Source organism: Hyperoodon ampullatus (assembly GCF_949752795.1).
Source record: "Hyperoodon ampullatus genome assembly, chromosome: 4".
NCBI classification, from domain to species: Eukaryota; Metazoa; Chordata; class Mammalia; order Artiodactyla; family Ziphiidae; genus Hyperoodon; species Hyperoodon ampullatus.
Genome location: NC_136917.1, coordinates 49,049,521 through 49,121,609, shown reverse-complemented (window position 1 = coordinate 49,121,609; position 72,089 = coordinate 49,049,521). Strand labels below are relative to the sequence as shown.

The 72,089-nt window shown below is 44.7% G+C and overlaps 1 protein-coding gene across 1 annotated transcript; it reads left to right on the top strand.

Annotated features, from left to right (window-relative positions):
- The first annotated feature begins 23,021 nt into the window (after window positions 1-23,021).
- Window positions 23,022-60,486, top strand: ARHGEF37 (Rho guanine nucleotide exchange factor 37). Its single transcript, XM_079702371.1, has 12 exons — window positions 23,022-23,218; window positions 24,809-24,932; window positions 34,596-34,743; window positions 43,267-43,466; window positions 44,648-44,778; window positions 45,441-45,545; window positions 47,767-47,877; window positions 48,549-48,878; window positions 52,406-52,534; window positions 55,236-55,431; window positions 56,959-57,116; window positions 59,825-60,486. Exons 1-12 carry the CDS (start codon window positions 23,033-23,035, stop codon window positions 60,032-60,034), a joined length of 2,028 nt encoding a protein of 675 aa, XP_079558497.1. The 5' UTR covers window positions 23,022-23,032; the 3' UTR covers window positions 60,035-60,486.
- Window positions 60,487-72,089: the final 11,603 nt, after the last annotated feature.

Genomic DNA, 72,089 nt, shown 5'->3' with positions numbered 1-72,089 from the left:
CAATACAAATTAGCAAACTGGCCCAGAGGTGGTATGACACACTGGAAGAAATTGCAGGCTTTGGAGTCATACTGCTGAGGTTGCAGTCCCAGTTCTGCCACTTCTAGCAGCAAGTCCCCTGTCAAGTTTCTGAATCTCTCTAAATCTCAGGATTCTCATTTATAAAAAGAAGATGGTAATACTTTTCTTTTAGGGCTGACTAGCAGAGTATCGGGCTTACAGTATGGGCTCAATAAAGCAGACACTCTTGATATAAAATTTTTTATATGTTGCTAATGAGGTTACTACACTAGCCTGTTATCTGATAAAAGTTTAATTCTGCTAAAGACCCGGCAACCAATAATTTCTTGACTTGTCTTTCTGACAATTTAAAATCTCAGAAGAATGAATAAATGATTCAAGAAACATACATTTGGACTTAGAATTTTTAAAAAATGGTGATGGGAATCTTTGGAGAAAGCAACCATATGAGAGAAAATATGGAGTAGTAGTAGTTGGTTATGCACTTATCACCTATGAGCCGTGTACTCTTGGACAGGTTACTTCATCTCTTTGAGCTTCAGTTTCCTCATCTGTAAAATGAAAGTAATATCTATCATATAGGATGACTATCACGATTAGAAATAATCCATGAAAAATTTCTGGCATGTATTAGGTACTCAGTAAGTAGCACCTATTTTTAGTATTACTGTAGAAATTAGAGTGGTAAATTTCATAGAATTAAATTAAAAAATAGGGCTTCCCTGGTGGTGCAGTGGTTGAGAGTCCGCCTGCCGATGCAGGGAACACGGGTTCGTGCCCCGGTCTGGGAGGATCCCACATGCCGCGGAGCAGCTGGGCCCGTGAGCCATGGTCGCTGAGCCTGCGCGTCCGGAGCCTGTGCTCCGCAATGGGAGAGGCCACAACAGTGAGAGGCCCGCGTACCGCAAAAAAAAAAAAAAAGATATGATCCCAAGACTGAGACTCTAAAAGAGGTAGGCAGTCTTATTAAAAATTTATCAGAAAAATAAATTGGATTTATTATACTCATGGCACTGTCCCCACTGTGCTGCTAAGTACACTTTTGACACAGCTTACCCCTTCGCAACCTTTCTTTGCTCAACTCTGCAATTATAAGTGATTCCAATAAGAAATAAAAGGAGAGGCTTGGGAAGAAAATATTGTTACTGTAAAGAAGTTCTTTGACTAGCTAAAGTTTTAACAAGTTGAGTAATAAGTATGACAGCCACCTCTTCTGGTTTTGAGAGTTCAGCTCAGGTGCTGTATTAAGCATTTTACACAGATTATACTCTTTTATTTCCATTTTGGCCTATAAATTATTAGAAGACTTTATAGTGGACATTTGTCATATTCCTGGCTGCCCAGCCTCCAAATTGCCTTTATAAGTTTGGGGAACAGGCCACGGTGTGAGGCAGGCCCCTACATCTCACTCCTGGAAGCCAAAAGGCCCTGGTATCAGTTTTTCCTGATTGTTGACTGCTTGGGACCCAAACATGACTGATTAGCCCATCCCTCCAGGATTGTGATTCTGGAGATAGGGGTCAAGAGAAGCAGGCAGGGCTTCCATGGTGGCGCAGTGGTTAAGAATCCACCTGCCAATGCAGGGGACATGGGTTCGAGCCCTGGTCTGGGAAGATCCCACATGCCACGGAGCAACTAAGCCCATGCGCCACAACTACTGAGCCTGTGCTCCAGAGCCCATGAGCCACAACTACTGAGCCCGCGTGCCACAACTACTGAAGCCTGGGCTCCTAGAGCCCGTGCTCTGCAACAAGAGAAGTCACCACAATGAGAAGCCCGTACACCGCAACGAAGAGTAGCCCCTGCTCACTGCCACTAGAGAAAGCCCGCACACAGCAACAAAGACCCAACGCAGCCAAAAATAAATAAAATAAATACATTAAAAAAAAGGGAGAGAGAAGCAGGCAATGTGTAAAATTTACTCTGGAAGTGGTGGTATTCAGTATCTGGTGGCAGTGATGGCAGCTGGGTCAGCTATGGCGCCCAGTCCGCAGGACATTGCCAGTGTCCAGCAGTAGCATCCTTCCTATGGCATGGTTTCCTCTGTGGGTCTGGCCACCCAGCCTACGTTGGTGCTTCCTGTATTCTTAGCCTGGTTTTCTAGTCTTTGCATTGATTCTTTGAGCTCCCCAATACTCTTTGAATAAATTCCTTTTCTGCTTCAGTTAACTAAAATCGTGTTTTGTTGTGTACAACCAAAATACTGGCTAGTACATAGTCTTTAGGTAATGGTCAACCCAAAAGAGTCTGATGTTGCTGCTTTTAGTACAGATCTCTGGATAAAGTCCTGGTCAAATATGCAACTGGTCTACGAGTTCTGTCTAGGTTTCCTTTAAGCCCATGCACCTCAGGGAAAATATCTGCTGCCCCACCCTAAACCAACTATTCTCTATCTCCCACAACTTCTTAATTCACACTCATTCACTTACCCAGTCAATAATCACTTATTAAGCACCTACTATATACAGGACAATATGCCAGGCACTGAGAGGAGTCCAAAGATGAATAAGCTGTAGCCCTGACAGTATACTTTGAAATTTTGAACCAGGTAAATATATTTTCTTAAAAAATAAATTAAGGACTTCCCTGGTGGTCCAGTAGTTAAGACTCTGCACTTCCACTGAAGGGGGCACGGGTTTGATCCCTGGCTGGGGAAGATCCCACATGCTGCGTGATGAGGCCAAAAAAATTTTTTAATTTAAAAAATTAAAAAATTGATCACTCTGAGGGTAGAAGTGAAGGGGAACTCTTTTTATCTTTGAGTTAGTATCACTGGGGGCAAGGTGATATCCATTTCTTTGTAAATGTTCTAGAAATCAATCCCAAAAGGCAATTGGATTCCTTTGTTAGGGTTTCCAGTCAAAACAAACAAGTAGCTCTCCAGAGCTCTGAAAAAAGAATGCCTCTTTTGAAGCTGACAACTAGATTTCTGCTTATCAAAATATTTGTGACTAGGATGAAAGATGGGGAATTAGTGCCAGTGCATTAGAAATTTAACTCAAGATAACCCATAGTCCTAAAATAGAATCAAAGAAACATCAGTTTCAAATAAAAATATCATCTAGCATTATCTCCTTTTCCTTAACTTATGAAATAAATTGTACTCCAGGGAAGCAGGGACTCCACTACCTCTTGAACCCCTATATTATAGTAATTTGCCCGGGAGGTTTGACACTTCTATCTGAAAACACAGAATATTCAACACAAGCAAGGAAGAAGGGCACACACATATTAGTAATGGAAAGTAAATAGGTAAAGCAGATGATTCCAGACACCTAGGACAAGTGGTCTCTCTCTCTCTCTCTCTCTCTCTCTCTCTCTCTCTCTCTCTCTCTCACACACACACACACACACACACACACACACACACACACACACACAAAAGAAGCATAAAGTGAGGTGCTGAGTACTCACAAGACCCTCACCCATAAACAGGAAGTCTGATCTAGAAGTCAGACTTGTTTTGGGGGTCAGGTCTTCATTCCCTGGGTGACTTTGGACAAGTCACTTAACCACTCTAGGACTCAAATTCTCTTCAGAATTCCTTCAGAATTAGAAGGAAACTTAGAGATCACCTAAACTTTAACTTTTGCATGACTCCTCTTTGAAGCATCCCCAATAACCAATAAGCCTCTCTAGTTGAATGCTGACTTTTAGTGACAGGATGCTCACTCTCTCCAGGCAACTGATGTCATTTTTGAAATGCTCTGATTGTTAGATAAATTCTTCCTTACATATTTGCAATTTGTCTCCCTATAGCTTTCCCCATGCTAGTGACCTCTAAGTTCATGTACGTGAAGTCTGATCCATGGACAGCTCTTTAAGAAATCTCTCAACTTCCTTTGCTTTTCTCCTCTACAGACTAAAACCACCCCCTCCTCTTCTGTTGTTCTCATCCATCACATTCTAGATACAACACCATGCTGGTCTTCATATTTTTATGCATGTAGAGTAGTGCTTAAGCACCCTGAGGCCTCAGCCAGTCTGAATTTGAGTACTGGTCCTGTCACTGAGTAGCTGTGTGACAGCGAGCAAGTTACTTTCATTTCTCTAGCCTCAGTTTTTCTCTCTCAAATGAGGATGATAATAGGTATACCTATCGTTAGAGAAGTTATGAATCTGATTGATGAGGAAATACAAATAAAATGTTTAGTACAGTACCTGGCACTGAGTAAGCAATATTACTAGTGCTATCACTAATAACAGTAATAACGTTCACTTAATGAGAGTAAGAATGAATATTAGAATCGGAGGATTTAGAAAAGTTAATCTAGTCCATTTATGACTCCATAAACAAGATTTGGTTGCCCTGATACGAAACTTTCCATACTTTTCGTAATGATCACTTTCAAGTGTGTGTTCATTGTCAGACACGCCCCAAGGGGGCAGGGACCTTGTCTGTTATGTTGACTGCTGAATACTTGGTGCCTAGAACAGAGTCCCACTCACTACTGTGAGTCATAGAAAAGGCAACTGGGGTGCAGGGAGACTGGCAGATTTATCTAAGATTGCGCAGAAGGCTCCCAAGAGAGCTAGGATAGGAACCCAGAAATCCTGGGCAGCCGGCACTCAGAATTAAAATCAAGGTCCAGCCCTAAAGTTTGGTGATTCGGGAAGGACCACAGATATTCAGGGATCCTGGGGTCAACATTCCCACCGGATGGCCTAACTGCCGGTCCCTGATTTGGTGCTGAGTAGCCCGAGGGAGGAGTAGGTGCCTAAATGAGAAGTCGCGGGTGGGTGGGTGGGTCACCGGGCGCAGCACTGACACCCACTTGCAAGGCTTCGCGCTGGCTGCGGGCCAGCGCACGGCAGTTGCTGCAGTCTCCGGGCCACCCCGGCTGGTACCCACTGCAGGGAGCGCCCAGTGGAAAACAACCTGCCTCCAGCTGGACAATTAACAAAGGGGAGAGCCGGGGCCGCCCCCTCTCGGCGCACGCACATACGCAGCGTGGGCAGAGCCGCGCCCGCCCGCGCCCTCCCTAGGAACAGCGCGCGCACGCCCCAGCGCGGCGTGGGGCCGGGAGCCCGGCGCCTCTTCTTCCATGGCTGCGCAATCGCCGGGGCGGTCGAGCTCCTTCCGGCAGCTGGCACCTTGCGCGAGCGGTGAGTCCGCCCGAGTGATTGGGCTGGCAGGATAGGGCCAGGGAGGGTCGCGGGATAACAACTGCTGATCAGATCCGGAAAGGGAGGTTGGGGGAGTGCGGGAGCGACGACGCCGGTCCGGGTTGCTCGGTAGCTAGCTTTGTGTCTTGAGCCTAATGGGAATGCAAGCAACCTGATCCAGCTGACCCAAGCGGGTCAGTTTACAGGTGGAAAACTGAGGCCCAGAGAGGTAAGCTGGCCTGGCATTGTTTATCCCTCTGCTTCAGTGTAGCATTGGGGGCGACTTTTTAATGACTCCATATACGTTAAAACAATGGAATAAAACAATGGTTAAAAAAAAATCCTTAACAAGGAAAGTATAATTATAAATAGGGAGTCAAGGCCAGGGGAAAAGAGAAAGGAAATCTGTGGTCCATAGGTGAGCTGCCTGGGCCAACAGCCCTCAGAGAAGTAGTGCCAAGACTGGGACTGGAAGCCACAACTTCCGACCCCTGCTGCACGGCTCCCTGGACAGCGAGCGCCAGGAACTCAGAGAATGGGGAAGCTGACAGCCTGCCCAGGTGCTGGCTCTTAACCTTCTTGGGATCACTGACTCCTTAAAAATCTGGGTCCCCTCCCCAGGGTTCACACATAATCTTGCACACAGTTTCGGATTTGACAGCAGTATGAAGCATTCCTGCTGTAAGGAATGACTGAAGGCTGGCACTCAGGCTGCCCTGTTTCAGAATAGTTTATTTGCTCCTGTAAAGGGAGGCAGGTGAAGGAGTGAGTTCCTGCTCTGAGTTCAGACAGCTTCCGACGCCCTTAGCTGCCTGATTTTGGACAAATTGTTTAACCCCTCCAAGGCCCAGTTTTCTTTGTAAACTTGAGGTAAGATTGCTTCGTCTTTCATGTTGTTGTCAGACTACAGGTGAACGTTGAGCCCAGTGCCTTGCTCGTAGTAGGTGCTCAATAAAAGGGCTGGCGCACACAACCCAGTGAGTCAAAGCCGTGCCAGTTAAGAAAGAGTGACGGGGGCTTCCCTGGTGGTGCAGTGGTTGAGAGTCCGCCTGCCGATGCAGGGGACACGGGTTCATGCCCCGGTCCGGGAAGATCCCACATGCCGCAGAGCGGCTAGGCCCGTGAGCCATGGCTGCTGAGCCTGCGTCCGGAGCCTGTGCTCCGCAACGGGAGAGGCCACAACAGCGAGAGGCCCGCGTACCGCAAAAAAAAAAAAAGAAAGAGTGACGACCTGCGGGAAGTTGGGCTGTATCCGAAATAAAAGAAAAAAAAATTAAAAAATTTAAAACATGCAAATATAAAGTCAGCCCTATTATGACTTATAAGCGGCTGCACATACCTTGGTGATAGTAACCTAAATAAGAGTGCACCTGTTTAGAATAATGCCCAACACTCAATATTTGACCCTAGCTCAAATGCTGAAAGTAGAAACTACCAGACATTCTAACAAGGACAGTTTATTGGGCCTCACATGCCCCTTTTGAATGGAGCCAGCATCTGTATAGTTGTTAAATGAGAGGAAAGAGGAGGACATACATGGGAACCTGGGCGCCTCCCTAATCTTGCCCACAGATGGAGGCTCAGCTGAGTTTCTGCCAGGGTACAGGAGTTACTTGGCACTTGGCTCATATCCCTCTTGGATCAGCAGCTTGCTGTGGTAAACAGTGCCTTGGTTGATTCTGTTCTAGAACAAATAAATGGCTTTTTGTTTAACTGATTGGTGAGGGAGGTTGTTTTGGATGCTGTAACTGAAGCAAAATGGCATTTGTTGAGTTTGATTGTCCAAAGCCTGTTGCTTATTGACAGGCTTAAGCTCTTTAAAATCGATGGATCCAAAATTATGAGGAGAGGGCCTGGGCAGGCCTACTTATCTATAAAAGGAACTGCCTTTACCAAATACTGTGTTGTCTCCTTTCTCTACCATTTTAGGCCTTGCCAATAGAGACAGGGAAATATGGCTTAGGGCAAATAACTGTTATTTAATTTGGGTTAAGACACACACACTACCTGTCTGGTGGTTACATTCCTCTCTGTGTATTTATAAGGGGCAGTTTTTCCTCAGAGAGAGAAAGAAAGAGAGAAAGTGTATGTGTATGTCTGGAACGTCTTTTGCCCTCTGTCTGCTTAACCTCAAGCACTCATTTCACAACCCAGAGAAGTCCTTTTTCTGCAAGCTTGGTGATTTTGGCCCATTCCTTCCCTTGCTGGCTCTGTTGCCTGATTTTGTTTCATAGTAACTCTCTTGGAAAGTTTTTGTTTGTTTGTTTGTTTGGTTTTTTTTGCGGTACGCGTGCCTCTCACTGCTATGACCTCTCCCGTTGCGGAGCTCTGGACGCACAGGCCCAGCGGCCATGGCTCATGGGCCCAGCCGCTCCGCGGCACGTGGGACCCTCCTGGACCGGGGCACGAACCCATGTCCCCTGCATCGGCAGGCGGACTCCCAACCACTGGGCCACCAGGGAAGCCCCTAGAAAGTTTTTTTTTTTAATTTGATCTTTAGGTTCCAAACTCTTGGTGTTCCATGGGACAACATAGAGCACACACAGTCATTCTCTGAGACAAAGGCTCTTACTTATTTGAAGGCAGTCCGTGTACCCCTTCTGTGCGTTTGCCTCTCCAGACTCACTGTCTTCATTCCTTCAACTATTCCTTAGGAGGACAATAGTAAGAGCAGACTTTCTTAAGAAATCTACAGATCGCTTGTGTCAGAATTACCTAGGGGCTTGTCAAAATGCCCCATCTGTGACCTACTGAATCAGAATCTTCAAGAGTGGGGGCAAGAATTTACATGCCTGATAAGTGCTCCTGGTGGTTCTTGTGCACCTCTGGTTGCCTATGTCTGTGTTGGGGGGGTGGGAGACTATTAATTATTTATACATTTCTGTATTGTTTGTCTAGTTATGTAATAAATGAGAGCCTCTTTTGTAATTTTTTTTTTTTGGCTGTGCCACATGACATGTAGAATCTTATTTCCCCAACCGGGGATTGAACCCACGCCCCTTGCAGTGGAAGGGCAGAGTCTTAACCACTGGACCGCGAGGGAAGTCCTCTTTTGTAATTTAAGCAAACAAACAAAAAACCCATGATGTTCAAAGAAAATATATTGGTGGCAAATAAGCACTTGAGAAGATGTTCAGGATCATTAATCATTGGGGAAATGCACATTAAAACCACAAGCAGATAAAACTTCATACAAAGACTGGCTACATCAAGTGTTGACCAGGTTGCAGAACTCATACACTGTTGGTGGGAAAGTAAAATGGTACAACCACTTTTTAAAAGTATGACATTTTCTTTTAAAAGTATATACCTATCTGTGATCTAAACATTGCATTCCTAAAAAAAAAAAAAAGTGAAAAATAAACATTGCATTCCTAGGTCCAGCTTTATTGTAATTGAGAAACAGGAAGCAACCAATTTTTTATCCAGTGCATAGATAAACTGTGGTATATTTATATAATATAATACTACACAGCAATAAAAAGTAATGAACTATTGATACATGCTACAACATGGATGAATGTCAAAATAATTTTGTTGAAAGGAAGAAGCTAGACAAAAAAGTGTACATACTATATAATTACAGTTAGATAAAATTCAAGGAGAGTTTCTGTCTCTTAGCTGACCTCAAACTTTGTTGTGGCTTCCAAGAGTTGTGTGTCTAACTCCACTTGTAACAGTGTCATTGGCAATTTGATCACTATTCTGCCAGTGTTCATCTGTGTCATTCACTCATTAATTCAATTAATTGAGCACCTACTATGTGCTAGATCTAGAGTAGACACTAGGTGATGCGTTGATGAATATAAGAAACATGGTCTTTGCCCTTGTGGAGCTTTTGCTCTATTGAATGAACCAGTAAAACAAATTGAATAGGAAACATAATTATTGGGGGAAAGGAGTGGTTCTTTGGAAGAGGGATGACTTTCAGGGAAGACTTGTCTGGGTTTCGACAGAGGAATAAAGCAGTCAATTTTATGTTTTTGAATGACCACTCCACTCGTGCTGTGTATGCATCCAGTCAGGAGGCTGTTGTACTGATTCAGGAGGAAAATGGTGGAGGTTTAGGCTCAGGTGGTCTTAGAGATGGGAAGCACTGAAAGAACTAATGGCTATCCTTAAGGAAACAGGGCAGATCCCAGAGGTTGATACTGACCAACACTCTTTGAATTTGGTATTTTATCAGTTTTTAGTCCATAGTATTGTCCTATTGCTTCCCCATCGCCACATCTTATTCCATTACCTCATCTTATTCCTTATTTGTAAGGATGTCACGAGAGACCAGCAGTACCTTCCTAGTCCAGTTGCAGTAGCCTGTGGTATTCCTTTGATCTACTGATCTAGTCAACTTTCATTAAGGGAATGAGGATAGTCTGGCATGACCTGTTTGTCTTTTTTCTGTTAACCTATGCTGGCTCTCAGTGATGTCTGTTTCATAGACAGATGGTCTTTCCAAGGGCTGATAGACCATCTGTTTTAATCAAGTGGCAGAAACCCAACTCAGAGTGGTTTAGGCCAAAGTGGGGTGGGGAATGAAAATGTGTTAGCTCACATAAAAAAAAATCCGAAGGGAAGCAGTCTCCATCATGGCTGGATTAAGTAATGCCATCAGGGCTTAGTCTCATGGTCTCTCCATCTCTCAGCTCCATTTATTTGTTATTAGCTGCATTGTCAGTTAGCCTCTGCTGTGTAGTTCGTATTACTTATTATTATCATCGTGATTAGCTGTTCTCACCATCTGCTTAAATATGATCAGCCAAGTGTCCTTAGACAACTTCATCCCTCTGATCCACGGTCATGCTACTCTTTCCAGTTTAACAGTAATAGTAACAAAAACAACAGCTACCATTATTGAAAGCTCACCATGTAGCAGACACTCTGCTATACACTTTACATGGATTATCATATGAAATCTTATAACAACCCTATAAGGAAGGTTATATAATTATCCCAGGAAAGCCAGCTGATTGATCTCAGGATCAGAATTTGAAATCAGGTTTTCTGGCTCCAGGGTCTAGGCTTCTAACCTTCATAGTGACCCCTGCAGTCACTCTTTAGGGCTAAGAAGAGGAAAGCAAAGCCATCAAATAGAGTGCCTATTTTTTACTTTTTCTGAACATGAATGTTAAAATTTAGTTGGCAGTCATAGTAGGGGCAGAGCTGTGGAAGTTATTCTTACAATTTTGTTAATCCCAGACGCTTCTGTGTTTTAGAGTTCTGGAAGCTCTTTGTACAGGACCCACTACTCTGACTTTTGTATGTATCTTTATAAACAAGGCTCGTTAGCCAGGATCCCTATGTGGCCATTCTCATTTCCATAGGTATTTCCTCCCTTTATTCTTCAACAGGGTCTTTTGTTAGCATGATGTTTAACTTCACCTTCAACAGTCTTCCCATGAACCCTAATCCCTAGAGTTTTTACTTCCTTTTTTTTCCCTTAAATGTTTAAATTGACCTCCCTCTGTAACCTGGGGTGGGAGCCTGATGGATGTTCATCTTTTCTTGCCGTGACATTTTGCCTTCTGAAAGAACATTTAAGATGATGGTTTCACTTTCCTCTGGTATCTGCTTACTTCCATTCACTTCTTTCTTTCTTTCTTTCTTTCTTTCTTTCTTTCTTTCTTTCGTTGTGTTGGGTCTTAGTTGCGGCAGGCGGGCTCCTTAGTTATGGCTCAAGTGCTCCTTAGTTTCAGCACTCAGGCTCTTTAGTTGTGGCATGTAAACTCTTAGTTGCAGCATGCCTGTGGGATCTAGTTCCCTGACCAGGGATGGAACCTGGGCCCCCTGCATTGGGAGCACAGAGTCTTAACCACTGAGCCACCAGGGAAGCCCCTGTCTCCATTCACTTCTTTTTTTTTTTTTTAAAGAGTAACCACCTCTTTTTTTAATATAAATTTATTTATTTTATTTATTTATTTTTGGCTGCATTGGGTCTTCGATGCTGCGCACGGGCTTTCTATAGTTGCGGTGAGTGGAGGCTACTCTTTGTTGCGGTGCATGGGCTTCTCATTGCAGTGGCTTCTTTTGGTGCGGAGCACGGGCTCTAGGCACGCAGGCTTCAGTAGTTGCAGCATGCAGGCTCAGTAGTTGTGGCCTATGGGCTCTAGAGCACAGGCTTAGCAGTTGTGGTGCACGGGCTCATTTGCTCCACGGCATGTGGGATCTTCCTGGACCAGGGATCGAACCCATGTCCCCTGCATTGGCAGGCGGATTCTCAACCACTGCACCACCAGGGAAGCCCTCCATTCACTTCTGATTGGTCAGAATTAGGTTTACAGTATCATTTTCCTTGTTACTTCTGTCTTAAAAGGGGTGAAATCATCAGGATGTCCATAACATTTACTTAGTCCCTCTGCTTTTAGTGGAACAAAACTTGGAGCAAATAACCAGATATTTTAAATGCCCTATCCTTACTGGGCTTATACTCAGAGAAAACCATAATTCAAAAAGACACATGCACCCCGATGTTCATTGCAGCACTATATTTTCAAAAATTTATTTATTTTATTTTTGACTGCATTGGGTCTTTGTTGCTGCGCGCGGGCTTTCTCTAGTTGCGGTGAGTGGGGGCTACTCTTAGTTGCGGTGCGTGGGCTTCTCATTGTGGTGACTTCTGTTGTTGTGGAGCATAGGCTCTAGGTGCACAGGCTCAGTAGTTGTGGCTCGCAGGCTCTAGAGCACAGGCTCAGTAGTTGTGGTGCACGGGCTTAGTTGCTCTGCAGCATGTGGGATCTTCCTGGACCAGGGCTCAAACCAGTGTCCCCTGCATTGGCAGGTGGATTCTTAACCACTGTACCACCAGGGAAGCCCTCATTACAGCACTATTTACAATAGCCAGGTCATGGAAGCAACCTAAATGCCCATCGACAGATGAATGGATAAAGAAGATGTGGTGCATATATACAATGGAATATTAGTCAGCCATAAAAAGGAACGAAATTGGGTCATTTGTAGAGACGTGGACATGGATGGACCTAGAGACCATCATACAGAGTGAAGTAAGTCAGAAAGAGAAAAACAAATATCATATATTAATGCATATACATGGAATCTAGAAAAATGGTATAGATGAACCAGTTTGTAAGGCAGAAATAAAGACACAAATGTAGAGAACAAACATATGGACAGCAAGGGGGGAAAGCGGTGGGATGAATTGGGAGATGGGGATTGACATATATACACTAATATATATAAAATAGATAACTAATAAGAACCTGCTGTATAAAAAAAATAAAATTACAAAAAAAAAGAAAGTACCCCAGAGCCATTTCCAAAATTAAATAAAACAAAACAACAAGAAACAAAAACAAAAAAATAAATGCCCTATCTTTATTGTAGAGCCCTTTTTTTCCCGCCTTTAACTTTGTATCCTCACAGTCCAGAAAAATGCTTGGCATGGAATAGCTACTCCAAATATTTGTTGAATAAATGTGTGAATGCCCAAATTATTCTGTGTGAGTGTGGACAGAGGAGGAGAGAGAAGAAGAGAATTAACTGTTTTATCCTATCCTATCCTAGAGTCAGAAGCAGTCACTGCATAACATTCAACAAACATTTTTTTTTTTTAGTACCCACTATGTGCTAGACTGATTTTAGTTCTTAATTGCTTATCACAGGGCATCAAAGAGATCTCAGGACTGAGCATGGACTGGACTATATTGAAAGACATATTTTCCCAAATATATTCTCCAAGACAAACCTCCTTATCAGACCAGACCAGGAAATGGAACAAAGGCACCCAGCCTGCTCTCCCAGGCTTTTAAGCTGCATTTGTCCTGAGAGTGTTGCAAAGATAGTGGATAACTTAAGCTATCTAATATTTCGTTTGTTTTTAACGTTTTACTTTGAAATAAGTATAGGTCAGCATGAAGTTCCAAGGATAGTACAGAGAGGTTATGTGTATCTTCACCAGGTTCCTCCAGTGGTTACGTCTTATCTCAATAGTACAATATCAAAACCAGGAAATTGGCATTGATATAACCATGTGTTTGATTGTTAGATGTTGTTTTATCAGGTGTGTAGATTTCTGTAACCACCATTTCAATTAAGATGCAGATCTATCACCGTGAAGTTCTTCCTGTGCTGTTCCTTTATTGCCACACCCAGGTGCCCACCACCCTCATCCCTAACCAAGTGGCCACTAATCTGTTCTCTGTCTCTATAATTTTAGATGTTTTATAAATGATCATACAGTAAGCTTTTCAGGTTGTTCTTTTTTCAGGCAGCACAACTGGATGGTTCTTGAGGGTATCAGTAGTTCATCCCTTTTTATTTCTGAGCATTCTGTGACCTTAGATATACAACTTTTTTTTTTTAGCCATCCACCTATTAAATTCACTTAATAAAACATTTTGGTTGTTTTCAGTTTTTAGCCATTACAAATAAAGCTTTGATGAACATTCATAGACAGGTTTTTGTATAGGCATAAGTTTTCTTCCTCTGGAATAGATGCCCTGGGGTGTGATTGCTGGTAAGTGTATGTTTAGTTTTTAAAGAAACTGACAAACTGTTTTCTAAAGTAAATGTACCATTTTACATTCCCATCAGCAATGTATGAGAGATCCAGTTTCTCCGCATCCTTGCCAACATTTTGTATTATATTATATTTTGGGGGGTAACAGCTTTATTGAGATATAATTCACATCATATAATTCACCCTTTTTTTTTTGGCCACGCCGCATAGCATGCGGGATCTTAGTTCCCGACCAGGGATAGAACCTGCACCCCCTGCAGTGGAAGCGCAGAGCCTTAATCACTGGACCGCCAGGGAAGTCCCTAATTCACACATTTAAAGTGTACAAATCAATGGTTTTTAGTATATTCACTGAGTTGTGCACCCATCACCACTAATAAGTTTAGAACGTTTCACCATCCCCAAAAGAAACCCAGCTACCACACTCCAAATCATTATCCCTTCAGCCCTGGAAACTACTAATCCACTTTCTGTTTCTATAGATTTGCCTATTCTGGACATTTCCTATAAATAGAATCATCAAGTATGTGGTCCTTTGTGGCTAACTTCTTTCATTTAGTGTAATGTTTTCAAGATCCATTTATGTCATAGCACACATTAGTAACTCATTCCTTTTCATTGCCAAATACTATATTTTTAAAGAAATAAAAATGTGTTTCCATTACATGGGCTATAAACTAAGAGAATAACAAAATGCTGCTACGGAGAAGTTCTGCCAGGCCTGCTTGGAGGTCTGGATTGCAGTTAACCTAAGTGCTATTTTAAATATTTAGCAGTTCTCTGTGAAGTATTATTTATGGTTTTTGTTTATTTAGCAACAGTTCTGAGTAGTGGAACCTGAGTAGCTCCCCTGAAATCCTATTGGGATCTTTCTAGAAAAGCAATGCACTGAGTGATGAATGTCAGTGATTCAGGCCAGGGACAGGTCAGCAGGCCAAAGGCAGCATTCAGGAGCTGGACTAGAGCTGTGCATCAGATATGTTCCAGGATCTTTCTGGGCCTTCTGCCTTCTGAACAACCTTGCTCTCGCCAAGCACATGTATATAAGCACTGATCCATGGAGTCAGTGCTTATGACCCAGGACAGAAACTTCTGCTACTAATACATGAAAAGGACCATTTATATATGCAAATACATATTCGTGTATGTATCAGCATTGTGAGACAGAGAGGAAGACACATGAATGGGTGCTCATCTTGTCTCCAAGAGCTTAGTGTCTAGCCAGGAAGATGAGGCATAGCCCTAAGTAACCTGAGTACAAGGCTGAATGGGATGCATGTCAGTTTAAATATTAGGAAATATTTTAACCGTCCAGAAAAGAACAAAGAACAAAACAACAAATGCCCATGTTCTTACTACCTAGCTTTGTTTAATTTTAACATTTTTGACATATCTGCTTCAGTTTTTTAAAAACCAAATAAAACATCTCAGATACTCAGCAATGAAAAGGAAGGACCTATTGATAACACACAACAGCTTACATGAATCTCCAAGGAATTATGCTGATTGAATAAAGTCAGTCCCAAAAGGTTATGTATTATATGATTCAAATATACATACTGTGTGATTTACATACATTCTTTTTTTTTATAAGCTTTTATTTTATTTATTTATTTATTTATTTATTTGGCTGCATCATGCGGCTTGTGGGATCTCAGTTCTCTGACCAGGGATTAAACCCTGGCCACGGGAGTGAAAGTGCCTAGTCCTAACCACTAGACCACAGGGAACTACCTACATACATTCTTGAACTGACAAGAGTATAGAAATAGAGAACAGATTCTTATTTGCTGGGGGTTAAAGATGGGATGGGGCTGGAGCCAAGTGGGTAAAAAGGCAACATGAAGGATCCTTAAGATGGAACTGTTCTGCATCTTGACTGTATTGGTGTCAACATCCTGACTGTGAGATTGTACTATAGTTTTGCCTAGTGTTGTCACTGGGGAAGTTGGGTAAAGGATACACAGAACCTCTGTATTATTTCTTACAACTGCATGTGAATCTCTAATTATCTCAGAATTAAAAGGTTAACTTAAAAAGCCCCTCAGATACCATTAAGTCCCCTTTGATACTCTCCTCAATTCTATTCCTCTAGCTCCCTTTCCAGAGGTTACTTTTATCCTGTGTGGATGGAAATAATAAACAAAATATAATAGGAATAAAAAAGAGTTTTATTTGGGCTAAACTGAGGACTATAGCCTGGAAGACAGCCTCTCAGATAACTCTAAAGAGCTGCTCCAGAGAAGCATGGTTTTCAGCACAGTTTTACATTATTATGTCAGAACAATGAACATCAAACAAGTCAGGAATATATTCCTTCAAGGTTTCAAAAAACAGATCAGCATGTACACAGTGAGTCAGTATGACCTTGGCTCCTGGGAAAGGAGTCTTATCATCGAAGCAGTACCAGCATTGGTGTTCTAGGAAACGAGGCATTTAATCTTTATTTTTAACATGGACATTCTTTACTTGTGATCATTGTGCCCTTTTCTTTAATAATTAAAGCAGATATGACAATGTATGTCAGGCCACAAACAGGCTGTTTTAGTTAGCGGAAAATCAAGTTAAATCATGTATAAGCCAGAATGACTTCGCTATAGCTCAATATGTGAAAATTTCTTTAATCACTGGGATTTATTGCTAACCACTTCCATGAAAAATTTAATACCTGTGCTACATGTGTATGTGTCCCTAAACAATATCTAGCATTGTTTCACATATTTAAAGCTTTTAAAAACTTTTAAATTTTATTATTTTTTTTTCTTTTCACATTTTAAACTTTTAAAAATAGTGTCATACTCTGTGTATCCTTCTGGGACTTGTTTATATATATTTTTTCCTGTTTACAGTGTTTGTGAGGATATCCATATTGATACATGAATCTATAGTTTATTTACTTTCAGTGTTGTTCAGAATTCCATTATATGGCTATACCACAAGTTATTTATCTACTTTCATTGGGGCTTTTAGTTTTTTTCTAAGTTTTTGTTTTTTCAGCAGTGTTGCAATGAGCATTCATGTCTACATTTCTTGTGTGTATGTGGAAAGTTTCTTGAAGGCAAGGTATACCTAGGAGTAGAACTCCTTGGCCTGACAGTGTGTGAATTTTCAACTTTTCTAAATATTGCCAAGTTGCTCTTTAGGATGGTTGCAACAATTCACATTATCATACCAGTATATGAGATTTCCCATTCATCTGCAGTCCTACCAACATTTTATTTTATTTTCATATTTTGCTGATCTCTTGGGCATGGAATGGTATCTCATTGTGGTTTTGTTTTGTTTTGCTGCACCACACAGCTTGTGGAATCTTAGTTTCCTGACCAGGGATTGAACCTGGGCCCTCCGCAGTGAAAGCATAGAGTCCTAACCACTGGATTACCAGGGAATTCCCTTACTGTGGTTTTAATTATTCGCATTTGCCTAGTTAAGAGTGAATTGAACATCTTTTCATTTGCATATTAGCCATTTAAATTTCTTCTTTAGTGAATTAACTTTTTGTGCTGGTATTAGCCAAGATTTTGTTGGAGATAACAGGAAACATTCTATTTTAACCAGAAAGGGATTTAAAAGAGGGTCTTGGGACTTCCCTGGTGGTCCAGTGGTTAAGAATCTGCCTGCCAATGCAGGAGACACAGGTTCGAGCCCTGGTCCGGGAAGATCCCACACTGCAGAGCAACTCAGCCTGTGTGCCACAACTACTGAGCCCGTGCTGTAGAGCCCACAAACCGCAACTGCTGAGCCCACGTGCTGCAACTACTGAAGCCCGCACACCTAGAGCCCGTGTTCCACAACAAGAGAAGCCACTGCAGTGAGAAGCCCGTGCACCTCAACAAAGAGTAGCCCCCACTTGCCGCAACTAGAGAAAGCCCGCGTGCAGCAACGAAGACCCAGTGCTGTCAAAAATAAATAAATAATTAAAAATTTAAAAAATAAATAAATAAAAGAGGGTCTTAAGAGCTTACCAAATTGGTGGAAGGCCTGGAGAAGCAGTCCACAGAATGGGCCTTAGGAATGAGTCCCAGGGACTTCCTTGGTGGTCCAGTGGTTAAGACTCTGCTCTCCTAATACAGGGGGCACGGGTTCAATCCCTGGTTGGTTAACTAAGATCCCACATGCTGCATGGTGCGGCCCCCCCCCCCAAAAAAAAAGTAATAATACAATAATACAGCTCCAAAGCTGCTCCAAAGAAGCCACTACCCTCTGTAACAATCCAGAAACTGAAGAATTGGGAAGCTGCTGCCCCTGCTGCTGGCTTCAAGATTTTATGACTTTAGCTACAATCTGTTGCCAGAACTATTGATTTCAGAACAATGCAGCACCTGCCCCATTAAATAGTTACTTCAAGCATCACTTCTCTTCCTACTTATCTAATTTCTAAATTCTGGCTCACATGAGATCATCTGATTGGTGGAATCTTAGAATCTTAGCTGCAAGCAAGTCTGGAAAGCTGGGTTTTAGCTCTCCAGTTTCAGCATTACAGCAAGATCTCATAGGAGGAGGTTAAAATTGACACTAAATGAACTCAAACACTGTATTTGCAACCATATCCTTTGTCTATTTTTCTTACAGATTGCCTTGTTTTAATGATTCATAGAAGTTCTTTATATAGTCTAGGTATTAAACTTTTGTCAGTTGTATTCACTACAAATATCTTCTGATCTAAGGCCCCTCTTTTCCTTTTTATTTTAGAATTGTTTATGAACAGAGCATTCCAATATTACTGTAGTCAGATTTATCAATTTTTTCTTTTGGGGTTTGTACATTTTATGTCTTGTTGAAAAAAATCCTTCTTATCTAGAGAGTTTAAAAATATTTTCCCATTTTCTTCTAAGAATTTAGAGTTTCACATTTAACATTTAGGTCTTTAATCCATCTAGAGTTTATTTGGTGTGTGCTGTGGGATTGCATTTGTTTATTTATTTTTTATAGAGGAGGCCAGTTATCTCATGGACCGTCCTTTTCCCAGTGACTTATAATGACACATATGTCATATATCAAGTTTCCATATTTACTGTGGTCTGCTTCTGGGCTCTCTAATCTATTCCACTGATCTGTTTGCCCCTGTGTCAATACGACACTTTTAAATTATTATGACTTTCAAATGTATCTAGATATTTGGTAGGACAGGTCCCCTCACCTTGTTCTTCAGAATTGCCTTAGTCATTCTGAGCCTTTTTGTCCATATATATTTTAGAATCATTGTATTATGTTCTACTAAAAAAAAAACCCAAACCCCCAAACCCTATCAGGAGTTTTATTGAAATTGTATTGAATCAGTTTGGGTCAATTTTCATCTTTATGATATTAACTTTTCCTCTCCATGAACATAGTATATCTCTACTTGTAACTAGTTCTTTTTTGTGGTTTTGTTTTTATTTTTTCAGGCTGTGCTGTGTGGCTTGTGGGATCTTAGTTCCTGACCAGGGATCAGACCTGGGCCCCCTGCAGTGGAAGCTCAGAGTCCTAACCACTGGACTTCAAGGGAATTCCCAACTAGTTCTTAAATATATTTAGATAAAGGTTTATAATTTTCTTCATAAAGATCTTGTACATCTTTTTTTTTTTGGATGCGTAGCTTGTGAGACCTCAGTTCCCCAACTAGAGATTGAACGTGGGCCACGGCAGTGAAAGCCTGGAATCCTAACAACTAGGCCACCAGGGAACTCCCCATCTTTTGTTAAATTAAGATATTTTGGAAGGAATAAATATTATGTGTTATTATTAAATCTTTTTATTATTATGCTGCTATTTTTCCTTAAATTGCACTCTTAAAAATTGTTGTTGATATACACAGGAATATGATTTATTTTTGAATATTGATCTCCAGCAAAATTGAGGAATTCTCACTTTTTCTTACATTTAGTTTTTAGTTCACTTCAAAGCTGTAATATGAAGAGATGGATAGTTCTACATTTGTGATAAGAAAGAGAGACAGGTGATTCTGCAACGTTTGTTATGAAAAGCAGCCTGTCCTCTTCTGTTTCCTGCTCCAGCCACTACCAGGCAATTCCTTCTGTTGTTTTTAGCTGATTGTTTTATAACACACATATACTACTCTTTCTTGAGCTTTCAATTTAGACATTGTTCTTTGATTTCCACTATGGATGATGAGGCTTTAGCTCATTTTTTCTCCCTCTCCATCACCCTGTCCTCTTGGTACATAATATGAATTAGATAACTTGTATTATTACTTGTGTAGATTCTATTTATAACTGAATCGGGTAGTGACACATAATTTTATCTTTTCTGTACAATATTTTGTTATAAAACTTGTTATAACAATTGTTTTTATTTGTTGGTTTGTTTCTTAGTTTCGTATGTCTTATCTGTGTAATTTTTTAAAAGAATATTTATTTATTTAGGCTGTGCCGGGTCTTAGTTATGGCATGCAGGATCTTTAGTTGCAGCATGCAGGCTTCTTAGTTGTGGCATGCTGACTTCTTAGTTGCAGCATGCTGACTTCTTAGTTGCAGCATGCGGACTCTCAGTTACAGCATGTATGCGGGATCTAGTTCCCGACCAGGGATCGAACCTGGGCCCCCTGCATTGGGAGTGCGGAGTCTTACCTACTGGACCACCAGGGAAGTCCCCGTCTATGTAATTATGCCTACATAAGGACCATATTCTCTACTGATTAATAAATTTGTTCTCAAGACATTCTAATACTCTAGCCCAGATTGTTTGCTGTCTGTCTGTCACCAACAGTCAAACTTAGAATTTCCTTTCACCTATCCTAGGGATTTCCTCAGCCCCTCTCATATATTAGATCACCAGTTCCCTGTATCTTGTGTTGTGATTTATTTCTTTATTTTGGTGGAACATAATTTCCTGACAAGGAAACTATAAGGTAAATTCTCCAGGACTTCAAGGTTCTGAAATTTCCTCTCAGTGTGTTTAGATGCGATTTTTTTTTTTAAACTTATCCTGCTTGGGACTTGTACTTCCTAGACCTAAGAATTCATATCTTTTATAAATTCTGGACAATTATGAGTCTCATCTCTTCATATATTGCCTCTTCTCACTCTGTTTATTCTTGTCTTCTGGAACACAGATTTGGTACATGATCTTATTTCAATATCCAGATCCCTTAACTCTCTTTCATATTTTCCATGATTTTCTCTTTCTTTTTAGCAGTCTGGATCATTTCTTTGGATCTATCTGCCCCTTTACTATTTCTCTTTCCTAAGTGTTTAAACTGTCCATTTAGTTTTTAATGTCAAAGACTAAATTTTTAATTTCTGTAAGTGCTGCTTGGTGCTTTTTTTTTTTTTTTTTTTTTTTTTGCGTTATGCCAGCCTCTCACTGTTGTGGCCTCTCCTGTTGCGGAGCACAGGCTCCAGACACGCAGGCTCAGCAGCCATGGCTCATGGGCCTAGCCGCTCTGCGGCATGTGGGATCTTCCCGGACCGGGGCACGAACCCATGTCCCTTGCATCGGCAGGCGGACTCTCAACCACTGCGCCACCAAGGAAGCCCTGCTTGGTGCTTTAAAAAATCATACTGGTCTTTATTTTTTGTACATCTTTTCTTTTCCTGCTTATTTTATAGTTTCTATTTGATAGTTTGATTATCTGATGTTCTTGGGGTCTAATCCTGTTCTTTGTTGTCTCTGATGATGCTCACTTACACTGGAGTTCTTCTAATTTTGGATTTTAAGCTCATCTTCAGGACAGGGTTATCTCTTGGAGTACCATGTGGCCTAGGTTAAGGATGTGTCCTCCTGGAGACATTTTATTTTTTCTGTGGGTACTCATAGTAGCACTATTCCAGGACTTGTTTTTTTGTTTATTTATCAGCATTGAGCTCCTTGGACCACATGTGTAGTATACATTTGAACATACAACCCAGTGAAAGCAGGCCTGTTGTTATGAATTTTCAGAAAGGACTTTTTCCTTTACTCAGGACCCAAGCCAAGATGCAGAAACATCTTTGTCATCTTCTGTGTGGGCAGGGAGACTTTTTTTTCTAATCCACCATTTCACTGGCATGCTTGAGGGATCCCAGTTCTGGAGAGGAGCTTGCTTCCTGATTCTGCCTGGGCACTGATGCCCAAGTCTCTGGATCACAGAGCTGGGCAGTGCCCTCTTCCCTGCCCATCCTGTCCACTTTGGCTACAGCTGCATCAGCTTAGCTGCTTCTGATCTGGTTTTCAGTTCCCTGTTTGCGGATCCCTGCTGATTTCCTTTACTTTCTTTTTTTTTTTTTAATTAATTTATTTATTTATTTTTGGCTGCGTTGGGTCTTTGTTGCTGCGTGCAGGCTTTCTCTAGTTGCGGCGAGTGGGGGCTACTCTTCGTTGCAGTGCACAGGCTTCTCATTGTGGTGGCTTCTCTTGTTGCGGAGCACAGGCTCTAGGTGCGCGGGCTTCAGTAGTTGTGGCTTGTGTGCTCTAGAGCACAGGCTCAGTAGTTGTGGCGCACGGGCTTAGTTGCTCCGCGGCATGTGGGATCTTCCCAGACCAGAGCTCGAACCCACGTCCCCTGCATTGGCAGGCGGATTCTTAACCACTGCGCCACCAGGAAAGTCCCTCCTTTACTTTCTTGCAAACCTTGCCATGCAGTGAAAAGGAAGTTTGTTATAGCTGATCTAGCATTTCTAGGTGTTCTGTAGTAGGGAGATTTTTTTTGTCCACAGTATTGCCATTTGTACTTTTTAAACTTAGAGATAAAGGAGAAAAGTACATCTGGCTGGGAGGATCAGGAAAGGCCTTAGAGATGAATGTCAGAGCATAGGGACATGGGAAGGGTCACAGCAGGTGCAAAAGCATGGAGCCAGGAAATGACCATGCAGGTATGGAGAAAAGCACATAACTTTCTTTCACTGGTGTGTGTCAGGGAAGAGGAAAACGAAGTCAGAGGTAGACCACAGAGCAGCAGATAGCTATTACAGTCTCACAGCAGAGAATACCAGGATCACAAGCTTTGTTTCAGGAAGTTTAAACTGGAAGCATATCCAGGATGAATGGATGTGGGTGGCAGCAGGTGGGAGAGGGGTGTGGATTTGAAAAACCAATCCTGGAGGTGGTGGAAATAGTCCAGGCGATAGGTAGTATGGCCTGAATCGGGTAGTAGTGGGTACAGAAGAGGGAACTGCTGGGAGAAGGAGGGTGAGAGAGACTCAGCTGAACCAGATAAAGAAATCTAGGTCAAGAGCTGGGGGGAAAATAGAAGAAAAGCCAGGCAAGCACATTGTCTGAATCCTGGGAAATGAATTTAAAATGTCAACAGTTATCTGAGCTGCACTCTACCTTTTAAGATTGTTCAGATACTGCCCACAAATGCTTATACGCAGTTCACCTTGACTCTGTAGGCAGCTAAAGATGTTTTTAGGCCATCTGATGAATAGTTGTCTTTGGATTAGAGACAGCATGTCCCAATAGAGCTCCCAGAAGTGAGTCCGGATGTGTTTGTCTTTCCCAGAACCTGCTGACATGACTGACCATGGGGATGATGAGCTGTCCTCTAGGACAGGGAGTCCAGACGGGGAAGGTCGGGTCCCTGAGGAGAGATCCTTGCTGCATCAGAGTCTGGCCGTCAGGGAACTCATCGACACCGAGGTCTCCTACTTGCACGTGCTCCAGCTCTGTGCCTCGGACATTAGGAGCCACCTGCAGCAGGTACCTGGGTGGGGCCACACTCAGCCTGTCTTTATAGGGGCAAATGTGAGTCCCAGCTCCTGAAACCTCACATCTGTTCCTGGCGCAGGCTTGATGGAGGGGGAAGTGTGGTGGATGTGAAGTCACCTGGACGTAAACCCTGGTACTTCCACTTACTGGCCCTGCAACCTTCAGCAAGGCTTTTAACACCTTGGAGCCTTAGTATATTCATCTTCTAAATGGGCAGAGAATAATTACCTCAGAGAATTAAGTGAACTAATGGATAAAATAGCCCTTTATTAAGTTTAGAACAGATTCTTTTTTTTTTTTTTTTTTTTTTTGCGGTACGTGGGCCTCTCACTGCTGTGGTCTCTCCTGTTGCGGAGCACAGGCTCCGAATGCGCAGGCTCAGCGGCCATGGCTCACAGGCCCAGCTGCCCCACGGCATGTGGGATCTTCCCGGACCGGGGCACGAACCCGTATCCCCTGCAATGGCAGGCAGACTCTCAACCACTGCGCCACCAGGGAAGCCCAGAACAGATTCTTTTAAGTGACCTATTTCTAATTGTCTCATTTGGAGGGTGGTAACATGGAAAAGTTATCATTGTGATGGGTTTCTATTTTAGTGTTAATTTTTTACATCTTTTCCCCCCGCCGATTTCAGAAATAACACAGGCTGTCTCTCTAAAATGTCAAGCATCCCCTAGCATGTAAAGTCCATAAGGGTAAAGCCTGTTTAGTTCAATGTATCCCAGTTCTTGACACGTAAACAGTGGACTTCAACTAGTGTTTATTGAATGAATGAAATAATCAAATAGATAATGTAGAAGGTGAAAGCCCTCTCATATTTCACCCTCTAGAAATTGGGATTTTTCTCTGTAGCCATCGAACAAACAAATACAGATTGTTACTTATTTTATTTTTTGTTTGTTTGTTTTTGCCTGCACCAGATGGCTTATGGGATCTTAGTTCCCTGACCAGGGATCGAACCTGGGTCCGCAGCACTGTCGGGGTTAAGACAGCCCAAGTCTTAACCGCTGGACTGCCAGGGAATTCCCTGTTACTTATTTTAGCAAAAATAAGAGCATACTCTATTTTTCTACAGTTAGCTTTTCCCACTTGATTGTGCATCCAGGACATCTATCTCTATATATATCCTATATATGTTCATGCACATATATAGATGTCCTGCATCCTTTTAAACAGTGGGATAGCTTAGTTCATAGGGGCTGGAGTTCAGAATATATCTCAAGGTAATGGTGGTAGGTGCCAAGCATGTCAGAGCTGGAAAGAAGTCCAACTTCCCACACTTATATGACAGATGGGGAAAATGAGAGAAGAAAAATTATAGTTGGCAGCAGACCTAGGATAATACAGTTCAGCTTTCCTTTCATGCTGAGCACTTCGTCTCTCTCTCTCTTCTTGTAGAGTAATGAAAATACCTAATTATAAAATTTCAAAGTCCTTGCAAACATTCCACTGGGACAGTCTTCCCAAGAGTGATGGAACCCCAATGATGTGACCGTTCTGGACTACTGTCCAAAGCCTACAAAAAAAAGTCACTCTACTGAACTCCTAAGCGACCCCCCATGGTGCCTTTGTTCCTTCCAGCTGCCGCAGGGAGATCTGGATGTCCTGTTCTCAAATATCGATGATATCATCAAGGTGAACAGCAAATTGCTTCATGATCTGCAGGAGACAGCCGCCAGGGAAGAGGAACAAGTGCAGCTGATCGGTAAGCAAAACACCAGGCAGTTAGCAGCCTGAGATTCCTGAGGAATTGGTCTCGGCATGTGATCATTGCTGTATTTTCTCCAGCATTCCAGGGAAATGCAGCTCAGTGAGAGGCTGTTTTGGGGATCCCTGAAATATAGCATGTCAGAGCTGGCAGGACTCTCAAATAATATCCAGTCCAACCCTGTCACTACAGATGAAGAGACTGAGGCCTAGAGACAGGGAGGACATCCTAATGGACACAAAATTGGTTAGTGGAGTGGCTGAGACTTTCTTCTGGGATTCTTTCACATTCATTCATTCAACAGTTACTTACTGAGCCCCTGCAGTGTGCCAGTCACTGTGCTGTGTGCTGGGGTCACAGCATCAACCAGAGGGTCCAATCTTCTGTTCTCATGTGTTAACAAGTTAGTGAGAGAGACAGATGACACACAGATAAACAGGAGAATTTTAAGTAGTAATTTGTAATTTAAAGAATGACAATTTTAGTAACGTTTGAGAAAAGAGAAGGTCTCCTGAGGAGAGGACACTTGAACTGAGAGCTGTTAGGGAGGAGCCAGCTATGAGAAGATCTGGCGGGAGAGTAGAGAGAAGAGCTCTGCAAAGGCCCTGAGGCAGGGATGAGCCTGGGATTTTTGAAGGACAGGCAGAAAGAAGCCTGGTGTAGCTCCAGGGGAATGAGTGAGGGGAGAGTATTAGGAGATAAGATAGCAGAGGCAGAGAAGGACCAGATCCTGCAGGGCATTCTAGGTCTTGGTAAGTAGTGTGGATTTTATTCTACATGTGATGAGAAGTCATTGGACAGTTTTCTTTTCTTTTTTTTTGCGGTACGCGGGCCTCTCACTGTTGTGGCCTCTCCCTGTTGTGGCCTCTCCCGTTGCGGAGCACAGGCTCCGGATGCACAGGCTCAGCGGCCATGGCTCACGGGCCCAGCCGCTCCGCGGCATGTGGGATCTTCCCGGACCGGGGCACGAACCCGTGTCCCCTGCATCGGCAGGCGGACTCTCAACCACTGTGCCACCAGGGAAGCCCCGTTGGACAGTTTTGAGCAGGGAAGTGATATCAGATTTGTTTTTCAAAGATCCCCTTGGTAGCTGTGGACAATGGATTGTGAGAGGGTAGCAAGAGTGGAAGTAGTGAGACCAGCTGGTGGCTTTACCTCCACCTAGGTGAGAGATGAAGGTAGACTCCTGATTGTGAAATGGTTAGGATGACCAGACGTAAAGAAGGAGGGACAAGTGGGTATAAACCTCGTCCCTGTCTTCTGCAGTCTCTTCTCATCTGCTTGACAAAATTTCTGTGGTCAAGGGTTTTCAAATGGAGTCAGGGGACAAGGGTGAATGGTGTTAGGTAGAAAACAGGATGAGGTGGGGGCATCCACCCAAGTGACGCTGGCCTTTACACCCCCAATCTTCTACCTTTTCTTAGACATGAATGATGATGGTGGGGATTAAAAATAACAAATATACACGTTTTGAAAAAGCCAACTTTCTGAGTGTTCACTAAATGACCAGCACTCTTCTGATGTACACGTATTAACTCATTTAATCCTCACAAGAGCCCTGAATGGTAGTTGCTGTCATCTCATTTCCCAGTTGAAGAAACTGAGACACAGAGAGAGGAAGTAACCTGCTTAAGGTCATCCAGCTAGTGTCAGAGCCAGGAGGATGTGCATTGCGGCAGGTGGCCTCTGGAGCCAGTGCTCTCAACTACTGCACTGAACAGCTTCCATGCAGTAGAGAGTGGGATTGAAGCCTGTGTATAGTGTGTTTACTATTCTCCTGAAATTATGATTCTTCATTAAAACAGCAATGTGAGGAATATTTAAATGCAAAATTAAGGAACAAGATTTTTTTTTAAGTATCTAGGTAGATATTCATACCTTTTATCATTTTATCCTTATTTCTGTTAATAATTACCACTTATTTGAGTGGAAATTGTTATAACCTCAGGTTGAAGACAATCCAAGGTTCTGGGGACTCTGAGTTTAGCATCTTCTGTTGCTATGGGTTCTAGGGTCCACTAATTCCTTGTTAAGGGTCCTCACTTATCCATCTCTGCCTTCCTGCTTGACCTGCAAAGAGTCAAGGTGCTGCTTTGTTTTCTGAGTGTACTTGGTAACATCTCCATTCCCTGCCTTCACTACTTCCCTGGTGGAGTTGCCACATAAAATACAGGATGCCCAATTATATTTGAATTTTACATAAGCAATGAATGTTTTAGTATAAGTATATCCCACGGGACATTTGGGACATACTTATACTAAAATATTCTTCATTATTTATCTGAAATTCAAATTTAACCGAGCATCTTGTATCCCCCCCTCCCTAATTCGGCAAACCTATTCCCTGGCCTTTACTGAGTCTACAGAAAATAGCCTCCTCATCCTCTGCCCCTTGTGGTTAGCCAAAAAGAGGCGCAAAGAATCCACATAGCTTTTCTTCTCCTAGGTTCAACTTTGTGCCTAATCAAGGCTGAGCTGGCTCTTACCAGTTCTCTCTATTCCCCTCTCAGCCCCCAGGCCCTGCTATGCAAGGAAGGCCCTTTTCCCAATTCCATAGCCATGGCATTTTAAATTTATTTATTTATTTATTTGGCTGCGTTGGGTCTTCATTGCTGCGTGCGGGCTTTCTCTAGTTGCAGTGAGCGGGGGCTACTCTTCGTTGTGGTCCGTGGGCTTCTCATTGCTGTGGCTTCTCTTGTTGTAGAGCATGGGCTCTAGGCATGGGGGCTTCAGTAGTTGTGGCACGTGGGCTCAGTAGTTGTGGCTCACGGGCTCTAGAGCGCAGGCTCAGTAGTTGTGGGGCACAGGCTTTGTTGCTCCGTGGCATGTGGGATCTTCCCAAACTGGGGCTTGAACCTGTGTCCCCTGCATTGGCAGGCGGATTCTTAACCACCGTGCCACCATGGAAGTCCCAGCCCCAGCATTTTAAAAGATTTTTGGACCTTGGGCGTGAACCTCCCAAGTGAGTCAGGTTCCATGTTCTTACAAATGATTACAAACACGACGCAGATGTTCACAGGAGTTCCCACACAGGGTCCTGTCACGGGAAGGCATCATGCTGTAGTCCAGTGTTGTCTAAAAGAAATGTAGTGTGAGCCAAATTTAAAGTTTTTGAGTAGCTACATTAAAAAAACTAAAGCAGGTAAAATTAATTTTAATGATATATCTCGTTTAACCCAATGTATCCAAAATAATATTTCAACATGTAATCAATATAAAACTTATTCATGATACACTTTACTTTTTTTTTGGTACGGTCTTTGCAATCTGGTGCCTTTTACACTGACAGCACATCTCAGTTGGGATTCTCCATATTTCAGGTGCCCAGTAGCCATCTGTGGCCGTGGCTTGCAGGTTGAGTGGTTTAGAGCAGGGGCTTTGGAGTCTGACTTACAAGGTTCTGCCACCCACAGCTCCTTCATGTCTCTGAACTTGTTTCATGCCTTCTGCATGAAAATAGTACCCGTTTCTGTGCCAACCATAACTGTGGGTACCTAACATGTAGTAGCCCTTTTTATTCTCATGACACTGTTTCTTGTTGATTATTATGAGGAAAACCTGAGACTCAGAGAGGTTAATTAACTTTCCTAAGGTCACACAGCTTGACCAGGCTGAGTCATGATCTGAACAGCTCTTTCAGACTACAGCCCCAGCTCTTGGCCTTCCTGCCTCCCTTTCTCCTTTCTCCCAGCTAGAGGTAGAGTACCGTTTTGATACTGGGAGTAACTCTTTGCTGCTGTGACTTCTTTCCAATCTGTGACTAAGAAGGACAAGAGGAGAGGAAATAAGTCTTTGGTGCCCCAAGCATTCCTGCCTGTTGGACAGCTCTGCTCTCTGCTCTAGGGGAGTTTGCCTTCCTCCACCCTTCAGTTACTGAAGTGCCTCTGCCTCTGGCCATGTACTGGTATGGTAAGTTTTCTTTGGCATTAGTTGCATTCCTGCAGAATCACCCTAGTAATGAAGAATGTGGGAACTGCCCTAGGTTTCAGGGCTACACCCAAGCTATCTCTTAGTGGGATCATCTCTGCAGCTGGCTGATCTCCCTATCATACACATTCTCCCTAGCTGCAATTTCGGGTAATCTTTCCTGGTCATGTTCTCCCTTGTTCTGGGGGCTTCTTCTGAGGGAGTTCTCTCTGAGGATTGGCTTGACCAGCACTGGAGAGAGGGTTTGGTTCCTGGGGTGGGAGTCTTGCTGTGGGAGTCTTTGCTGAGAGCTGGACGACACTGGTCTAGGTACCATCTGATGTGTCTCAAGGCGGGGCCTGTTGTATTTCACGGGTACTATTAGCTATTCCTATTTCCATTTTGACTTCTGGTTTAGTCTCAGCATAGTATAGCTCTAATAGACTTTATTTTTTAGAGCACTTTTAGATTTACAGAAAAATTAAGTAGAGGGAATTCCCAGTGATTAGGACTCTGTGCTTCCATTGCAGGGGCACAGGTTTGATCCCTGGTCGGGGAGCTAGGATCCCATAAGGCGCACGGCACGGTCAAAAAACAAAACAAAACAAAAGCAAAAAAAAACAAAAAGAAAAAAAGAAAATATAAGCAGGGACTTCCTTGGTGATGCAGTGGATAAGAATCTGCCTGCCAGTGCAGGGGACATGGGTTCGATCCCTAGTCTGGGAAGATCCCACATGCCACAGAGCAACTAAGCCCGTGTGTCACAACTACTGAGCCTGTGTGCCACAACTGCTGAAACCTGTGTGCCTAGAGCCCGTGCTCAGCAACAAGAGAAGCCACTGCAATGAGAAGCCTGTGCACCACAATGAAGAGTAGCCCCCACTCGCCACAACTAGAGAAAGCCCACATGCAGCAATGAAGACCCAATGCAGCCATAAATAAATAAAATTAAATCTGTAAAAAAAAGAAAATTAAGTAGAAAGTACAGAAAGCTCCCATGTACCTCCCCCCACACAGTTCCCCCTATTATTAACACCTTGCATTAGTGTGGTACATTTATTATAACTGACAAATGAATATTGATGTATTATTATTGACTAAAGTCCATAGTGTACATTGGGGTTCACTCTGTGTGTTGTTCAGTTCTGTGGGTTTAGAGTAATGTATACTGTACGACGCCACCATTACAGTTTCAGACATAGTTTCCCTTCTCTAAAAATACTCTGTGCTCTGCCTCTTCGTCCCTCCCCCAACCCCAACCCCTGGAAACCACTGCTCTTTTTACTGTCTCCATAGCTTTGCCTTTTCCAGAATGTCATATTGCTGGAATCATACAGTATGTAGCCTTTTCTGAGTTGCTTCTTTCATCTAGTAATATGCATTTAAGGTTTCTCCGTGTCTTTTCCTGGCTTGATATCTCATTTCATTTTTATCACTGAATCATACTCCGTTGTATGGATATAGTGCAGTTTATTTATCCATTCACCTACTGAAGGACAAGTTGGTTGCTTCCAGGCTTTGGCAATTATGAATATAGCAGTTATAACATTAGCGTGCAGGGTTTTTTTTTAATAAATTTATTTATTCATTTATTTATTTTTGGCTGCTTTGGGTCTTCGTTGCGCACGGGCTTTCTCTAGTTGCGGTGAGTGAGAGCTACTCTTCGTTGCAGTGTGCGGGCTTCTTATTGCGGTGGCTTCTCTCGTTGTGGAGCACAGGCCCCCGGAACATGGGCTTCAGTAGTTGTGGCACACGGGTTCAGTAGTTGTGGCTCTTGGGCTCTAGAGCGCCGGCTCGGTAGTTGTGGTGCACGGGCTTTGTAGCTCCGTGGCAAGTGGGGTCTTCCCAGACCAGGGCTTGAACCCGTGTCCCCTGCACTGGCAAGCGGATTCTTAACCATTGCTCCACCAGGGAAGTCTGTGTGCAGTGTTTTAAAAAGTCTTTTATTTAAAGTTTTTTTTGTTGTAGTAAAATATATATAACATATAAAATTTACCATTTTAACTTTCTTTTTTTTTTTTTTTTTTGCGGTACACGGGCCTCTCACTGTTGTGGCCTCTCCCGTTGCGGAGCACAGGCTCCGGATGCGCAGGCTCAGCAGCCATGGCTCACGGGCCCAGCCGCTCCGCAGCATATGGGATCCTCCCGGACCGGGGCACGAACCCGTAACCCCTGCATCGGCAGGCGGACTCTCAACCACTGCGCCACCAGGGAGGCCCCATTTTAACTATTTTTAAGTGTATAGTTTAGTGACAATAAGTACAGTCACATTGTTGTTCCACCATCACCACTGTTCATGTCTAGAACTTTTTCCTCATCCTAAACTGATGACCAGTCCCTGGTGACCACTATTCTACCCTCTGTCTCTCTGAATTTGACTACTCTAGGTACCTCATATAAATGGAATCATATAGTATATGTATTTTTGTAACTGGTTTATTTCATTTAGCATAATGTCTTCAAGGTTCTTTTTACATTTTTTATCTTGAAATAATTTTAGACTTATAGAAAAGTTACAAAAATAATACAGAGAGCTCCTATATACCCTTCTTCCAGCTTCCCCTAATTTTTACATCTTACATATCCATAGTGCAATTATTAAAATGAGGAAATTAACATCAGTGCAATACTATTAACTCTACAGACCTTATTCAAATTTTGCCAGCTTTTTTTTTTTCTATGCTGGGTCTTTGTTGTCGTGTGTGGGCTCTTTGTTGTGGCAGGCTTCTCTCTAGTTGTGGCACACAGGCTCTGTAGTTGTGGCACACGGGCTTAGTTGCCCCGCAACATGTGGGATCGTAGTTCCCTGACCAAGGATTGAACCCGCATCCCCTGCATTGGAAGGTAGATTCTTAACTACTGGACCACCAGGGAAGTCCCACCCATTCATTTCTTTTTTTTTTTTTTAATAAATTTTATTTATTTATTTATTTATTTTTGGCTGCATTGGGTCTTCGTTGCTGCATGCAGGCTTTCTCTAGTTGCAGCGAGCGGGGGCTACTCTTCGTTGCGGTGTGTGGGCTTCTCATTGTGGTGGCTTTCTCTTGTTGCGGAGCACGGGCTCTAGGCGCTCGGGCTTCAGTAGTTGTGGCATGTGGGCTCTAGAGCACAGGCTCAGTAGTTGCGGTGCACAGGCTTAGTTGCTTTGTGGCATGTGGGATCTTCCCAGACCAGGGATCTAACCCGTGTCCCCTGCATTGGCAGGCGGATTCTTAACCACTGCGCCACCAGGGAAGTCCCTCACCCATTCATTTTTTTATTCAACTATTTATATAAGTATAAACTCATGAATATTTACTTTATTCCATGAGTCAGAATCCAGTACTATTAATATTCATTTTCTTGCTCAAATTTTACCAGCTTTGGCCATAGGGAACTCTTTCAAGTTGGCACCTGTGTTCTTTCAGTATGTCTCCAACAATTTGTGAGCACTTTCTTACTTTCTGACCCCACAAGATTTTCTAGGCTCATCTTGTATTTTCCCTGCCTCATCCTTGGAATCAGCTTTTTTCCTAGGAGCGCTGGTTCCTACCTTTGGAGAATGGTATTTAGACACCAGGTTCTAAGATCTAAGTGTGCTCATTGCTCCTGGGGTGTCATTGTTTCTAGGCCCTCTTAGCTGACAGAGTTAGGAAATATATGTATATATACCAACACGTGCATGTACACATATCTACATTTCTTTCTGTATCTATCCATCTGTATTTATATATTTAAAATATTTAAAACCATGAGTTCCTACTGATAACCTCCAATTCCAGTCCAGCACCTCAGGGTTCTTTCTAGTCTTTCGCCTTTTCTCATTTGTAGCATCTTTCTCTGACAGATAGAAATGGCTGCCATTATCTTCAGTGTATTTACTTATTTGTTCGAAGTTAGTAGACACATAAAATATTTTTTATTATGTTATAATCAGCATTACTAACCTGTGCCTTTGTGAAAAATAGTTACGTTAATTTCTTCCTACACCCTTCAGTGTGGTTATGTTATTCATTTGTAATAGAATTAGGTTCATTCCTTATTGTTTGTATTCTATTTCGGGTTCCCCCTCCACATCCTGATTGGTCTTAATTATATATTTATTTTTGGGGTATGTGAAACATTACCATGGTTCCAAGATCTGAGCTATATAGAAAGGTATATTCAGTGAAGCATTGCTCCCCTCTCATCCCTACTACCCTGACCCATTCCCTGTTCTTTCCACCCTGTTCTATCTCCCCTTACAAATAATCAATCTCATAAGTTTCTGATTTTAAAATATAGAACACATCACAAATTTGCATGTCATTCATGTGCAGGGGCCATGCTAATCTGTCCTGTGTTATTCTACCTTTAATGTATGTGCTGCTGAAATTGAGCATGGGAATGATCCTTTTCAAACAGAAACCAGATCATGTCACCCCTGCTCAAAACCCTCCATTTGCTTTCTGCCACCATAAGAATAAAATCCAAACACCTTACTACACCTTACTTACTTTAAGGCCCTACATGATCTGGCTTCAGTTTCCTGTTTATTTTCTCTACTTTGTGCCCTTGCTCATTGTGTTCCAGCCACACCTGCCTTCTTGTGTCACCCACCTGTCAAGTGTTCACTTGCCTTCAGGTCTTTGCATTTGTCCTTCCCTAAGCCTGGTGCTGCTCTTCCCCCAGACATTCCTAGATGTGGGTTCTTTTTTTTTTAATTTTTGCATTTTATTTAATTTATTTTTTATACAGCAGGTTCTTATTAGTTATCTATTTTACACATATTAGTGTGTCTACATCAATCCCAATCTCCCAATTCATCCCCCCCCGCCACTTTCCCCCCTTGGTGTCCATACATTTGTTCTCTACATCTGTGTCTATTTCTGCAGGGCTGGGTTCTTTTGGTCTCTGATAAACATCCATGTCTTTATGGAGGTCTTTCCTAAGTAGATCTCCTACCACTCTCTAACTCTTTATCTGGCTTTGTTTAGATTTATGGTACTCACCACTCCCTGGCATATGTAATATATTTATTTATTGTCTGTCTTCCCCACTAGAATATCAGCCCCATGAGTCAGGGTCATTGTTTTGTTCACAGAACTTAGAAGAGTGCCTGGCACATAGTCAATAAATAAGCAGTTGGTAAATTTTTGGTGAATGAAGTTTGTGTCAGGTGCTTTACATGCGTTATTTGATTTAATCCTTGCAATGAACATTTGGAGGTGAGCACTATTTTTATTCCAGTCTATAGGTGAAAATATGGAGGGTTAGAGGGGTCAAATACTCGCCCTAGATTACGCTACTGGGAAAGGGTTGGCTGGAGATCTGGCCTTACTTCTCTCTGACTCCAAAGCCCACATTTGTGACTATCCATGCTGTGCTGTAGGGATACCTTATAAAAAGAGCATTTGGAGTTGTACTTGCCACACATAGTAATTGTAAAGATATAATATGAGTGTGTTTTGTAAACTATAAAGCACTGTCCAAATATGAGAATTATCAATATTATTGCTATAATTGTAGCTACCATTTATTAAATATAGGCAGCGCACCAGTCTGAGCTCTACATCATTCTGTTACTTAATCCTAAAGCAGCCTTTTGAAAGTGAGATGAAAAAAATAGAAGCTCAGGAAAATGAGGTGACTTGCCCAAGGCAACAACACTGGTTAAGCCTGGCAGTCTCACTCCAGAGCTGGAGTGCTTAGCTGTGTCACTCACCGCCTCTCTGTCCTAAGCCAAAGGACATGCAGGCATGCTTTTGAGAACTCCTTGTTGCTTTTCACTGTTAGGCAACTTATTCCTGGAATTCCAAGAGGAGTTGGAGCAAGTCTATAAAGTGTACTGTGCCAGCTATGAACAGGCCTTGCTGCTGGTGGAGACCTACCGGAAGGAGCCACGGCTGCAAGGGGAGATCCAGGACACCATTGAGGCAGTGCTGTGAGTATAATGACCCTCATGGGCCCCGAGGTCAGAGGCTGTTAAAGTCTCACCCCTGCTTGGTGCTGCTCACACTGCTTCAGGAGTGTCCCAGTCAGACTAGGCTAGGCTATGCTGCAGAGACAAACAGCTCCCAACTCTTTCAGTGGCTTCGACCAACAAGGTTTCTCCCTTCCTTATGCTCCACTGCAGGTTAACTTGGGGCTCTTCATGTTGAGACTCAAGCTGACAGCAACTACTGTCTGGAATATTGCCAGTAACTTGGCAAAGGAAAAAAGTGCTCTGGGGTTCTAACACTGGTAACTAAATGCTGCTAGTCCAGAAGTGATATTCATTGCTTCTCAAAATTCATGGGCCAGAGCTAATCACATGGCTTCGTCCAGCTACCAGGAGGCCAGGGCCTGCCATCCAGCCATGTGTTCAGAGGTGGAAAATCAGAAACATTTGGTGAACAGCACTCGTGACTACCATAGGGAGGGCAGTGAGATGGTGGGAACCATGTGGTGTAAGCAGCAGTGACAGGAAACAGGTTTGTATCACCTGGGGAGACCTCTCGACAGATGGCTAGAGTCTTGCCCCATGGAAAAGGATCAGAACTGCTCTGGGTGGCCTCACAGCCCAGAGCTGGTACCAGTGAGTGGGAGCTCCAGGTAGAGATATGTAGAAAAAATATATTTTTAAATTAAAATTTTGAACGGGTAACAGTTGCATGTTTCAAAACCTTTGAAACATCTGAATTTACACAGTAAAAAGACCTTTCCAACCCTGTCCTTTTATCCACCCAATTACTGCTCCTACCCATAAAGTTAAGGTAACCACTTTTAAATTACTTATGGATCTTAGCAGAGTTCCTTTATGCCTATACAAACAAATACAAATATATACTCTTATTTTCCCCATCTTTTTAATGAAAGTTTGTAATTTTTTTCACTTACATTATATCTTGGAGGTCTTTCCATTTCAATATATACATGTATGATCCTTTGAACGGCTACGTATTCTTCTACTCTGTGGCTGTTCCGCAGTTTATTTAACTGGTCTCTGTTGATGGACATTGGTTTGTTTCTATTCTTTTTTTAAAAAATTTTATTGAATTTTATTGAATTTACATTTAAAAATTTAAAAACACATGTGACTAATGGCTATAGTTTTTTTTTTATTAGTTTCTTCTCTATAACAAAGTGAATCAGTCATACACACACATCCGCCCCCACATCCCCTCCCCCCTGCGTCCCCCTCCCCCCCACCCCCCTACCCCACCCCGCCAGGCGGCCACAAAGCACCGAGCCGATCTCCCTGTGCCATTCGGCCGCCCCCCACCATCCATCTACCTTACGTTTGGTAGTGTATATATGTCCATGCCTCTCTTTCGCTTTGTCACAGCTTACCCTTCCCCCTCCCCATATCCTCAAGTCCATTCTCAGTAGGTCTGTGTCTTTATTCCTGTTTTACCCCTAGGTTCTTCATGACTTTTTTTTTTCTTAAATTCCATATATATGTGTTAGCATACGGTATTTGTCTTTCTCTTTCTGACTTACTTCACTCTGTATGACAGACTCTAGGTGTTTCTATTCTTTTCATATTACAGGCAGTGCTACAGTGATTATTCACGAACATGTTATTTTACTGAGGTACAAGTATATCTGTAAGTTAAATTTCCAGATGTGGGGAATTGCTAGGTCAAAGGAAGTTTGATGTATTGATAATTTTGGCAATATTGCAAAATTGCCCTCTGTAAAGGTTATACCAATTGATATTCCCATGAGCAGCATATGGGGGTGTTTCTCCACAGCCTTACCAGCAGTGTGTTTTTAAACTTTAGAGTATTTACCACTGATAGGTGAAAAATGGCATCTCAGTAATGTTTCATTGTGCATTTATCTCCAGGAGATGCAAGAGGGAAGAGATATGGGAACATATGTATATGTATAACTGATTCACTTTGTTATAAAGCAGAAACTAACACACCATTGTAAAGCAGTTATACTCCAATAAAGATGTTAAAAAGAAAAAGTTGATCATCCTTTTCTTTAATATTTATTTATTTTTTGGCTGTGTTGGGTCTTAGTTATGGCACGCCGGATCTTTTGTTGCAGTGTATCGGCTCTTCGTTGCGGCGCACGGGCTTCTCTCTGGTTGTGGCGGGTGGGCCCCAGAGTGCGTGGGCTCTGTAGTTGTGGCACGAGGGCTCCAGAGTGCGTGGGCTCTGTAGTTGTGGCACGCAGGCTGTCTCGTTGCGGCACTCGGCCTTTCTAGTTGTGACACATAGGCTCAGTTGCCCCACAGCATGTGGGATCCTAGTTCCCTGACCAGGGATTGAACCCACGTTCCCTGCATTGGAAGCATGGAGTCATAACCACTGGACCGCCAGGGAAGTCCCTTGATATCTTTCTATATATTTAAGAGGTATTTGTATTTCCTTGCCTGTGAATTGTTCTGCTTCTTTTCTGTTTTGAAAAGGCTTATATCTTCCCAAGGACAGGCTCACCAAATGAAGATAGATGAAGGTCATCCTCTGGAAAGCAGAGTAGAGTAGGAGGAACAGAAGTTATTATTGTTATTTCATCTTACTTAGACATTTCCTTTATACCCAAGAGAAAGACAGTGTAGGTTTAGGGCTTTGAAGCTGATATTATCTCATGTGGAGCCTCCTGCTACCTCTCCTCCTCTTCCTTATCTTATCCTTACCCCTCTACTCCCTGAAGCCTCCTTTTGAAGTACCCATGTCCTAACCCTTCCCAGCCTCCAAAAAAACCCACATTCATTTTCTCCTTTGCTTCCTTTGATCCCTTCATGGAACTTACAAACTTAGGCTTTTGCAAGGGTCACTAAATACATTTCTACAGGAGTGAGCAATGAGGAAAGCAAGATGCCAGATGTGGGACAAAAGGGAGTAGTGGAGACTGTGGCAAACCAGAGCCAAGAGACCCTGTATAGAGTGCAGATGCAACCCAGCCTCGGCTGATTGTTGCTGTATTGTGTAGCTTTTGCTATATAACAAACCGACCCAAATATAGTGGTTTAAAGTATAAATCATCCCCAAAATATGTTTAAAGCAAACATTTATTTAGGTCACACTTATGCATGTTAGTGGTTTAGCTGGGCTCAGTAAATGATTCTTCTTGTCCTGGCTGAACACCCTCATGTGTCTGTGATCAACTGCGGGTCAGCTTTGCTGATGTTGGCTGGGCTCTCTTATGTATCTGGGACATACAAGCAGACTCAGCTCTGCCTTTTGAGATCTCGGCTTGGAATTGGCATGCTGTGCCAGACTCAAGGGGTGGAGAAGTATTCCCCACTTCTTGATGGGAGAAGCTTCAAAGTCATATTCAAAGGGTGTAGATACAGAGAGTGAAATAATTGCAGCCATTTTTTATAAACCATCTCCCTCCGTTGCCATGTAGAAATGTGATTCCACTGTGCCCAGATCCTCTGATCTTTCAATAGAAACCAGAAACTTTGATGTAAGTCTCCCAAGTGTTAAATATTGGCATCTAGTTCAGACATGTTAGAAACACTATGTGGGGGGCCCTAGTTGGCACAGAGCCTGCTGTTTTTGTTTTCTTTTTTTTCCTGTACTCAGGCCTCTCACTGCCGCGGCCTCTCCCGTTGTGGAGCACAGGCTCCAGACGCGCAGGCCCAGCGGCCATGGCTCACGGGCCCAGCCACTCCGCGGCATGTGGGATCCTCCCGGACCGGGGCATGAACCTGTGTCCCCTGCATCGGCAGGTGGACTCCCAACCACTGCGCCACCAGGGAAGCCCCAGAGGCTGCTGTTTGTCATGTCTTCTGCACTCAGGTCTTTTTCAGCCAGGCAAGTCCAGGCTTTTCTCATGGGCTTTCACGCCAAGCTGCCTGGCAGCAGATCGGGCTCTGCCCCTTATTCACCTTGGCAGAGCCATTTCGTGTCTCAGAACCTTGTTTCCCTACATGTGGAGTGGGAGTAATAACAACAGCTCATGGGGACATAGACTCACTGCATGCAAGTAACATGCAAAAATTCCCAGCTATTGTGGTTCCCTTGGCTAGGCAAGGATTATGCTTCACTGAGACCACACTGTGGTTCTCAGCTCCGTTGGTCCCAACGCCCCCTTTTTATAACAAACATTAAATAAATTTATTATCCTGAGTTATATTCTGAAAAAAAAATTCTCCTGTCTATATACATAACTGAAAAAAATCAATATAATGGCTTAACTATAATTAAAGGAGAAATAAAAAGAAAATAATTTCTAATAAAGTAATATGTATTTCAGTGTGCAAATGCTTGTGTAACACTACCCTAGAAAATATTATGAAGCAATCAGATGCTTGTACCTACTTATAATAAATAAGCTTGGATTTAAGCAAAGAAGAGTCAGAAGCCATTGTGTACGAGAAGTACAGAAAAAGAAAAGAGCAGAGAATGTGTGTACCCTGCAATAACAGTGAGCAATGAGGGCTTCCCCGGTGGCGCAGTGGTTGAGAGTCCGCCTGCTGATGCAGAGGACACGGGTTCGTGCCCCAGTCCGGGAAGATCCCACATGCCACGGAGCGGCTGGGCCGGTGAGCCATGGCCACTGAGCCTGCGCGTCCGGAGCCTGTGCTCCACAACGGGAGAGGCCACAACAGTGAGAGGCCCGCATACAGAAAAAAAAAACAATGAGCAATGATAACAAACTTGACTTCCTTGTGTATGATAAGAGAAAGAAGGAAATAACATAACTGAAGTAGGGATAACATTACATACCAGGAGGCAGAGGAAATGAGGAAGGATTGTGTTCCTGCAAATGACCTCGGTCTTATTTATAAAAGGTGTGTCATGGTAATTCCCAGTGTTAAGATATGTGACAGAATGGAGTCCAAGTGTCACAAAAATATCTCAGTTCTTGAAATCGCAGCCCATTGCAAGGCATTCATTCAGTCTCTGAATGTTGAAGAGGGGCACATGAAACGTAGGAAGATTCTCCATAATGCAGGACTGTCCTTGCAGGATAGCCTGCATCCCTGGGTCCCTGGCAACTAAATGCCTTCAGCACACCAGAGCCTACAAGTTTCAAAAATGCCCTCAACGAAATGCTCTGGACTAATGTTCCAGCAGGAATGACATTCTTTCTGTCATCCAAATTTTATTCGGTAGATTTACAGGCAGACAGAAAATAGACTTCCCATGGGAAAGTGTAGACATTGGATGGATGGATGGATGGACAGGTAGATAGGTAGGTAGGTAGAAGGAATGAATTTTTGAGGGGCTCCTGCTATACATGCTGCTCTAGAACTTTTGATCCCTTCACTCTTGAAACAATAATCCTGCCTTTCTTGTGCTGATGATCATGGGACTCTTTCTGGAGTTTGGCCAACTAGAATCACACCAGCCATAAATGGTTCTTTCTCATCCAGGTAGGATAGATGGTACCATCTAATTAGATCTTTGTGAGTCTAAAATATATGCCACCTCCCACTTTTTATTTGGATGGGTAAGTGGGTGGGGTGTCTAGTTTATCCTGTCTCTCCCCCCGCCCCCCACTTTGTTTTTGGCCTCACCGTGTGGCATGCGGAACTTCCCTGACCAGGGATCGAACCCTCGCCCCCTGCAGTGGAAGCATAGAGTCTTTGTGCGGCTTGTGGGAATCTCAGTTCCCTGACCAGGGATTGAACCTGGGCCATGGCAGTGAAAGCCCAGAATCCTAACCACTAGGCTACCAGGGAACTCCCAGTTTATCCTGTCTTTTAAGGCAGTGCTTCCCACCTGGGGGCCAAGGGAATCAAGGCTTGCCCTTGCAGCCAGCAGGAAGCTCTGCCTTAGGGACCATTCTAGTGGCATAGCTTTCAGGGGTAGGAGGCTGCTTACAGAGGTGGATCAGTCCAGCACAAAGCACCTGCAGTTCCACAACAGCTGAGGCAGAGTGTTTGGAAAAGGCAGATGACATGTTTTCCTTTACTGGCATTTTTAATTTGTTTTAAATTTAAAAGTAACATGTGGTTATTGAAAAAAGAAATTTCAAACAATACACAGGTATATAAAGTAAAAAGTCCATTCCCCTTTGGTTTCCCGTTTCCCCATCCCTCCCCCTAGTAAACATTTTCCATCCGAACCCTATTCTATATATTTACAGACAGACAGACAGGAAATAGACTTTCCATGGGAACATGTAGATGTTGGATGGATGGATAGATAGATAGATAGGATGAGTGAATGAATGAATGAATTTTTTAAGGGGCTCCTACTCTACATGCTTTTCTAGAACTTGCTTTTTCACCTAATCATGGCCATGAATAAATATCTTTTCAGGACAGTATGAATTACTCTACCATGTTTTTCTTAATGACTGCATAGAGTTCCTTCCCAGGGCAGCTCATAGTCTGTGGTCTATTTAACCATTCCCTATTGATGTATATTTGGACTGTTTCCAAAATTTTACTGTCATAAATAGAGTTGCTGAATAACTTCTACCTTTATCCATGCTCACTTGAGTTTATATTTATTTTATTTTATTTTATTTTTGGCTGTGTTGGGTCTTTGTTGCTGTGCGTGGGCTTTCTCTAGTTGCAGTGAGCGGCGGCTGCTCTTCCTTGCGGTGCGCGGGCTACTCAGTGTGGTGGCTTCTCTTGTTGCAGAGCACGGGCCCTAGGTGCACAGACTTCAGTAGTTGTGGCGTGAGGGCTCAGTAGTTGTGGCTTGCAGGCTCTAGAGCACAGGCTCAGCAGTTGTGGCGCACAGGCTTAGTTGCTCCGCGACATGTGGGATCTTCCCAGACCAGGGCTCGAACCCATGTCCCCTGCATTGGCAGGCGGATTCTTAACCACTGTGCCACCAGGGAAGTCCTTGAGTTGATATTTCTGGGTAGATTTCTATAGTAGGATTGAGGGAATAAAGGGTTTGTACATTTCATAAATTGCCAAACTGCTCTCTAAAAAGATCCCACCAGAGACTCCCCTGGTAAGGTGACAGTTGTCCCTTTCACATGGAAAGTTAAGCCCAGAGGACAGAGTTTTGCAAATATCTGGCGACTGTTTCCACCTCTCCTGCCCACAGTCAGCCAAGCACTAGGCAACCCTTGGTGAGAGCAGATGGTCAGCATAGGCATGTCCTGACAGGTAATCCCACCCCTGCATCCCAACCCCCTGCAACTAATGGAGGGCCCCCCACCTGCTCTGTCTGTTCCTAGCCTCATGGCTGATCTTTCCTGGACATTTGATCTAGAGATTTTTCCATAGGAAGAAGAGCAAGAGGCAAGGGTACCGTGGAGAGGAGGCCAGATAATAGTCATGAGAAACATTTGTGAGTCTTCGTGGAGGAGGCATGCTTAGACATTGTGGTTTGAAAACCTTGTGGGTTTCTCAGAAGGTGGGTCTGAGGGCTACTGGTCATGATCAAGGAAAGACTTAGAGCCTTGTCCCAGATGCTGTTGACTTGGGCACTCTTTCTGCAACTTCCAGACATCATCAGGAAGGGGACTAGCAATAATCATCTATGCATCAAATGGTGCATCTGGAAGGGACCTTGACACTATCAGTTCCTGTGTTTTGTTTTATATTTTACTTTTTTAAATGAAAAATTTCAAACCTAAAGAAAAATAGAATAATGTAATGAACACTCACACACCCACCACCTGAAATTAACAAGTATTAATGTCTGCTGTTTGCTGTATCTAATTTTATGCTATATACTATACAGGAAATTACAGATAATTACGACTTTTTACCCTTAAATACATCTCTAAACATTAAGTTCCTATGATTTAAATTTTAAAAAACTTTTTTTGGGGTGTGGGCCATGCTGCACAGCTTGCAGGATCTTAGTTCCCCCACCAGGGATCAAATCTGGGTGGGCCCACGGCAGTGGACTGCCAGGGAATTCCCAAGTTCCTGTGATTTTAAAAGCTCTTCTTTTTTAAAGCAGCAGAACCATTTTATTAAATGAAATATTCTGTGCATGTCCAGCAGATGGAGTTGTGCTTGAGACATATCCAAGTGGAGATTTCGAGTAGGCAGTTGACCGTGTGTGTCTGGAGCTCTGGACAGAAGTAGGAAGTGGAGATACGGGTTTGGGATGTGTTTAAAGCCATAGGACTAAATGAGGTCAGTAAGAGAGTGAGTGGAGAGAGAAGGAGGAGAGGAGGCCCCGGACACTCCAGCATTGGAGAGAAGCCAGCAGAGGAGGCCAAGAGAGTGGCCTATGGAGTGAGAGAAGCAGGACGGAGAGTGTCTCTGGGGCCAAAAGAAGAAAGTGTTTCGAGAAAGAGGGAGTGGTCAGCTGTGCCTGCTGTTGAGAGACTGAATAAGCTGAGGGCAGAGAACTGACCATTAAATTTAGTACAGATGGGGAACCAAGGCCCAGAAAAGGGTAAAGTGAGAACTAGAAGCACCCATCTAACATATAGACCTCACAGATTACAGATGAGGAAACTGAGGACCACAGAAGGAGGGTGACTTGCCTGAGATCACACAGTGAGTTAAATGGCAGAGCTGGGACTAGAGCCCAGGCCCCTTGGTGCCCCCAAGGGTGGACTTGACCTACCTAACACCAGCCTTCTCCCTCAGGCCTCAAGCTGGACCCTCAGGCCTCAGTTTCTTGCTGGTAATTCCTTTGCAGAGGATTACCAAATACCCATTGCTGCTGCAGAAAATTCTGGAGAACACACTCCCTGATGCCAGTGCCTACCCTGTCCTTCAGAGGGCTACCTCTGCCCTCCAGGACGTGGTCACCAACATCAATGAGTACAAGAGGCGCAAAGAAGTGGGTAAGGACTTGGGGCATTTAGGTGATACATGAGTGAGAATGCTTCTAGTTACAAAAAACTCATCTCAAACTGGCTTCACCAGTACAGGGAATATAGTAGCTCATGTAACCCACAAGTCCAGAAGTAATGTGGGCTTTAAGTAGGGTTTGATCAGGGTGCTGGCATCATTTCCCTGCAATTCTCTTGTCTCTGGCCTTTACTATGTGTCACCTTCCTTTTCAGGCTGGCCTCCCTCATAATAGTAAAGGGCTATTGCTGTCCTAAGACTCGCATCTGCACACCACATCCTCCAGGATAAGATGGGCCCTTTCTCCCCTTAGCTGTAAAAACTAAATTGGAGTTTCACTCTGATGGGACTCATTTGAGTCGTATGCTCACCCTGAACCAGTTGCCATGGTTAGGGGAATGCCATGAACTGATTGGCTTCAGCCTGGGTTATGTGCCCTTCTTTGAACCTATCACTGTGGCAGGGGATGGGGGGATTGTGTGAACTGGCTTATAACAGTCAGCACCCACCCCTTGAACTAAAGTGGAATCAATCTTATCTAAACCACATGTCTGCTATACTAAGAAATGAATACTGGGGAGGCAAAGAGCTGTGTATTTATCAGGGGTGAGGGTAAGAGGAGAAAGTGGGGAGGTTGCTGCCTCTGAAGTTGTTAAAACAGAAAGGTCTGGAAAGTGAAGCAGTGTCCCAAGTAGATGAAAAACTCAATTGCACAACTCAGACCGTGCAGTAATGATAATTTAGCTAATGTTTACTAAAGGCTAACTATGACATGTTTTTTTCAATCATTATCTTGTTTGGTCCTTACGATAGCCCTGAGGTTGGCAATGTTAGCCCCATTTCACAGTTGGGTAAAATGAGAGCTTAAGTCATTTGCTCCAGACCTATCATCTTATGTGATCTCCTAGCAATCCTGTGAGGTGGCTAGCCTCATTTACAGATGAGGAAACTGAGGCCTAAGAAGTCAAGCAGGCAGGAAGCTCTTCAGTCAGGGTGCTCACATCAGAGTGAGGGCTCGGAGCCCTGTGCTTTTCCTCCGAGATTCACCATTCTAATGGGTGTGACTGACATTTGAGAAGAGGGCCCAAGAGATGCCTTGCCAGGTATGTCAGGGGCTCTTGCTTTCCCGGGTCAGCTCTGGTTCCTGTGCCCTCCTTCTCCTCTGTTGGTGCAGCCTCCAAGTACACCAAGGTGGAGCATCTGAGCCTCCGGGAGCGACTGGCCCGCATCAATATGCACACCCTTTCCAAGAAGACCACCCGGCTGAGCCATCTGCTGAAGCAGGAGGCGGGGCTCGTACCCAAGGTGAGCACAGATGGGAGGAAGGGTGGTATCCCAGCCATCCCAAGGGGCAAGACTGTGCAGTGCGGGGTCTTAGACTCCTTTCGGAAATGAGGAAACTGAGGCTGAGAGAGTGAACTTCCAGCATGCGTAGCCAGGACGAGGCAGAGTAGGCACCACCACTTGATTCTGGAGAGCCAGGGTGGGGCTTTCTCCTCTGCATCTTGTGCTGCTCTTTCTCTGGGGTCTCTTGATACAGATAGGAGATGTCTGGGTCTGGGCAAGGAACCAGCCTTGAATAGGTACTAGTAGCAGCTCAGGTGGATTGAGTACTTACTCTGAACCAGGCATTAATGGATCCACACAATGAAGTAAGTTCATACTATTCCCATATTGCAGATGAGGAAACAGGCTCAAAGAGAGTAAAACACTTGCCTAAGTTCACACAACCAGGAAGCAAGTGAACCAGGACTCACGGGCTCTTGTGTCTGATTCCATTGTCTGAATACAGAACCACCAAGCTGCACTTACTGCCTCTAACCGTCCCACTCAGTTTTGGGGCTGGAGGGACTGGCTCTGATGGGTGGGTCTGTGGAAAGGTGGTCCCTGGTAAGAACTTGGGAAATGGGTGTACACTGGCCCCATGTGGATGTTCTTGGCCCTCATAAGCATAACTTTACTCTCAGACAGAAGACAAGGAATTTGATGACTTAGAAGAGAGTTTCCACTGGGTGTCGCTGTGTGTGACCGAGCTGAAGAACAATGTGGCTGCTTACCTGGATAATTTGGAGGTGAGGATCCTGTGGTTAATAGTGGGTAGGGTGGGGCGGGGCTGAGATCACCGGGGAAGGAGTCATGCAGGGCCCATTGAACAAGCTGACAAAGACACCAACTTCAGGAACCAAATGGAGGAGGTCATACAGTTGCTGGCTGGAGGCCAGAAGAGGGGCCGTTCGCAAGCACTCCTCCGCCCACAGGTCATCTGACTGGGGCAGCTTCTGAGTTCATTGAGTTCTCAGGGGGACCGTGTTCTCACTGGGTAGGGTCAGAATTCACTGGAATCAGAGCCCTCTGGAGGGATCCTACCAGACCAGCACCCAGAGCAGGGCTGACAAACACAGGTGCTCAAAGGGACCAGGCAGGTAATATTGTTGACTGAAGTGTGCAGGTGTATAAGGCCTATTGTCTATTTATGAGACTTTTTTGGTAGAGTTCAGTATGTAGTAATAGTTGGAGTGTGAATGACCAAATAAATGAATGAATGGATAAAATGAAAGGGATGAGATATTCCTTGGCTCACAGGAGTTCCTGTGTGGGAATGTGGACCCAGTGCTGCCAGTTCTTCTGATTTTAAGGAAGAAGAAAACTGGAAATGCAGACCTTTAGGTGAAATCTCACCATGTGTTCATGTGAAAAGCTAATTAAATAAGAATTTAAATGTTATGTGGGCCCAAGAAAATATATTTCTGCAAACCACATTCAGCCCACAGGGACACCAGTTTGCATTCCCATCCAGCACATCACTTTCCTTTCACCAAAATTCCCCCTTCATTCTTGTCATGGATGCTGACTCATTCCATCCACTCTGTCCCTTTTGCATGGTTTTGTTCTCAATCACGTCCATTTGCACAAACCAGCTCAGTCAGACGATAACAGGCTCTTTGGATAATAGGATTTGGGGTGGCATTATTGGAAGTATGTAGAAGGATGGAGGTCGTTGTTCTACACTCCTCACTGTGGGGCACATTCCCTGCTTGTTCCTGCTCCATCTTGGGCCCCCCAGAGGAAAGATCTGGACAGCACAGTGAAGCAGAAGGGGAAGGCCCTCAGAGAAAGAATGGAGGGGCCCTGAAAGAGAGAAACCAGAGGCCCATGAGAGACACATCTGGCTTTGCAGAGTAGAACAGATATTTGGAAGCATTAAGGCCGTATTTCCATAAATGCAGGACTTACACGACGGATACAGTGTTGACATGGAATCCCACAGTGAGAAAATGACTCTCTCTTTTAATCCTCAGAGTCCAGGAAAAGCCTCTTTTTCTGACATGTCTTAAATAAACAGGCAGAATAAGTCTCTGGCTGGAAACCTTCATCAGGCCATCACGCCCAGACAGAACTTAATAGCATTGTTTTTATAGCAGTTATTCTTACATGCTTATTTATGGCAATTATTACTGGCTTTCCCTTTATGGGAGTATCATAAGGTGGGTTTTTTTTTGGCCGTGCCATGTGGCTTGCAGAATCTTAAGTTTCCCGACCAGGGATTGAACCCAGGCCCTCGGCAGTGAAAGCACGAAGTCCTAACCACTGAACCACCAGGGAATTCCCCATAAGGTGTTTTTTTTTTTTTTAATGCATTGATTTAAATAGGGATGCTAGGTTGATTTAAGGAAAAATTTTTTTTTTGAATTTTATTTTTTTATACAGCAGATTCTTATTAGTTATCTATTTTATACATATTAGTGTATACATGTCAATCCCAATCTCCCAATTCATCACACCACCACCCCCACCACTTTCCCCCTTTGGTGTCCATACGTTTGTTCTCTACATCTGTGTCTCTATTTCTGCCCTGCAAACTGGTTCATCTGTACCATTTTTCTAGGTTCCACATATATGTTAATATATGATATTTGTTTTTCTCTTTCTGACTTACTTCACTCTGTATGACAGTCTCTAGATCCATCCACGTCTCTACAAATGACCCAATTTCGTTTAAGGAAAAATATTAATAGAACTCGAGGAACATGGACATGGCAAAAAAAAAATCACAAAGGAGATATGCAAATGTGTGAAATTGAGGCAGCACTGAATAGGGAGAAAGATGTTGGCTCAGTCTAAGGAGGAACTTTCTAATCACCCAAGTTGTGCAAGGATAGAATAGGCTGTGTGCAGACACAGGGAGGGCGTGCAGACAGCCTGGGCACTTCTTCCGGTCTGTGGTGGAGGGGGATTCAGGTGTGAGATGGCGACCACGGGCCATGATTGACTCTCTCATTTGACCCCATCTAGGCTTTCCTCCGCTTCCGGCCCCAGGAATACGATCTGGACATCCCTGGGGGGACTGTGGTGCAGTACTGTTACCTGGCAAGAGACCTGCAGCTCCAGGCCTTCCCTGAGTTTGTGAGCAGAACTTCTCCTTTCTTTTTTTAGGCAGGTGGCAGAGCCTATAAGAATAATATTTAGAAGCCAGGCCTTTTCCATGACTGTCACATCCATAACAGTCCTGGATAGTCAGCAGGGCAGAGATGATTATTAGTGCATTTTCCTGATAAAAATAGCCCCAGCTAACATTTACTGACCCTTGTTATCTGCCAGGCACTGTGCTAAACTCTACATTCTTCCCCTCATTTAATCCTCACAACACAGCTTACAGGGTAGATACTATTAATAGCTCCATTCTGCAGATGAGAGCTTGAGGCTCAGAGAGGGTGACCTCCCAGGTTATTCAGATGGTCAATGGCAAGGATCTGTGCCCCAAGGACTATGCTTTTGACCACCATTCCATACAAAATTTTTTCAACATCTGTGCACAGTAACCGTATTAAGAAGTGACATATATATTGAATACTTATTCTGTGCTAGGCACTCTGCTAAGCTTGTTACATACATTGTCCCCATATTTCAGATGGGCACATTGAGGCCCAGAAAGGTTAGATGTCATGCTAGAGGTCACAGCTGGTCGGTGAGGGTGGGACTGGAGCCCAGTCCTGCCCACATCCAAAGCCCCTTCTCCCTGTGCCCCGCCCTCTGCCACCTCCTTCCTCAACTCCCAAGTTCACCTCTCCCCACAGAAGCAGCGGCTGGAAGCCCTGGTGTGGCAGCCATTGTGCAGCCTGGCCAAAGCCTTGGCCGGCCCTCAGAATCTGATCAAGAAGCGTCTGGACAAACTACTGGACTTTGAGAGGGTGGAAGAGAAGCTGTTGGAGGTGGGCAGCATGACCTATGAGGAGGAGGCGGCCCGGCACATGTACGAGGCACTCAACTCCCTGCTAGTGGCTGAGCTCCCACAGTTTAAGCAGCTGGCCATGCAATGGCTGGGCCAGATCCTATGCACATTTGTGACCCTCCAGAGGGACCTTGCAAAGCAAGTGCTGCAGAGGGCAGAGGACAGCTTGGCCCAGGTAAGGCCTCTGGGACTGGGGTGCCCCTGGGGAATAGCCAGGCAGGGCCTGGTTGCCCCTTCAGCCAGCTGTTTGCAGGGGCTGGTCTGGGCCTTCCAACAGGTGCTTAGGAGGAGGTTGTGGGGACCTTCTGGATCTCTCTTATGCCTGTTCTCCCTCCATTAATAGAGTCAGACCATGAAAGCAAGGGTGGAACTGGGACTCCAGGCCACTCTCAGGCTCTGGGACTCAGAAGCACAGGAGGCTCTGCTGGGAAAATACAGGCCTTGGGGCCATTCCCTGGAGTGTATTAGAAGTAGGTAGCAGACGGGACTTCCCTGATGGCGCAGTCATTAAGAATCTGCCTGCCAATGCAGGGGACACGGGTTCAAGCCCTGGTCCGGGAGGATCCCACATGCTGCGGAGCAACTAAGCCCGTGTGCTGCAACTACTGAGCCTGCGCTCTAAAGCCTGTGAGCCACAACTGCTGAGCCCGCGTGCCACAACTACTGAAGCCTGTGAGCTTGGAGCCCGTGCTCCACAACAAGAGAAGCCACCGCAATGAGAAGCCTGCACACTGCAGCGAAGAGTAGCCCCTGCTCGCCGCAACTAGAGAAAGCCTGCGCACAGCAACGGAGACCCAATGCAGCCAAAAAAAAAAACAAAACAAAAAGAAGTAGGTAACAGAGAAGACAGGGTCCTTTCTACACAGTCAGGAGTAAATGTCTCAAGCTGTGCTCCTGACACTGTTAACTACTTCTAGCAGCTGCCTCCTTGTGAGCACTTATGGTGCATCTGTTTGGAACACTTTCCATATATTGTCTCACTTAATCCTCACAATAACCCTACAGAATAGGTATTATTATTATTCTCGTTTCAAAAGGAAGTCAGGGCACAGAGGTTAAGCAGCTTGCCCAAAGCCACACAGCTAAGATCTCAATTTGAATCCTGGCAGTTCAACTCCAGAGCCTGGGCTCTGAACCATAGCGCCCGACAGCCTGTCTGCTGAAAGCATAAATAGGTCACAAAGAGGTTTAGACACATCTCCAAGTGCAAACTTTGATTTTAGAATTTTGAACATTGGGTTGGTATAGGAAAGAACTCTTAAATCTCTCTCTGATATCAACATCAGAGCTTAATGGCCTGTGGATCTAAGCTCTGGAGAAATTTCGGTACTGCTCATACCGCATGCTGTCTCCTGTGCTTCATGTGCCCCAGCTCAGCTTTCCCCATCCAATCTGTTGCATAAAAATTCCTCTAAAATTTGCCACCCACCCCCATCACTACCTTTCCAGCCCATAGTCTCACTCTGCGTCTGCAGTCTCCACTTCCAGTGCACCACTTCTGAGTGTGACCACAGGCTCCTTCTTCAGCCCGGAATGTCCCTCCCCGTTGCCCCCATGCCTTTCGCAGTGCCTGGCCTATGGTGGGACCTGCCCAAATATGTGACAAATGAATGAATCTCTCCATGAAGCTCTCAGAATCCCCCTCCTCCAGGTGGGAGAACCCACCTCTCCATCCTCTGTACCCCAGCAGCCCTTAGGATGTGCTTCTGCTAAGCACTTATCAGAGCCTGCCTCCTGCTGGCCTGATGGATGAAGCTGGTTCCCCTCATTGAGCTTTTCTTCTTTTTGGCCCTCACAGCATTTAGTACAGAGTTCTGTCTCAGACACTCTTTTTTTTTTTTTTTTTTGTCTCTCGTACGTGGGCCTCTCACTGTTGTGGCCTCTCCCGTTGCGGGGCACAGGCTCCGGACGCGCAGGCTCAGCAGCCATAGCTCATGGGCCCAGCCGCTCTGCGGCATGTGGGATCTTCCTGGACCGGGGCACGAACCCATGTCCCCTGCATCGGCAGGTGGACTCTCAACCACTGTGCCACCAGGGAAGCCCAGACACTCTTTTTTTTTTTTTTTTTTCCTTTTTGCAGTACGCGGGCCTCTCACTGTTGTGGCCTCTCCCATTGCGGAGCACAGCCTGCGGACGTGCGGGCTCAGCGGCCATGGCTCACGGGCCCAGCCGCTCCACGGCATGTGGGATCTTCCCAGACTGGGGCACGAACCCTTGTCCCCTGCATCGGCAGGCGGACTCTCAACCACTGCACCACCAGGGAAGCCCCAGACATTCTTTTTGAATTAAGCCTGAACAATCTGCAAAAAGAAGCATTTCTCTTTCCTGAAGGCAGAGGGTAAATTTGATTAGATGACCTTTTCATTCTTCTCTCACCCTCTAGTTTTCTGTCCAGGGTGGCCAGCTCCCCTTGTATTTAGACGGGGATGTGCGGGGCTGGGGAGTGTTGTAGGATACAGTAATGGGGAAGTCAACTTCATAAGAGCAGAAAGAGGGCATTTCTTTTTTTCTTTTTCTTTCTTTTGGGGGGGTGGGGCTGCGCCGTGTAGCATGCGGGGTCTTAGTTCCCCGACCAGGGATCGAACCCCATGCCCCCTGCATTGGGAGCACTGAGTCTTAAACTCTGGACCACCAGGGAAGTCCCAGAAAGAGGACATTTCTTGATTGATCCTGTAATACAGAATCTTAGGGCCTGTCAATGATTGATGCCAGCTTCCTGTGTGTGTCCCATGGCCCATTCACCTGGACAGTCCTTTGGAGCCTGGGAAAGGCCCACATGGTAGAACCTCAATCTGTCTTCATCCTGGGGGTAGGGGAAAGGCTCTGAGCTAGAATGAAGCATGGTGATTTTGGTGACCAGCAGAGAGGACATGTCTCTGTTAGCTGTGGGGCCCTGGTCACTCTTAGGCTGTCTGATGAGAATGCAGGAGATGACCAACAGGGCCAAGGTCCCGGGATGCACCATCGTTCAGAACTCTTCGGGTTCCAAGCCAGTTCAGGCATAAAGACCTGTATAACTGGGAGGCCGAGGAGGGGATCAAGCCTCGGGCCCAGCTGCAGTCATTGTTGCCCAGCTGCAGTCAGTGTTGTCGAGGCTCTGACTTTCACTCCATCTCCTGGCTGTTTCCCTCTCTGGGTTGGCTTTATTGTCAAGCAGGCCTTTTCTGGAAAGTTGGAGAGAGTGGCTCCCAACAGCTCTAAGCGTTTATCTTTACATCTCAGAATCTAAGAGTCACCCTCTCATTCTCAGCCTTCATGTACTAAATCTGATGGGAGTGGGAGTTCGGGATTGACATGTACACACTGCTATATTTAAAATAGATAACCAACAAGGACCTACTGTAAAAAAAAAAAAAAAAGTAAAATTAAAAAGTAAAAAATAAATTAAAATTTTTTTTTTTAAATCTGATGGGTGGTTTCCAATTGGCCTTGCTTTGCTCCACTGTCTACTCCCTGACCGATCACAGTGCTTAGGAAAAGGGATGCCATGACGGTCAGTCCTGTGGCCAGGCACCAGGAGGGGCAATACCGCTGGACCCCCAGAGAGGGACGCTTCCTTAAAGGAAGGTGGGGCCAAAACAACAGCTGACCAAGACATAAAGGGCCATCCTAACACATCTGGGGCTGGAGTGTGGCTGTCAGGGTCTCCCTGTCGCCTCTCTCCCAAGGAGGGCTCTGATGGCAGTGTCTGTCTCCACCTAGCTTCCCCACCACCACATCTCTGATCCAGCCTTCAGGAAGCTGGTGGAGGATGCACTGGGCCAGACCGGTCATCAGCTTCACTCCTTTCAAGAGAACTTCGAGAAAGTGCTGCCACCTCTCACCACACAAGTAAGCGTCCCTCCTTCCCCTGCAAAGACTATCCAGTCCTTCACCTGCCAGTGGAGTGAGGTCAATCCCCTGTTTCCTTTCCCTTTTCTTTTCCCAGTGTTCCTCCCCCTCTCCTTTCTCTGTGAGCTGGGGGTGGGGGTCGGGTGGGAATCTCACACACACACACACACACACACACACACACACACATGCTTTTCATGGCCAGTAAGCATAAGAGCGCACACACACACACACACATGCTCTTCATGGCCAGTAAGCATAAGAGCACACACACACACATACACGCACACACACACACACACACGCTCTTCATGGCCAGTAAGCATAAGAGCGCACACACACATACACACACACACATGCTCTTCATGGCCAGTAAGCATAAGAGCAGATCAGGAAGAGGAAAATGCAAACTTTTTTACTCTTAGGTGAAATTAGACATCATAATGGCTAAGTGGCACTTACAGCCTGAAACTTGGAACTTCTTCAAATTTTTCATCAAAATTTACTGTTTCCTCACCACCTTCTCATGGAACCTGCTTCAAATACCAGCATTCAGGATGAATAAAAAATTTGAATAAGAAGTCATTTAAAATTTATTTTTGCTGTGGAATTTTTAATTGCAAAGGACAGTATCTCAGCTGCATTGTGGTTTACAAAACTTTGGCCAGCCAAAGTCTTTTTTTTTCTTTTTTTTTTGGTAAAACATTTTTCTCTAAAATATAGGGAAAGGGTATCTTGCAGTCCACTTGAAGAATTCTTCAAGAATATATAAAATATTGTGTAGTTACTTTTACTATATTTGAAAAGTAACTGAAGTAGCTGAAGGGAGCACGGGCTCCCAGAGCATCATGAAACCTGGTTTGAGAAAACAAACTGTATTCAGTTACATGTGAGATGTGAAGTGAAGGGCCAGGAGACAGCTCCAAGATTCCCCAGAAGGGAGAAGGGGGCCCCAGAGACATGGGGGCAGTAAAGGAGCCCAGCAGAGCTGGACAGATACAGGTGGCCTTTGCACCTGGCCAGAGCACAGAGGACGTCAAAGACCATCAGAGGTGTATGTGCACTTCAAGTGGGGCTGGCTCCCCCTGGGGCCACAGCTGTCCCCACTTCCTCTCCCACCCTGAGATGCCCCAGCAGAGGACTCATCAGGGTTGCCGCATGGGCTCTGCAGCTTGGGGAGAGGAAGGGTGCAGAAAATCAAGAAGAGAGCAGCCACTCAGATGAGTCATGGAAACTTCTATCTTTTTCTACTTAAGACAAAATAACATTTTTCTTATTGGAAAAGCAATCCATGCTGATTGCAGGAAAAAAAAAAAGAAGATACAGAAAAAATAAAAAACAAATGGGAACATCATAGTCCTGGTGTGTTGGTAGGAAGAGAGGAGACACCCCCCCCAGCCCCACCCTCCCCACCTTCTCTCACCCACCCCTGCAACATGCACACACCCTCCTATAAATTCTTGAGTTATTTGGCTATGGGTACAGAACCCAGAGGAGTGAGGTGGCCACCCAGGACAGGAGAGTCCCAGTGAGATCTTTACAGGCCTCCCCGGTCCCTCCAGGGAGCACTGCTGTTCTCTGCACAGGTAGGGGCAGAGACTTGAGAAAGAAGGCAAACATTTGCTACCCCATACTCCTGTTAACACCACCATTCTGAAAAAGAGCTACCCTGTCTCTACACTTCCATTTGAGGGCCTGTTTAGAAACCTGGAGTTCTCCTGGTTCTTGATCCTGATTCAGGAACCCATTGGAGGTAGGGGTAATGGCAGAGTCCATGCCCAGATGTCCCTGAAGGGCACCTCTGCCTACCTGCCTACACCCAGCACCTCTCCACCTGGAAATAATCATATAGAATATGATGAATATATATCCATCCATATATATCTAGCGAGAGAGAATATATAATAAATCTATATCCAACATTTTAAATTTCTTCTTTGTTTTACAAAAAGGGGACAATTGCCTGAGTCCTTTCTTGTTGATACTTTAGCTGGAAGCAGTGAATGAAAAAACAAAGGCAGTGCCAGGAGATTTTTGGATGCTCTGAAAATGCACTGAATCATTCTCTTCAGCTAAATGGCATTTTCCATCAGGGAAAAACTGTTTCTACTATGCCATTCACAAGGCTTACCATGCCTTGTACATGGTAGGGGGCTCAATAAATACTTGTGAACTCAAAACACATGGAATAAAAAACCACATTTTGTTCACACGTGTGTCTACATGTGCTGGCCCTGTGCTGGCTGTTTAAGATGCCAGGTGAATAAGGCCTGGTGCCCACATGAAGCTCATAGTTTTGCTCATTGGGGTTAAAAGACGTGTGTAAGGCATTTTCCTGTGGGACAGCTTAGCTTGATGCTATGGGCAGAATTGAGGCCCCAGTCCTGGAGTTCTGTAATGGAGAGATTCAGAAACTGCCTTAGGAGTTTAGAAAACCCAAGAAGTTTAGACCAGAGAAGGATTTTAGAAGTTAAGTTAGAAGTTTCTTCTGAAATGCCTTTGGATACTAAGAGCATGTGTTTCTCATCTGATCCAGCCATCTATTAATGAGGACACGGTTGCCCTCACTGGGATGGACCGATGGGCAGCAGAGGTGTGCTTGGCCCAGGACACCTAGCTGTCAGCACGTGGGCCAACATTGGCGCCAGCTTTAACACTCCAGCTCCAACACCTGTGTCTGTCTCTGTCCTTTCTCTCCCAGCCACTCCTTCCAGGGGCTGAACGCCAGGTGCAGGCTCTCCTGAGCAGGTATGGCCCGGGAAAGCTGTACCAGGTGACAAGCAACATCAGCGGGGCTGGGACTCTGGACCTGACTTTGCCTCGGGGCCACATCGTAGCCCTCCTTCAAGACAAGGACACCAAAGGCAACAGCAGCCGATGGCTGGTGGACACCGGAGGTACATGGGACTTCATGGGCACTTCCCAACCCTTTGGGAAAACTGTCCAACGGGAGCCAGTGGGGAGACATAGGCACTCTTGTGGGCAGGGGTGCAAATCCAGGATGGGAATGAACACAGGTGAACATGGAGGGCATGGGGTACAGCCGGCTTAGTGTGGTGCATGATATGCCAAAAAGAGAAATTCAGTCTTACATTGCAATATCCGTTACCAATCACCAACTGTGTGCTGGGTGCTGTGTAAGGAAGACAAAGATCTGCCTTGGGGACCTCACAGATCATTTGTGTAGAGAGAACTCAGCATCACCTTGAAGGACGGAGAAGGGATGGAGATACGCAGAGAAGGGACGTTTAGATCCTGACTGTGTGGACAGAAGTCTGACATCCAGAACAAGGGAGGTGTTATCCTGTTCCCTCTGCACTGGTCATGTCCCTGGGTGTGCTGCTCAGATGTAGGGGCCCCAGGAGGGAGAGGGGCAGGAGGCAAGGAGCACCATGAACCCAGGAGGGGAAGGCCCAGCAGAGTGTCTTCCACAGAGGGGCACGTGACCCACAAGATGAGGGTTACACAGGATTACTGGGAGGGGATCTGCCGACAGCTTTTCCCCCTTCAGACATTTTATTTTAATTCAGTATTTTAATGTGTATTAGAAAAAATATAACTAGCACAGAAACCCATGATTTTATTCATTATTATATAGCACAACACTAAGTTTTTTTTTTAACACTAAGTTTTAAAAAGTGCGTTTATAAACAAAATTAAGAAGATGGTACAAATCTGGCAAGAATCATGAAAGGGTAAAATCCTAACTCAAATTGAAAAACAGCTGAATGGGGATTAAAATAAGGTCCCTGGGGTCAAGAGGACCGGATTTGGGCCCCAACTCTGCACTGTACTAACTGCATGATCCCGGAGGAGTTATGGAGCCTCTCTGAGCTCGGTTGGCTCAGCCATACAATGGAGATAATAATACAGACCTCGAGAGTTGATGGAAAGACTAGGTGATCAGATGCCGGTTCTGGCACCAAGCAAGCTCTCAGGAGGTGATGGCCATTCACAGTGACAGCAACCAGAGCACCACTGGAGTAGCTGTTACATGAGAAAGAACTGGGGGCACTTGGAGAAGAGAAAGGCAATTTCTGCCTCCAGGGAAAGGCAATCCTGCGGTGAGGAAGTGGCCTTGCTTGGAAAGGAGACCAGTGGTGCCAGCACCAGGAAAATAGTTTTCATACCATTCCGAGGAAGAACTTTTTATCTCTGCCAGAGCTGTTCCAAATGGAGTGGGCTGCCTCTGTGAGGAGTGAGCTCGCTGTCACTGGGGTGAACAAGCAGAAGCTAGAAAGAGTGAGTGCAGGGTGCGGGGGGTGCATTTTGTGAGGTTCCAAGATAAACCTTTTGAGGTCCTTTTTAGTGTGAAGAAGCTGTATTGGAGATATTCACATCCATGAATGGTGGTGACTTCCTCTACCTCTGAAAGGGATGGGCTGTGTGATCCACAGCCAGATAACATTCTATGTGTCCTGCAGGACATCGAGGGTACGTGCCAGCTGGGAAACTGGAGCTGTACCACGTGGTCCCCCGTGAGGAGGAGCTCAGAGGGCAGGCGAGACCTCACAGGGACTCCCAACGTCAGACACCAGAGCCCACCTTGGCCCCTGTCCCTTCTGTCCCAGCAGTGACCCAGGTGAGCCTGGAAGAGGGCGGGGGGGTTCACATCCCCATGGCCATCTGGAGTGGGGCTTTGATTTTCCTCCTGTCCAGAGGGGCTACCACCCTGTGAGGCCAGGGCCTTGGTCAGTGGCCACACAGTGTCCTGGCCAGGGTGGGACCTGGAGAAAGGAGCCTCTCGTCCTTGCCACATCAAAAGCAGGGAGTTAATCCCTCGCTCCCCATTAGCAGAGCACGTGGGATTATTTCGTTCATTCGTTTGTTCACGCATTTGTTCATTTATTCAGTACTCACCAGGCACTGTGCTAGATAAGAGATGCAGTGATGAGCAGAAGTCAACCTTGGCCCTTGCCTTCCTCAAATTTATAATCTGGGAGGTGGGGAAAACAGTGATTAATAAAATAACGATATAAATAATCACAGTTCTATTAGTGCTAAGTGCCAGAGCCTTAGGTGTGGGAGAGGTTCAGGGAAGGTCTTTCTGAGAAGAATCATGCTTTTGCTCAGATTTGAAGGGTGGTTAGGAAGTAATTGGATAAAGGGTTGTGGATGGGAAGAGCTTCCCAGAAAGCATGCCCAGTGAATGCAAAGGCCCAGGGCCGGGGAGGACAGGGTGAGTGAGGAACTGAGTGGAGCCAGTGGGGCCAGGACGGTGAGGGCGGTGGGCTGGAGAGGTGGGCAGGGCCAGCCAGCAGGGCCTGTGGCCTTGGTGAGGGTGTCGGCTTTCCCTTAGAAGCCATGGGAGGAGGGCTTCCCTGGCGGCGCAGTGGTTGAGAGTCTGCCTGCCGATGCAGGGGACGTGGGTTCGTGCCCCGGTCCGGGAGGATCCCACATGCCGCGGAGCCTGCGCGTCCGGAGCCTGTGCTCCACAATGGGAGAGGCCACAACAGTGAGAGGCCCGCGTACCGCAAAAAAAAAAAAAAAAAAAAAAAGCCATGGGAAACTTGTACATGCATGTTCGTCGCAGCATTATTCATAACAGCCCCAAAGTGGGAACAACCCATGTCCATCAACTGATGAAGGAATAAACAAAATGTGGCACATTCACACAATCAAATATTATTCAGCCATAAGAAAGAATGAAGTGCCAACACATGCTACCACATGTAGCTCGGTAGAGAAGGCCATGTAATGTATGATTCTCTATACGAAATGTCCTGGATAGACAATTGCATAGAGACAGAAAGTAGATCAGTGGTTGGCAGAGGCTGGGGGCAGGGGGAATGGGAAGTGACTGCTAAGTGCTCTAGGGTCTCTTTCTGAGATGATGAAGATGTTCTGGAATTAGATAATGGTGATGGTGGCATAACCTTGGGAACATGTTAAAAACTACTTTATTGTACACTTTGAAAGGGTGAATGTATGCATGTGAATTATATCTCAAAACAAAAAAGTGTTGGGAAGGCTTTTCGGGGCAGAAGCTTAGTGGGGTCACTGTGAGGGCTGATTGAGGTAGTTAGCTGGCTGGCACATGTGAGCCTCAGTAAATGGAGGCTGCACTCACAGTTATAAAGGAGGAGCTTCACAGGTGATGGATGAACAACAGAAAGGACCCAGGCTGAGGGGTGGGAGCCCAGAGGCTTGCAGTGAATAGCCAGGGGATGCTGCAGGCCAGGGTGGCTGGGGGAGCCTGGAGTGGGCTGCAGGAGGGCTGCATAGAAGCCTGCGGAAGCTGTGATGTACAGCTGTGGCACATGCTGGGAAGGCTCTCAGGCCAGTGCTGGGAGCCTTAGCTAGAAGTGGTACACCAGGGCTGCCTCCTGTTGGACATACCCACCCATCAGCAAAGAACCCACAGGGATCCCTCCAGAGAGCCTGGCCACCCAACTCAGTCCCAGTGGCCGCCAGTGTGGGTAGTGTCCTGGAACACCCGCCCAGGGGCTCATGTGGTGAGCTCAGCCGTCCATCTGCCCAGACACAGCAGCCGCTTCCTCTTTGGTCATGGGGCTGCTCAGTGGGACTCACATGGGGTCATCCCAGTTCCCCCTTGCCCCTGACTGTTCCTGAGCCTTGGCACACAGTAGTAAAAGTCATGGTAAAAATAGCGAAAGCAGCCTGCATTTGTTGAGCCCTTACTATGTACCAGGCACAGGCATCCATTCATTAAATTCCCACAATTACCTGGAGGGAAAAATATCATTACTTCCATTTCACAGATGATGAGAATGAGGCCCAGGGAGGCGAAATATCAGCCTAACAAATGCCCTCTCCTCCAATTTTTTTTTTTTTTTGCCTTTCAACAAAGTCACCTAACCTCCTTCCTGTCTCTGCTCCAAGCTGGGAAACTGGCCTGGGCAGATGACACCCTTTGATCTGAGGAGAGTGGTGGGAAGGGATGCTGAGTCCCCTGCTCAGTGAGATGGCAGCAGTGGACTGAGAGCACCCCTTCTGAGGTCAGACAGGCCAGCTTCACTGCTCTGTGATATTGAATAAGTTCCTTGACTTCTCTGAGTCTCAATTTCCTTATCTGAAAAATGGGGCATACAGAATTATAGAATTGTGAAAATCAAAACCAGGCAAAGAGCCTGCCACATAGTAGCTATTAGCAGTGGGAGTAGCGGAAGTAGCCAATGGCTTTGGACAAAGGATGTATTTGGGAGGCAATGACTGCTCAGCGATGGGGACTGAGTCGGGTGGGAGGGAAGAGGATAAACAGCTTCTCTAGGTCAGGTTTGTGTGTCCTCCCACCCTGACCATTTCTGTGTCACTCCCCGTGTGTTTCAGGTGGTGGCAGTGTACCCCTTTGTGGCCAGAAGCAGCCATGAAGTGAGTCTGCAGGCAGGCCAGCAGGTGACTGTCCTGGAGGCCCAGGACAAGAAGGGGAACCCAGAATGGAGCCTTGTGGAAGTGAACGGACAGAGGGGCTATGTGCCTTCCAGCTTCCTGGCCAGGGCCCCAGGTCCAGCTCTGTGGGGCTGGAGTCTTCCCTCTTAGGGTGCCCTCCTTGGAGCCCATGTTCCAAGAGGCTTAGAGGCTGTGACCCTGGGAGGGAAAAGAAGCAAAGAGAAGGTGGGGTGGATGGGGAAATCAGGCCAGGGTGGGGTGAAGGGTACCCAGAAGGCAGCCAGAAGAGGTAGGTGGGCCTTGCAGAGTGCCTGGCGTGGGTGGACATGAAAGGCTCCAACCAGGACGGCTCATTATGTCTGCATGAAGAGGGCGTTCCAACCTGAGTCACAACACCTGGGATGGCAGGTCACAGCTGATTGGCCAGGACTTGCTTATGGCCAATCTTACCTGTGCCCCGTCTGTTCCTGCCCATGGGAGTGGGTCACCCAGGTGAGCTTTACCTGTGCGCCGTGTGGTTGCATGGAGGCACACTGGAGAGTCCAGAACCGCCTGGCCTGGCAGTTCACTTCCTTCCTGTGGTATAAAGAGATACAACAGCCGACCAGTCAGCTTTTATTTCTCCATGCTGGGAGCTGAGTTATCTTGGGCAATGAACCCCTGGGAGCCCTCTCTAGCAGGGGAACGAGGGCTTGTCGGGGCAGTGGAGAGGTTCCCAGGAGACTTTGGGCTGTGCCAAGGAGTAGGTGTGAGCAAGTCACGATTCTGGAATGTGTTAAGGCAAATGCAGAGGCTGCTCCAGGGAAGAGGGGATTTTTGAGGGTGTGTTAGGTGGGGTGTGTGAGGCTGTTAGCAGAAGTTGTACACTGCTGCTGTGTTCTCTGGATTAGGAGACAGAGGGGTATGCAAGTCATGGAGGAAGCTCTGTGAAGCAGGTAACTAAAGGCCTGGTGGGTGGGTAATGACTTGGTTTCCTGTTTCTGGAAGAAGGGGAGCCAGTGGAACCTCCAGTGGTTTCAGGAGGCTGCTGAGGGCTTGGAGGCAACAGTGGAGGTGATGTCAGTTGGCTGTGGCCCCTCAGACATAGGACACAACCTCAGTTTTCCCATCTATAAAGACCTAACTCATAGGCTTGTGGTGAGAATGACATGATGCTAAGGATGTGGAAGCTCCTTTCAAGTCGTGAAGTGTGATATAAATGTAAATTGCAGGATGTCTAGGAAGTGGTCTCAGGATGGCCCCAGCCATCGGCTGGCCACTCGCCATGCTCATGGCCATGATGGACATTATTAATCACTGTGGCATCCTTTCCCATAAACCCAGGATCCCTCCCAACGCTGCAATCTAGGTAAACAAACTCTTGAACTTGGTGAGATCAAACTCATTGTCATCCCTTTCTAGAACTTAGAAATTGAAGCCCCTCAAAACAGTTCCTGTTCAAGGAAGACTGACCGCTGGGGCGAATTTGGGTGCAGCTGCTATTGGATCATCATCTCTAGGTTGTAACTTGGGGCTCACATAAATTGCAAGATTCACAGGAGAGAGAAAAGGTGATCCATTGTAACTTTTAAAACAAATTACAGATCGTTTAAAAATATATTACAGAGAGGGCAGAGTCAAGATGGTGTACTAGGAGGACGCGGAATTCGCGTCTCCTCACAACTAGGGCACCTACCGGGCACCAGTGGGCGACCACGGACATCTAAGGGGACGGGAGGAACCTACAGTGACCGGGTAGGACGTGGGGCGTGGGGGGAGTGAAGGGGGAGGAGAAGTGGAGGCGGGAGGGGACTGGCGCCCTGAGGGGCGGCTGGGGGAGGGGAAGGGATCCCATGCCCAAAGAGGGAAATTGGGGACCCATTGGGAGGGCAGAGGATCAAAAGGGAGCATGGCCAGGTTTCCCCTACCCACTTAGGCCCCCAGGAACCTGCTGAGATTCTGGGCCTGATCCTCTGCCCACCGAGGACCCCTCCAGCCGCGTGGGTCCTGAGGGAGTGGGAGGGAGGGAAGAGGGAGCAAAAGTAAAGGCCGGACCTCCGGGACCAGCACCCCTGAGGGGTGGCTAAGGGAGGGGAGGAGTTCCTACACCCAGCGGGACCCACCCATGGTTAGGGGTCCAGCTGTGACGGGGGAGACCCTGGGGGAGATGGTGGGGTAGGGGCACGAAGGAACAGAAGGGAACGTGGTCAGTTGGAGCCCCGTTGGGCTCCCGGGCCTAATCCTCTGCCCTTGGAGCCTCCCTCCTGCCATGCAAAGCCCGAGCCCTGGCCCTACAACCCCACCCAGGGCCCTACCTCTACACTCAGAGACCCCGTCCAATGTGCTGGGCCTAAACCCCACCCACACACCCTCACTCAGGGCCCTACCCCCAAACTCCAGAACTCCACACTCCAGAGGCCCCCCTTTCCACGTGCTGCCTCTCTCCTCTGCGGAGATCCTAAGCAGAGGCCCTGCCCCATGCTTGAATGTCCCCCTACCTGCCTAGGTCCCGCCCCACCCTAAACCCCACCCCTGCCTAAGTTCCACCCCCGCCTAAACTCCGCCCACATAGCCAAGGCTTTTTTTTTTTTCCTCTTTTAGATTGGGGTTCTGTTTTACCTTGTTGATTCATTATTTTTCCTAATATATTTTTTATCTTTCTAATTTTATTTTGTTTTTTATTCTTCGATCTTGTACTGCTCCTTTTCTTCTTCTTTTTTTTTTTTTACCGCACCATGAAGCTTGTGGGATCTTGGTTCCCAGGCCGGAAGTTGGGCCTGAGCTCCTGTGGTGGGAGCTCTGAGTCCAAACTGCTGGACTAACAGAGAACCTCAGACCCCAGGGAATATCAATTGGAGTGAGGCCTCCTGGAGGACCTCATCTCGGCACCAAGACCTAGCTCTGTCCAACTGCCTGCAAACTCCAGTGCTGGACGTCTCAGGCCAAACAACCAGTAAGACAGGAACAGAGCACCACCCATCAAAAAAAAAAAAAAAAATGACAAATATGTTACAGATGAAGGAACAAGGTAAAAACCTACAAGACCAAATGAGATGAAATAAGCAACCTACCTGAAAACGAATTCAGAGTAATGATAATAAAGATGATCCAAAATCTCAGGAAAAAAATGCAGAAAAAAAAGAAACATTTAACAAGGATTTAAAAGAACTAAAGAGCAAATAAACAGTGATGAACAACACAATTACTGAAATTAAAAATACTCTAGAAGGAATCAATAGCAGAATAACTGAGGCAGAAGAACGGATAAGTGAGCTGGAAGATAAAATGGTGGAAATAACTGCCAGGGAGCAGAATAAAGAAAAAAGAATGGAAAGACTTGAGGACAGTCTCAGAGACCTCTGGGACAACATTAAATGCACGAACATTCGAATTGTAGGGGTCCCAGAAGAAGAAGAGAAAAAGAAAGGGTCTGAGAAAATATTTGAAGAGATTGTAGTCGAAAACTTCCCTAACATGGGAAAGGAAATAAGTCCAGGAAGCACAGAGCGTCCCATACAGGATAAACCCAAAGAGAAACATGCCAAGACACATATTAATCAAACTATCAAAAATTAAATACAAAGAAAAAATATTAAAAGCAGCAAGAACAACAGCAAAGCAACAAATAACATACAAGGGAATCCCTATAATGTTAATGGCTGATTTTTCAGCAGAAACTCTGCAAGCCAGAAGGGAGTGGCGGGACACATTTAAAGTGATGATAAGGAAAAACCTACAACCAAGATTACCCAGCAAGGATCTCATTCAGATTCGATGGAGAGATTAAAACCTTTACAGATGAGCAAAAGTTAAAGAGAATTCAGCATCACCAAACCAGCTTTACAACAAATGCTAAAGGAACTTCTCTAGGCAGGAAACACAAGACAAGGAAAAGACCTACAAAAACGAACCCAAAACAATTAAGAAAATGGTAACAGGAACATACATATCGATAATTACCTTAAATGTAACTGGATTAAATGCTCCAACCAAAAGACAAAGACTGGCTGGATACAAAAACAAGATCTGTACATATGCTGTCTACAAGAGACCCACTTCAGACCTAGGGACACATACAGACTGAAGGTGAGGAGATGGAAAAAGATACTCCATGCAAATGGAAATCAAAGGAAAGCTGGAGTAACAATTCTCATATCAGACAATATAAACTTTAAAGACTATTACAATAGACAAAGAAGGACACTACATAATGATCAAGGGATCAACCCAAGAAGAAGACATAACAATTGTAAATATTTAGGCACCCAACCTAGGAGCACCTCAATACATAAGGCAAATGCTAACAGCCATAAAAGGGGAAATCGACAGTAACACAATCATAGTAGGGGACTTTCTAACAACCCACTTTCACCAATGGACAGATCATCCAAAATGAAAATAAATAAGGAAACACAAGCTTTAAATGACACATTAAACAAGATGGACTTAATCTATATTTATAGGACATTATATCCAAAAACAACAGAATACACATTTTTCTCAAGTGCTCATGGAACATTCTCCAGGATAGATCATATCTTGGGTCACAAATCAAGCCTTGGTAAATTTAAGAAAATTGAAATCGTATCAAGTATCTTTTCCAACCACAACACTATGGGACTAGATACCAATTACAAGAAAAAAACTGTACAAAATACAAATACATGGAGGATAAACAATACACTACTAAATACCCAAGAGATCACTGAAGAAATCAAAGAGGAAATCAAAAAATACCTAGAAAAAATGACAATGAAAACACGATTACCCAAAACCTATGGGATGCAGCAAAAGCAGTTCTAAGAGGGAAGTTTATAGCAATACAATCCTACCTCAAGAAACAAGAAAAATCTCAACCTAACCTTACACCTAAAGCAATTAGAGAAAGAAGGATGAAAAAACCCCAAAGTTAACAGAAGGAAAGAAATCATAAATATCAGATCAGAAATAAATGAAAAAGAAATGAAAGAAACAATAGCAAAGACCAATAAAACTAAAAGGTGGTTCTTTGAGAAGATAAACAAAATTGATAAACCATTATCCAGACTCATCAAGAAAAAAAGGGAGAAGACTCAAGTCAACAGAATTAGAAATGAAAAAGGAGAAGTAATAACTGACACTGAAGAAATACAAAGGATCATGAGAGATTACTACAAGCAACCATATGCCAATAAAGTGGACAACCTGGAAGAAGTGGACAAATTCTTAGGAAAGCATAGCCTTCTGAGACTGAACTAGGAAGAAAGAGAAAATATAAACAAACCAATCACAAGCACTGAAATTGAAACTGTGATGAAAAATCTTCCAACAAACAGAAGTCCAGGACCAGATGGCTTCCCAGGTGAATTCTATCAAACATTTAGAGAAGAGCTAACACCTATCCTTCTCAAACTCTTCCAAAATATAGCAGAGGAAAGAACACTCCCAAACTCATTCTACAAGGCCACCATCACCCTGATACCAAAACCAGACAAAGATGTCACACAAAAAAAGAAAACTACAGGCCAATATCTCTGATGAGCATAGATGCAAAAGTCCTCAACAAAATACTAGCAAACAGAATCCAACAGCACATGAAAAGGATCATACACCATGATTAAGTGGGATTTATCCCAGGAATGCAAGGATTCTTCAATATATGCAAATCAATCAATGTGGTACACCATATTAACACATTGAAAAAGAAAAACCATATGATCATCTCAATAGATGCAGAAAAAGCCTTTGGCAAAATTCAACACCCATTTATGATAAAAACTCTCCAGAAAGTAGGTATAGAGGGAACCCACCTCAAGATAATAAAGGCCACATATGACAAACCCACAGCCAACATCGTTCTCAATGGTGAAAAACTGAAACCATTTCCTCTAAGATCAGCAACAAGACAAGGTTGCCCACTGTCACCACTGTTATTCAACATAGTTTTGGAAGTTTTAGCCACAGCAATTAGAGAAGAAAAAAATAAAAGGAATCCAAATCAGAAAAGAAGTAAAACTATCACTGTTTGCAGATGACATGATACTATGCATAGAGAATCCTAAAGATGCTACCAGAAAACTACTAGAGCTAATCAATGAATTTTGTAGAGTAGCGGGATACAAAATTAATGCACAGAAATCTCTTGCATTCCTATACACTAATGATGAAAAATCTGAAAGAGAAATTAAGGAAACATTCCCATTTGCCATTGCAACAAAAAGAATAAAATACCTGAGGAATAAACCTACCTAAGGAGACAAAAGACCTGTATGTAGAAAACTATAAGACACTGGTGAAAGAAATTAAAGATGATACAAACAGATGGAGAGATATACCATATTCGTGGATTGGAAGAATCAACATTGTGAAAATGACTATACTACCCAAAGCAATCTACAGATTCAGTGCAATCCCTATCAAACTACCAATGACATTTTTCACAGAACTAGAACAAAAATTTTCTCAATTTGTATGGAAACACAAAAGACCTCGAATAGCCAAAACAATCTTGAGAAAGAAAAATGGAGCTGGAAGAATCAGGCTCCCAGACTTCAGACTGTATTACAAAGATACAGTAATCAAGACAGTATGGTACTGTGATGCTGGGAAAACTGGACAGCTACATGTAAAAGAATGAACTTAGAACACTTCCTAATACCATACACAAAAATAAATTCAAAATGGGTTAAAGAACTAAGTATAAGGCCAGACAGTATAAAACTCTTAGAGGAAAACATAGAACACTCTGTGACATAAATCACAGCAAGATCCCTTTTGACCCACCTCCTAGAGTAATGGAAATAAAAACAAAACAAATGGGACCTACTGAAACTTAAAATCTTTTGCACAGCAAAGGAAACCGTAAACAAAACGAAAAGACAGCCCTCAGAATGGGAGAAAATATTTGCAAATGAAGCAACTAATAAAGGATTAATCTCCAAAAATATACAAGCAGCGCATGCAGCTCAATGTAAAAAAAAAAAAACCCAATCCAAAAATAGGCAGAAGACCTAAATAGACATTTCTCCAAAGAAGATATACAGATTGTCAACAAACACATGAAAAGATGCTCAACATCACTAATCATTAGAGAAATGCAAATCAAAACTACAATGAGGTATCACCTCGCACCGGTCAGAATGGCCATGATCAAAAATCTATAAACAGTAAATGCTGGAGAGGGTGTGGAGAAAAGGGAACCCTCTTGCACTGTTGGTGGGAATGTAAATTGATACAGCCACTATGGAGAACAGTATGGAGGTTCCTTAAAAAACTAAAAATAGAACTACCATATCACCCACTACTGGGCATATACCCTGAGAAAACCATAATTCAAAAAGAGTCATGTACCACAATGTTCATTGCAGCACTATTTACAATAGCCAGGACATGGAAGCCACCTAAGCATCCACTGACAGATGAATGGGTAAAGAAGATGTAGCACATATATACAATGGAATATTAGCCATAAAAAGAAACGAAACTGAGTTATTTGTAGTGAGGTGGATGGACCTAGAGTCTGTCACGCAGAGTGAAGTAAGTCAGGAAGAAAAACAAATACTGTATGCTAACACATACATATGGAATCTAAAAAAAAAAAAGGTTCTGATGAACCTAGGGGCAGGACAGGAATAAAGACACAGACGTAGAGAATGGACCTGAGGACACGAGGAGGGGGAAGGGTAAGCTGGGACGAAGTGAGAGAGTAACATTGACATATATACACTACCAAATGTAAAATAGATAGCTAGTGGGAAGCAGCTGCATAGCGCAGGGAGATCAGCTCCGTGCTTTGCGACCACCTAGAGGGGTGAGATAGGGAGGGTGGGAGGGAGGCATAAGAGGGAGAGGATATGGGGATATATGTATACATATAGCTGATTCACCTTGTTATACAACAGAAACTAACACAACATTGTAAAGCAATTATACTCAAAGATGTTTTTAAAAAATAATATATATATATTACAACCATGACCATTAGCCAAGTAGCTACAAATAAAATATTTTAGGAAAAAAAATTTTTTTGGAACCAACCCACCTTAGAGTGTGTGTAAAAATATGTGGCAGTTTAGACTTAATTCCAGGAACATCTCTGTATTATAACTGTAGTGCCTAAAACGGTTAGCTCTGGTATTTGGAGAGCCTTTAAAAGTCTATACATGTCTTTGTCAGTCTGTAACTTACCTCCTCTGGGCTTGTGAAAGTGTGAAGGCTGCATACATAATGCAAAACTCAGTCCCTTCAATCCCTCTCCCAGCATCAAATTCACTCTCCAAGATGCTCATGACTCATTTTCCTTTCTCTTCCCTGCTCAGAGTTCTGATACAAACAGGAAGCACAGGGGAACAGATAATAAAACAGGAAATCCAACTGTGGTTCCATAATACTTAATGAGAGCCTACGGTGTGCTAGAAACCTAGCTCAGGGCTTCTTAACGTGGCTGCCCACGGCTTGCACCGGGGCAGCTTTAACTATGACTGAAGCCAGGATCCCACTCAGAGATGCTGATGTAATTGGTGTGGGGTGTGGCCCAGCCTCAGGAATTCAGAGAGCTCCTCAAGTATTTCTAGTGTGTGGCCAGGGTTGGGGACCTCTGCTCTAGACACACAGTGGTGGATGAGATAGACCTGGGGTTGGAAATGGTCACAAGCTGTTAGCTAGGACATGCCCCATCCAAACTTTGTACTTGCTCAGATGTTTCAAACAGGCAGCTTCGCAGCCAAAATAAATAATTTTAAAAGTTATTTAAAAATAAAAAGGGACTTCCCTGATGGCACAGTGGTTAAGAATCCGCCTGCCAATGCAGGGGACACGGGTTTGAGCCCTGGTCCGGGAAGATCCCACATGCCACGGAGCAACTAAGCCCGTGTGCCACAACTACTGAAGCCCACGTGCCTAGAGCCTGTGCTCTGCAACAAGAGAAGCCACTGCAATGAGAAGCCCGCGCACCGCAACGAAGAGTAGCTCCCACTCGCCACAGCTAGAGAAAGCCTGCGCACAGCAGCAAAGACCCAACGCAGTCGAAAATAATTAATTAAAAAAAAAGTTATATATAAAAAAAAAACCAGGCAGCTTGAGAGGAGGTTTGAAATAGGACAGCCTGTTCTGTCAGGTCCCAGAATGTACATTTATTAAGTGCCATTAAAAGGCACCTGAACAAAACTGGATATTCTTGTAGGCATAAGGGAGAAAACTGAAATATTCTTGGAACCAAATCTATCTCATGAGGAAAAATAACAATGTATTCAGTAGCACATGGGTAATGGTTTCTCCTAGGAGATGAGATTAAAAGTCACTGAAGGGTGAGAAAATGCATAATTGAGAAGATGGAGAATGGCCTGAATTTTCTCCAGGGGACTCTGTGTAATGTGCCTTTCCCCCTCCGAATACCTAGAACCATTGCCCTGTGTCTTATGTATTTCAATGCTGGACTGCCACATATTAGACTTATAAACAAAGGTATTTGTGAATTGAACAAGACTTCCGGGAGGTGAAGACTGATCCACAAGGGTGCCCCTTGCTCCCTGCAACAGACTGAGACCCCTTTAATCTCTTGGGTTCCAACCTAGTTTTAGACATGAGGACAAGATTACAATATCAAAGGAAAGATGAGCAAATTCGTGGTTAATGTGGTGAGTCTAGCTTGGTGAATAACTGATGTCAACTACTGGGAATAAAGGACTTGAAGATGAAATGCCGCTGAAATTTGTGTGACTCTAACCATTGGATGGTCAGATACCCCAGTGTGACATTTGTTCACTAGATACTTGCCATAGATAAAAATGGCACCTCCTTTATTCATGTGCTCATTTAGTGAGTGTCTACTGCACATCTTTGGTGCCTCCAGGATTTGGCCTTAGCTGCTGGGGATGCAGTGAGAAGTCAGAGAGACCGGGGCCTTGCCCTCCCAAAGCCCACAGTTTGATGAGGGAGGCAGAAAGGCAACAGTTAAACACAGTGTTAATTGTTAGGATAGGGTGATAACAGGTGCCACCAGAGCCCAGGGGAGGGGCCAGCCCCTGACTCAGACTTGGTGGCTAAGGAGGGCTTCCTGGAAGAAGTGATATCCAAGCTGATGGGTAACAGGTTAGATGAAGGTGGGAGGGAGGACACATGCAAAGGCCCAGAGTTAAGAGCAAGCACAGCTCATCAGGGAACTAAAATGCTATAGTGCTGGAACACAGGGTGTGTGTAAGGGTGGTGGGTACAGTGCGAGATGGCTTAGTGAGGTCTGCATGGTAAGGAGATTTGGAGTTTATTCTGAGGGCAGTGGTGGGGGACACTAAAGGGTTTCAAGCAGAGGAGTGACACGCCCAGAGTTGTGTTTTAGGATACAAGTTCTGGTTCATCCTGGAATCTCCCTAAGCATCTGTCACATGCCTCAAGTAATAGGTGTTCAATACACATCAGATAAACAGCCCAGATGGGATGGGAACACTAAAACCTACCTCCAGGGAATCTCCCATCCAGCTGTAAAAGACAGACAAGCATCAGGCAGTTACCTGGCACCACAAGGCAGGATGCCGTAAGCCCCAGAAGGGTGCTATGGACCAGGCTCATAGGTGCTCAGACAAGGAAGAGTTTTGGGGTCGCTGAGGTGGTTAGGGAGGCTTCCTGGAGGAAGTGAGGCAGGTGCTGGCTTTGTGGGATAAGTAGGGTTGGGGGAAGGAAAAGGGAAGGGGAGGCCTTCTCAGGCCCAGGGAGGCAGTGTAGTAGTATGAGAAGTGCCCAGCACTTGACATTAAAGCCCCTGAGTTCAAGGCCCTCTTGGCCATAGGCAAGTAGCAAACTCATTTATTATGGTTTCTGCATGTGGAGAAGTTTGGTGAGGGCCCCCAGCCTGCGTTGTCCTCCCTACTCAGCCCCCAAAATACTCACTGTAGAATTCCGGCTTTTCTCAAGGAGTCGCTGGCTTCCTCTACCAGGCCCTACCTTCCAGCGTGGAAAAGTCATTTTAGGATCTGTTGTGGTAGGGCAGAGACTCAAATACCTGGACTGGGGGGTAAGGAAAGAGCTGGATTCCACTCCTGGCAACATCCCGAGGAGCTGGGTTCCTTAACAATACACTCACTTAACCTTGCTCTTCTGTTTTCTTATCAGTAATTTTTGAACTTATGTTTTCTGTTTTTCTCATCTGTAAAATGGGTACAATTCCTGTTCTGACAGGGTGAGTGAGAGGATTAAATGAAACACTTGTGAATGATGGTGGATCACAACAGGAGCATCACGGCTGTGCAGGGAGGGAATATGTGAACTCTGACCACTAGGTGGCAGCAGGGCTCTACGAATCACGTGAGATTGGGCTGGGAGGCGCCACCTCAGCAAATTGAAATGCCCAGGGTGCTGGGCAGGTGGTGCAAATGAGAGGAAGGGCCAGGTGAAAGACATTAGGGAGTGGCAGGGACTGTGGTGGACCAGAGCGTATATATTCCATCTAAGGAGCTTGCAGCTTCTTGGCTTCAACCAGTGTTGCCACATCAGAATGAGGGCCCAGTGGTGCCAGAGATTCTGATTTTTCAAGAGAAGCCAGAAACCAGGGTTTTGTTTTGATTTTTGATGTGAAATCTGTGTGGAGATTGTGTGGGTCACAACAGGTCCCCCTTTTTGCATCTTCTGGCACAGAGTGTGGGTTGGCTGCCCTGGTAGAGAATCTCCTCTGAAGAATTAGCTTCATATCTGTTTTCTGTGAAATGCCATCATGTGTCTCCACTTCACTCACTACTTCATTAGACGTTAATTTTCCTTCCTTGGATCTCTGGGGAGCACTGTTTCGTTTTCTGCTATTGTTACTATTGTTGTCATCAAACATTTATTCGATCGTGGGCCATATTTTCTGACCACCCATGAGGATCTCCATAGTACCTATTTCACAAGGGTTTTTTGAGGAATAAATGAGATACTGATATAATATCGCTTAGCCCAGCACCTGGCTCATTAGCACTCAATAAATATTATTATGGGGACTTTAGAAAAGATGGCATGACATTTGGAGGAAGGTTTGCAGGGCCTGTCTTTCTCTCTATATATGGGATGGTGACAAGGCCTGGCTACTCCCTTATGTGGATGAAACCCCCTGGTTTCGGTTCCTGAGGGCCTGGTAGAGGTTGGATACAGCCCTTCCCTCAGAGGCTGCTGTCACACCCCAAAAGCATTCTTGGGACTTTCCCTTGTCGGGTTCCCTGGTGCTGCATCTGGGTCAGGGTGGGCAGATTTCCCCTTCCAGGGCAATCCCAATCTTGGGCAG

Excerpts from the sequence above, each read along its gene's own strand:
- ARHGEF37 (XM_079702371.1), top strand. The coding sequence starts at position 23,033 with ATGACTGACCATGGGGATGATGAGCTGTCCTCTAGGACAGGGAGTCCA. Across the intron at positions 43,467-44,647 it reads CAAGAGGCGCAAAGAAGTGG|CCTCCAAGTACACCAAGGTG; the intron begins GTAAGGACTTGG and ends CTGTTGGTGCAG. Across the intron at positions 48,879-52,405 it reads CAGAGGACAGCTTGGCCCAG|CTTCCCCACCACCACATCTC; the intron begins GTAAGGCCTCTG and ends GTCTCCACCTAG.